This window comes from Calonectris borealis, chromosome 7, assembly GCF_964195595.1.
Source record: "Calonectris borealis chromosome 7, bCalBor7.hap1.2, whole genome shotgun sequence".
NCBI lineage: Eukaryota > Metazoa > Chordata > Aves > Procellariiformes > Procellariidae > Calonectris > Calonectris borealis.
The window spans coordinates 107,079-178,064 of record NC_134318.1 but is presented as its reverse complement, the minus strand read 5'-3'; the positions used below and the strand labels follow the sequence as shown (position 1 = coordinate 178,064).

Below are 70,986 nucleotides of genomic sequence, written 5' to 3'. Positions count from 1 at the left end.
ATAGGGTTATGGTTTCGTTTTAGGGTTAGGGTTAGCGTTAGGGTTAGGGCGTAGGGTTACAGTTAGGGATAGGCTTAGCGTTAGGGTTAGGGTTTGGGTTAGGGGATAGGGTTAGGGTTTAGTTTTAGGGTTAGGCGTAGGGTTAGGGGTAGGGGTAGGGGTAGGGGTAGGGTTGTGGTGATGTCTTAAGATTACGGTTTGAGGTTGAGTTAGCATTAGGGTTACGGTTAGAATTAGGGGTTCGGTGTTATGTGAGGGTTAGTTTTATGGTTCCGTTTAGGTTTAACGTTAGGGTTATGCCAAAGTGTTAGTGTTACGGTTTGATGTTAGGGTTAGGGTTACGGTTTGGGGTTAGGGTTAGCGTTAGGATTTTGTTTTAGGGTGAGGTTTCGCCTTAGGGTTAGGGTTAGGGCTAGGGTTAGCTTTATGATTCAGGTTAGGCTTAAGGTTAGGTTACGGTTAGGGTTAAGTGTTCGGTTTAGGGTTAAGTGTTAGGCTTAGGGTTAGGGTTAAGTGTTAGGTTTAGGGGTAGGGTTAGGGTTAAGGTTAGAGTTAGGGTTAGGATTAGAGTTAAGGGTTAGAGTTAGGATTCAGTGTTAGGGTTAGGGTGAGGTCTTAATGTTACGCTTAGGGTTTACAGGTAGCGTTAGGGTTAGGTTTAGGGTTAGTGTTAGCGTTAAGGTTAGGGTTAGGGTTTAAGATTGGGTTCAGGGTTAGAGATAGGGTTCGGTATTGGGGTTAGCGTTAGTATAAGGGTGAGGTCTTAGTGTTACAGTTAGGGTTTACGGGTAGCATTAGGGTTAGGGTTAGAGTTAGGGTTAGGGTCATTACGTTAAGGTTAGGGTTGGGGTTCAGGGTTAGGGTTAGGGCTTGGGATTAGGGTTAGGGTTCGGGGTTACGGTTAACATTAGGGTTAGAGCTTTATGATTCAGGTTAGGCTTAAGGTTAGGTTAGGGTTAGGGTAAGGGTTAAGTGTTCAATTTAGGGTTAAGTGTTAGGGTTAGGGTTAAGGTTAGAGTTAGGCTTAGGACTGGAGTTAAGGGTTAGAGTTAGGGTCCAGTGTTAGGTTTAGGGTGAGGTCTTAATGTTACGCTTAGGGTTTCCGGGTAGCATTAGGGTTAGGTTTAGGGTTAGTGTTAGGGTTAAGTTTAGGGTTAGGGTTTAGGGTTAGGATTGGGGTTCAGGGTTAGAGTTAGGGTTCGGTATTGGGGTTAGAGTTAGGGTTAGGGTGAGGTCGTAGTGTTATGCGTAGGGTTTACGGGTAGCATTAGGGTTAGGTTTAGGGGTTAGGGTTAGGTTGGGGTTCAGGGTTAGGGTTAGGGTTCAGGATTAGGGCTAGAGTTCGGGGTTAGGGTTAGCATTAGGGTTAGGGGTTAACGTTAGGGTTAGGCGTTAAGGTTAGGGTTATGGTTAGGGGTTAGGTTTAGGGTTAAGGTTAGGGTTATGTTTAGGGTTAGGGTTAGGCTTAGGGTTAGCATTAGTTTTACGGTTGGGTTTAGGATGGTTCGAGTTTAGGGTTAGGGATAGGGTTAGGGTTAGAGTTAGGGTTAGGTTTACGGTTAGCATTTGGTTTAGGGTTAGGGTTGGGGTTCAGGTTTAGGGTTAGGTTTCGGTGTTAGGCTTAGGGTAAGGGTGAGGTCTTAGTGTTATGCATAGGGTTTACGGGTAGCGTTAGGGGTTCGAGTTAGGGTGAGGGTTTGGTGTTAGTGTTAGGATTGGGGTTCTTATTCTTGATCCTCTCTCCCTCTCTTTCTCTCTCTCGTTTTAATTACAAATTATTATTATTTATTATTATTATCATTATTATTATTATTATTATTATTATTGGTGTTATTATTGTTGTTGTTATTATTATTGTTATTATTGTTATTATTGGTGTTATTGGTGTTATTATTGGTAATATTATGGTATTATTGGTGTTACTATTATTACTGTTACTAGTATTACTATTATTGCTATTATTATTTTATTTCAAGTATTAAAGTCTTCTTATCTCTACCCGTGAGTTTTCTTGCTTTTGCTCTTCTGATTCTCTCCCCCATCCCATTGCTGGGGGGAGGGCGAGTGAGCGGCTGTGTGGTGCTTAGTTGCCGACTGGGGTTAAACCATGACAGGGGTCCACCACAAAGATGGTTGCCATTCTGTCACATCCTCTGAGCTAAAACTGGCTCATCCTGGGACATGGTGCCCCCCACGCACGCAACCTGCAGTCCAGAAGTACCCCTGAAAAGACCTCGACGGCCTGCATTAACACACCGGCATGCACTTCAGATGTAAACACTGCCAAGTCATCTCTTATTTGCAACAGATACGGAGGACCAAATTCTGCAAATCTAGCCTTACTTCTACTGAAACTTTCCTTACAGACAGCTCATCTTCTCTTTTTGTAAACTCTAGTGAAGACCTGTTCTAGCGCAAAGGCTTGAACCCCGCCTACGGTGAAGAAGCCCCAGTTTTCTTTCCTCACTGCTGTCTTGCTTCCCAAAAATCAATCAATACCAAAAGCTCTGTATGAACATTGCATAAAAAAGCCAATAGCAAATGCTTTTACTTGCTACTAGTTTTGTCAGGGAAGGAACTAGCTTCTCCCGCTAGTTTTGCTACAGTTGCATGACCTTTAAAGACGCCACTTCTTACCTTTGCTACGCCAATACAGCCTCACAGCTCAGCAAAATCATACTGCAGGTAGGAAACCTTCACCATACAAAGACAGGCACGCTACAGGAATACGTCACTCTCAAAGAACAGACTCTTGCAACCACTCCTCCCTTTGCTTAGCAAAGTTTAGGGCGTGTTAGAAAACAACAACAACAACAACAACAAAGCAGGGTTCTCTCTCACATTTTACGGAGCCCATGATATCAGCTGTTCAACATTAAGTCCAACTCCAGCCTGAACCCCAGAATAAGAAATGCCATCTTAAAATTTCTGGAAAAAGGGAGGGCTTTGAAGCGGCAAGACCAGAGAACGTTCACGAAAGCACCGTCATGGAAGTACACATCCCTTATCACAGACCAACTGCACGGTGACCTAAGTGAGTGACGTTGTCTGCTCATTTGCAGCTCAGGGTCTCTTTTTTCATTAGCGCCGAGCACGTAGGTTGGAATTGGAGCTGAGAAGAAAACCATATGCAGTCAGTCTGGTCTCGTTCAAGTTCACATTTACTAGGAATCACAGCAGGTCCCATCTGTCTCTCCAGACCCCACCACCACTTCTGTGCAGCGTCCCGAGGAGCAATAAGCGCAGAACAAGAAACCTTCCTTCCAAATAAGGCCCACAGCCTGCTCTTTCAACAGGACGCACAGAGCACCAGCTGAGAACAACCTCTGCTTTAACTATGCCTAGCTCCGCTGCCTACGTAAGGAGACCAGCTCCTAAATGATCCCTAGCCCTAAAACCACAGATCTTCCCTAGGGCAATGCTAAGGAAATACCAGAGCCCAGGGAAACCTGGTCACTCAGCTTCAGTTGACGGGGAGAAGGACAGTGGACTAGAAAGAGAAAAATATGATGAGAGAAAAGATAGAGGAGCTGAGAGAGAAAGAAAGGTATGGGGAAAAGGCTAGAGAGCTGGAGAAATCAAGAGAAATAGGGATGAGGAGCCCTGCAGAGAGATGGAGGAAGAAAAAGTAGGGTCAAGGAGCAGGACAGAGAGGCAGAGATGGGCGTGGGGAAGGAGAGGAAGAAGGAAGGGGGGGCTAGGGAAAGACAGGGACAGGGAGCAGGACGTCCAGATGGAGAAAGAGAAGGAAGGACAGGGAGCAGGACAAAGGGACTGAGAAATAAAGAGAGGGTCAGATCCTGATGGAGACCAAGAAGGGGGGGAAAAGCCAGCAACGGGCTGGAGGACAGAGACAGGGGAAGAGGAAAAGAGGACCGAGAAGCAGAAAAGAGGAAGAGAGAACAAATAAAAGGGAGAGCCAGCTGGACAGGGCAGGGGAGTACAACAAGAAACGATGGGACAGGCAGCGGGACAGAGAAATAAAGAAGAAACGATGGGGACAGGAAGCAGGGCAGAGGGACAGCGAGAGGAAAAAAGGGGCAGGGAGCAGGACAGAGGTAGAAGAAGAAGCTGCAGGAACAGAGGGGGAGAGAGAAGAAAAAGAAAGGTAGGAAGAAGGATGGGGGCAGAGAGGGAAAGACAAGGAAAGGGAGTAGGACACAGATTGTCAGGGAAAGGCAAGGACAGGGAGCAGGACAGGGCGATACAGAGAGAGAAGAAAGGCACAGGGAGGCAGGACAAAGGGAAAGACAGGCAAAACTAAGGGACGGGGAGCAGGACACAGAAGGAGGTAAAAGAGCCTGGGCTGGGCAGCAGGACAGAGAGATGGAAGGAAAAAACAGCACTGGGCTGCAGGACAGAGATGGAGTGAGAAATAGCCGCGGCAGGGAGCAGGACAAAGTGAGGGCGGGGGGAACCTGAAAAGGGAGTAGGACAGAAAAATAGGGTGGGGGAGAGACAGGGAGCGGGAGAGAGAAGCAGAGAGAGACTTAGAGGGCCAGGGAGCAGGGCAGAGAGATGGAGCAAGAAGGGGAACAGAGATGGGCGGCAGAACAAAGGGAAGGAGAGACAAGAACGGGGAACAGGGAGCAAGACAAAGGGACAGGAAAGGAAAAAAACAGTGACGGGTGCAGGACCGAGATGGAGGAATTTAAAAGAAGAGGCCAGAATGACAGCGAGAGAAAAAAGGAAGAGGGGGCAGGACACCACTGGAGGACAAAACCAGCTGTGATGGGCAGTGGGACAGAGAGACGAAGAAAGGAGAACTAGAGAGCGAGAGAGAGAGGAAAGAAGGCACAGCCAGCTGGAGAGCGGGGTTTAGTGAGAAAGGGTGGGGCAGGGAATGGGACAGAGAGAAAGAGAGAAAAGAGAAAAAGGACCGAAGGACAGCAAGAGAAAAAAGACGACAGGGATCTGGACAAAGATGGAGAAAGAAGCAGCAGGAAAAGAGGAAGAGAGGCAGAAAGAGGGAGACGGAGGCAGGAAGAGAGAAAGAACTAAGGGCTAGGGGCAGGATAGAGATCGCAAGAAAACCTGCGGTGGGCAGAAGAAAGGAGAGGGAGGAAAAAGGAATAGGGGCAGGGAGAAGGACAGAGTGACAGACAAGAATAACAACGAAGAGAAAGAGAGAAACAGGGACAGTGAGCAGCACAGAGGGATGGGGAAAGAAAGAGAGGTCTCAGAAGCCCTGCAGAGAGATGGAGGAAGCGGGGAGGGGAAGGGTCAGGGAGCAGCAGCGAGAGACAGAAGAGAGATGAACAGGAAGAAGGACAGGGACAGTGGGATACAGCATGGAAAACCGCAGTGACAGTGAGCAGGGCGGGGGGGGAGGCAGAGAGAGAGAGAAGCAGAAGGAGGGAGAAGGGAAGACAAGGACAGGGAGCGGGACATACAGGCAGAGAGAGACAAAGCAGGACAGGGAACAGGCCAGAGAGACTGTGAAAAACAGAGCGGGATGCAGACCAGGACAAAGAGACAGAGAAGAAACAACAGCAATGTGCTGCAGGGCAGAGACAGAGGAAGGCAAAAAGAGGGACAGGGAGCAGGAGGGAGGGGCAGCAAGAAAAAGACAGGGGCAGGTAGAGCGACAGGGAAAGAGGGACTTGGAGAAGAGAGGACGGGGAGCAGAACACAGCAACAGAAGAAGAGAGGTATGGGGAAGTGAAAAAAATGACACAGAGGGAAATGGGAGGGGGGGGCTGGGAGGGACTGCGATGCAGAAGAGGGGTGACACGGCCCCGAGGGGCTGGGACTCACCGCAGCTCCCGCTCTCTGCACTGCCAGGCAAATATTACAGTTCAAGCACTTCTTTCTCTGTCCGTCTGTCCTCTCCTCCCTTCCTCTTCGGTAGCTCCACCTGCGTGCCTGTCCTCACCTCAGCTGGGCCGCAGCTGGAGCAGAGCCCGCACCTCCCAAGACCAACATGGCTGCCCAGCAGCCCCGTGCCCCAGGCCTACAGCTCCCGGCATGCCCCGGGAACCAACATGGCCGCGCGGCAGCCCGTGCCCCGGGCCTACAGCTCCCAGCATGCCATGGGGCGCGGCTTCCTGCTGCCTGGCCTGAGAGGCGGCTCAGGGCCACGCCAGGGCTGGGGCGCTGCTTCCTGGATCCCGTGGCAGCGATGGGCACAGGGACAGGCTGCCAGATCCCGGGGCCAGGTACGTGTGCGGGCTGTCAGGGTCACCCCTGCCTGGTTTTTCCCAGCGAAGCCCCAGGAGGTGCCGAGGCTGCAGCCCTGGGGCCGAGGCTCCAGGAGCCGGGCATTTCTGCGGGCGCTGCTCCTGCCAGGCCCCACCGCCAGCTGCTGGCTGCCTGGGGCTTCTCCCCGTTGTCTCCAGCTCTGCTTTCCGCCAGCGCCGGGGGCTCCGCAGGACATCTTGCCCACTCCCCGCCACCGTGCTGACCCACGTCTGCAGCTCGTCTGTGGTGTCCACGTCAGACAGCTCATTTGGGGGTGGCAGGTCTCTCCTGAAGCACCCTGGGAACGGGGACAGAGCAAACCCCATCCCTCCCTTCCGATCTTTGTCCCCAGGGAGACCCAGTGGAGACGGACCGTGCGCTGGAGAGCGTCCCGCAGGGAGGTGACAGCCGTTGGCAGAGAGGTGCTGAGAGCCACCTGACAGCAAAGGCGTCCGGTGGCCGCAGAGCAGCCCAGGTGAGCTGTGAGTTCCCCCGTGAGAGACCCTGCTCCCAGGGAGCACCTCCCCATAGAGCAAAGGCCATATCCAGCCAGCTGGTGCTGGGTACGGCTACCCCAAGGGGTCTTCGCAGGGGGGACGGGGTCACCTGCCTGGTGGCTCTGACACAGACATGATGAGCTGAAGCCCTGTGGCCATGGCTGGCCGGTTCAAAGTCTCCGAGTGCCTCCGCCTTTCTCCCCAGGAGTGTCCAGCCTGGGCACTTTTTCAGGGCGTGACGGATGATGTGAAGATGGATGCTGGTGCTGTCCTGGTGGATCTTCCACTTGGGCACGGTGGGCACCCCCACTTCAGAGTTGTGGTGTCTGAGATCTGGGGCCACCTGAAGAGAGAGACCTCCAGGGAGTTTGTGTTCAATGTTTTGATATCTTGGGGCTACAATGTGCTAGGGATATGGGGCGCTAGGGTTCCAGCGTGCTAGGGTTATGGGGTTTGAGGGTTATGGGAGTTTACGCGACTTAGGATTAAAGCATGTTATTGTTATGGTCAGGATCTGGGTTTGCAAGCGCTGGGTTCCTGGGGTTAGGTTGGTTTTGCCTTATGTTGTGTTCTGGGTGGTCTTTTTTTTGGAAAGTCCTTTTGTAGCTTGCTTGCGTTTTTAGGGTTTGGATAGGGTCTTTGGTTTTTGTGTGATGTGTCTTCTGCTTGTTTTTTTGCCGTCCCTGTGGTTTGTGTTGCATTTTCTGTCTTGTAACCACCGTTTGTGGTCTAATCTGTGTGACCGGGCCAGGCAGTGTCACTTCTGTTGTGGTCCAGCTCATTTCCACTGAGTCACTAGGTAGGTGGTTAGGTATGGAGGGCTTGCAGTTTGTGGAGAATGACTGCCAGACGACCGACAGCCACTTCTGGGGTGTGGGAGGAGTTCGGGTCCATAGGTAATGACTGCCGCAGGACTAAGTGTACTTCTGAATTTGTGTGGACTCCCAAAGAAATGGTGGGATGCCACCAGCGGCACAGAAGGACAAGGGCTTCCCCAAGGGTACATGGCTTGTTGGTTATTGCTTTTGAGTAAGCAACTGAGTAATTTTGAGTAAGTCTTGTGAGGGGTAGTGGACTCAAGGGGAGACCTTGTGTTCCTCATCAGTGCCTCAGGGGTTTCCTGTCATTTTTTGTTTGTTTGCTTTTTGTTTGCTGTGCTGAATTTAAAAGGCTTATTGTAGCTCTTTGGATTTCTGTCCTTAAAGGAAGTCTCTAGGATTTCTACCCAGGAGCGAGATGTCCAGAAGGGACTGTCCTTGTACACTGATGTCAGCCTTCCGCCTAGAGCACTGGCTGGTGGTGGTGTATTTTAATGGTAAGGTAACTCAAATGCATCTTAAATATACAAGCTTTGCCGTTGTTCCTGCTATGCCTGGGGGACGATTCTCAGCAGCTCATGAACAGTGTGTTCTGCTGTGCTTTACCCGTTAGAAATAATCTGTCACCAGAAATGTCTTCCTTAGTGCCTGCACAGAGCAAGAACCTCCAGTAGCAAGGGCATGCTGACCCTTGGGCAGCTTCAAAGCGACGGATAAATGTAAATAGGTTAAAAATCCAGTCCTATGGTAGCAGTGTGTGCGTCAAAGTTCACCTGACTCTCCACGCTTACTCAGCCTGTCACAATGTTTTGCGGGTAAGGGTGGATAAAGTCAGTATAAGCAGGTGTTGTAACTGGCCAGGCAGTTCATCTAAAGAAACGAAACGTTACCTTTGCTTGGAGTGCCATGCCTTTAGATATGGGGGTGTATTGCCTTTCCTTCCCTGGTGTGAGCACAGAGAACTGAGAGGTGTTTCCATCGGGGGGAGGGAAAGCCATCCAACAGTCATCACAAGCCTCAGGGCATGTGGTCCTTGATGGAGGCGTAAGTGCTTGGGACAGTTTTACTTCTAAGCCCTAAGCCCTAAGCCTAACCCTAAAACGAAACCCTAAGCCTATCCCTAACCCTAAACCCGAACCATAATCCTAACCCGGACCCTAACCCTAACCCTAACGATACCCTAAGCCTAACCCTAACCCTAGCCCCTAACCCTAACATTAAGATAAGGCCAGGAAGCAGGACACGGCGATAGAAAAAAGAGAAGGAGAGGGAGCAGGAGAAAGAGATGGAGAGAAAGGAAAAAATAGCAGCAGGCTATAGGACAGACAGGGAGGAATTAGAAACTACAGACAGGGAGAGAGACAGAGAAAGAGAAAGCAAAAAATAGTGATGGGCTAAAGGCAGAGAGGGAGGAGTTAAAAAATGGGGGCAGGGGACTGGTCTGTGGCCATAAACATAAATGGTCATTGGCTTCTTTGACTGAACTTTCCATGAATGCCACAAGATACACTCAAGCACCCTGAGATGTCCCCTCCCTTTGCCGGCCCTGCACCGCGGGCAGCCGAGCGCCACACGGCCAAGCCCGCTGCATCTGCCCCAGGCTGTCTTGCCCTGGCTGGCTGCTGACAGGAGGGGACACCAGGTGGTGACCGTCTGGGGGGTGACAGGAGGGACACCAGGTGGTGACAGCCTGGGGGGTGACAGGACACCAGGCGGTGATGGGCCCGGGCGGTGACAGGAGGGACACCGGGCAGTGACAGGCCTGGGGGGTGACAGGAGGGACATCAGGTGGTGACAGCCTAGGGGGGCGACAGGAGGGACACTGGGCAGGGACAGGCCTGGGGGGTGACAGGAGGGACACCAGGCAGTGACAGGCCTGGGGGGTGGCAGGACACCGGGTGGTGACAGGCCAGGGGACAGCAGGGAGACCAGCGGCCCGGGGTGGTGACAGGCCCGGGGCTGACGGGCCCCCCCTCCCCTCGGGGGCGCTTGGTGTTAGGATGAAGAGCGCGGGGCCGCCACGCCCACGTGACGCGGGCCTTTTGTCATAATGCGCTGGGTCACGTGAGGCGCGGGGGGTGGGTGCAGTGTGCCGTTGCGTGTGCACAGTGACACGCTCGCAGCGGCCCGTGCGGTTGTCGGCCAGGAAGGCCATGGCGGAGCGCCGCAGCCTCTGAGCGCCGCCGGCCCGCTCGAGCTCAGCCCGCGCTGCTTGCCCTGGCCTCCTCGGTGGAGGAGGAACCGCCGCGGGCCCTCACCTGGCACAGCGGCCGCGACGCTGTCTGCCGCGGTAGACGCCATCACGGAGCAGGCACCTCCTGGCCCCAACTACAAGTTCGCCTCCAAGCTGAACCATGACATGGTCACCTTCAACGGCCTCCACATCTCCCTGTGTGACCTCAAGCACCAGATCAGGGGCCGCGAGGAGCTGAAGGCGGCCAGCTGCGACCTGCAGATCACCAACGCCCAGACCAAAGAAGGTGCGCGGGGGCGGCGGGCGCGGGGCCTCGGGCACCGCCCGGCTGGCGGCGTCGCAGACCACCCTGCGTCGGCCGTGGCCTGTGGGAGCCGCGCTCTGCTCTTTTTGGGTCATCCCCACGTAGCGTGAGTCAGGCTGGGGCCCATGCCGCCAGCATGCGGCAGGACCGGGAGGGCAAGCGGCGCTGGGCATTAAGTGGGGTGGGAAGCCATAATGCGATTCGGCCACCATCGGTAGCTCTGACTTGCGTTGGGGGTCTCACAGAGCTGTTCTTTTGTAGTTGCTGTTCTGACAACTACCTTCAGATCTGTGTTGTAGACATGGAGCTAGGCGTAGAGGAGTACGTGGTTGATGTGTGACATACGGCGCTTACAAAAGCTTTGGTTTCCTGGAATTCTTCTAGGTAAAATGAGAAGGAAATGTGGGAGCATATCTTGTAATAACCAACTTGCCAGATTTCTTTGAAATGTGGTGGAGAAAGCTGAAAGTGATAGAAATAAAAGAGATGGCTAATTTGAAGAAAAGAAACCACCTGGATTTGGTGAATTTCGTGACTTAATTTTGACTTCAACTTGTTTTACTCCACTGCATTGGAAAATGGGTTTTGCGGCTGTTGCAGAAACTGCCCACTAGCAACATTTTGGATCAGGAGCGTATCTGTGAGTTAAAATCTGTGCAGACCCTTGAAAGCCGTCTTGCGCATGAGTGTTCTCCGTATCTAAATTATACTTTGGAATTTCTTGTTAATATAACTTCTTTTCCACACCAAAGACATGGTCATTCAGATGCTATTGAGCATCATTTCATCATTTGTTTCTAACGGTGGTTTTTTTTCCTGTACTACATGTTAACCGTATCAGGGCAATACTGAAGTTTTATGGCAGAACGTTTATGGTGGATATACGTAAGAAATGTTCTTAGAGACATCATAAATTCTTTTAAATCTAACAAATGGTGCTTGATTCTTAGAGATGATAATGGTTTCGTATTACTTAGTAGGATATTTCAGTTTGGTAATCTGCCATCTCGATAAGTTTGAATGTGATTAAAGACTTTGGGATGTGACTTTTCAGAAATAAAAAGACTTGTAAAGTGTTTTCATTCCTTAAACATTACATTTCTTTTTTTTTTTTTCCCCCTGTGGTTCTGTGACACTCTTACAACAGGCTTTTCTTTAAAATGTGTACTAGTGTTTTTTTTCCTCTTCCCGTTTCATGTGTTAAAACTTAAACAGAGTAGTATGTACACTGGGGTAACTGTAACTTCAGCCCTAGCCTTTAAAGTGGTTGGACCTAAAGCTTGCTGTTTGTCTACAGATACTTAAACTATTTTCAGGAGAGTGTCTGTGAAGAGCCTTAACAGCACAACGTTAGGGGTCTTAGGGATGCCACCTGACAGGGCTTGACGAGGTATACAGTATCTTTGGTTTTCAGACCATTGTTCTGATTCGCTCTGCAAAGGTAAGGGCTTTGAATATTTAAAACTGTAGGCAGATTACAGGGGATGCCTGCTGATAGTGCTTTAAAATATTCAGTCCTATCCAGCTTGTGTAAGTACAATAGAAAAAGCATTCTCCTTGGAGAGATCTTTGCATTTTAAGCTTACTCAGTCCAAGTGTCTCAGGTAGTTGTTTTTTTTTGTTTGGGCCTTATGTAAAAAGTCAGAAGGCTTTCCTCCTCTTCAGAAGACTAACAGGGTGTAAGCCAAGGCAAAGCATGGAGAGCTTCAGGCACACGCTGTTCCTGAAAGGCTTTTCAAGGCTGTCTTCCTAAGTAATTTCGTTTGGGCCTCTCTGCTCTGCAAAAAGGGAATGGATCGAACGAATTCACGTCCCTTTGGTTAATTCAAACTAGATGATTAGCTTAAGAGGGGAGATACCACTTGAGTTTGAGCCAATTCTGCCCTACTTGTGAAAGCAAGCTCAAAAAAACCCCAAAATGTCTGTGATCCAAATTCTAGCACTGCCAGTTCTGTTTCCATTTAAACGTAAAGCCCTGAGCAGCTGAGAAGTGTGGTTGTTGATGGATTAAGCTCCAAGAAACAGGCAGAGGCGGCAGGCTCTCTTCTGTGTTCTGTCAGGCTTGAGCACTGCCAGCACAGGTGACTGGTTTTTAGTTAACAGCTATGAAAGCAATGGCGCAGAGTTCTCGTGCTTTAGCTAAGTGCCTGTTTGGTGGCAGGGCAAGCTAGTCAGACTTTAGAATCTGGTTTAGGCAGGTGAGACTTTGCTGTGGTTTGTTTTTCTCCAAAGATCTATGGGTTTTGTAGCCTAACGGAAGCAAAAGCAACTTTAAGCTAGGTCAGGAAAGAACCTCGTGCATTAGCAGACTCTCCTTTAGTGACCTTTGAGTCCATTTTGCTGTTGGCATTCAAACTGTTTTAAAAAAAGGAAAAAGATTTTGCTGCTTGTGTTTGATTCTCAAACCCCAAGATTTCTTGAAATATACTGTTAGTGTGTTGAGACGATGAAAGCGTGATGTTACATATAAAATTTTGCTTTTGTATCTGTAAAGGGATTCTGCGAAGTGCTACGTAATTACATATGAGCATGCATTCTTACGAATTGACTGATGTTTTTCTCTGTATTTATGTTGTTTTCAGAATACACAGATGAGAATGCCCTGATTCCTAAGAACTCATCGGTAATTGTTAGAAGAATCCCTGTCGGAGGAGTTAAAGCTACCGGCAAAACCGATGTTATGTAAGTATCCATAAAGCATTGTATTCTTTGTTAGGGGTTTCAGTGTGTTAACTTTTTTTATGGGTATTAGTTTACAGAGGCGTTCTTTCTTGTTAAAGCTGCTGTTAATTTTTGTTGGCATGGGGTAGATTTTAATGTGTCTGTCCGAAAGTGGACTTACATTTTTAGGCCTGCTGGGACATGGGGGTCGAACTCCAACCATGGTAACTTTTAAGATTATTCTATTGGGTTTGTTCTTGGGGTTGATTGTTCTGAGACCCAAGTTGTAGATCCTGTTTCCTCGACGTGCAGAGATTCCTTATTATATGTGTTGGCTTTTATGGCTTTTATAGTAAAGACAGATACGCATTGTAGCGTAAACGCATACTTTGTTCCCGTCTCAGAAGAGCCTGATTCTCAGTGTTTGACTATTTCTGGCATTTGGGGGGGATATGGCAGGTATTCTTACGCCCCAAATCTGGGGTTTTTGCATACTAGCTATAGAGGAAAGACCAAGGTTTACCAGTTGGCGAACGATGCAAACAAGAAGTTCCATTCGTAAGCGATTCCTATGCGTTTCCTCAAGACAATGTCCGTTTCAGGCAAGAGAAAAAGAACAGTATCCTAAAGTGTATTGCCTTTTGTGCAAGTACGATGAAGGAATAGTTAATCCTTTCCAAACTTGAAACTCAGTAAGCAGTTTAGCACATTACCAAATGTTACTAGTTATCTTGCTACGTCTGTTTTTACCCTAAGCTGGTATCTGTGCTCCGGGTTTTGGTTCTGTATTCCTAAGATTTACGGAGGACAGAGAATCAGGTGTATTGATTAAAATTACAGCTATTCCAATGCAGTGCTGACTAGAGGATTACTGCTGTCATTTATGTATTCATACAGTCCAGTTCTATATCAGCTACATTAGCATTGTTTGAACGGTCATGTTTTCCAGCCGCCTTAAAGATAGGTCTCTCCACCACAATTAGTAGATATTATTAGCTTGTGGTTTTGCCATGTCTTTCTAATGTTGGTTCTCAATAAATCAAGTAGACGGATGAGTTACACTGTGTCTCGAACAAAGAGTACAGCAGCCTCCCGGTACCCACGAGGCATCTGCAAGCAAAAAACCCTGAATTTATGTGGCTCTGCATCTCAACTTTGGGCGTATTCCTGCAGTAGTTGTTGCAGTGTTTTCAGGCACCCTCTAGTAATTCTGGACACCGCAGCACTGTGCTTATAAACATGGCCTTGTTTTGGGGGTTAATTTAAACACGTCTGCTTAGTGCTGTCTTGTCAGTGCATCCTCTGTTTCGGGCACCCTCTCCTGGTATTGTAATGCTGCCCTAAAATGAGAGGATAGATGCGGCTAGCATCAAAGGTCAGATACATACCTGTATGTATAAGGGGATAAGGAAGGAACGGCACCGCTGTTCTAGCGCTGAAAATTAACCAGGCAGATTAGCTTTCTAGTCTTTCAGCTGTGAACATTGCAGAAACAACTGGTAGAGTGGTGGATGTTTGGGAATGATGAATGTATGCTGTAATGGTGGAGAGGCCTTCAAAAATGCGTTACTCTCCTTTTAGTACGCTCTTGAAGGTAAATGTATGAAGAATCCATGCTGTGGTAATCTAAAGGATGTCCTTGTCCTTCCTCAACTTCAGGAGGTACGTGGCTGTCGTTGCGAGCCTGGTGGTGTTCTAGCAGTGGCAAGGAGCGTGCGCCTTTCTATTTGTACACCAGTTGCACAGCAGCCTTTGAATTGCCTCTGCTCATGGGACACTTTGGATGATGTGTGAATTGTTTGTTAACGACATCAATGGTTGCATGGCGGATTCATGATGAGTAGCGTGCAGATACAGATCAATGAGTATGTGGAATCTCAGCAAGTTTTCAAATTTAATAAATATTTCCTAAAATATCGTAGCATTTTCAAGATTATCTTGAAGCAAATTCTGGCAACCAAGACCTTTTTTTTTTGTCACAGGTCTCCTAAATCGCACAAAGGCCTAGGACCTGCTTTCAGGTGACATTTCTACTACTGTTTTTAGTCCATATAGCATATGTAACACATTTAGTGGTTTGGCACTTTCATGGCTAAGATATCTGAACACAGTGCTTGGGCTTCCACAGAGAAACACTGTTCTAAAGACGATGCTGCTGACATTGTTGTTATTTGTCAGATGACTGATTTTTTTCACTTAAGTACACTTTTCACTTAAGACACTTTGGAAGTGTCTAGACTATCACTGTTCTTTCTTAGAAACTAAAGGACTCCATCTGGTACCTATTTGTAATACTAGCGATACACAGATTGGCTAAAGTTACCTTCGTATTTTGATGGTTGATTATTTATGAACACAAAACTGTAGTACAGACTTCCTGGTTTTGATACTTATGTAGCAGAGACAAACTACCTGAGGACTTCCCCTTGCACGGTCGTGTTCTATATCTGTAAGCCTTAGAGTAATTTGTGACAAAGTAGAAATGGGATTCTGGGGGGTTTTTTTAGTTGCACTGAATGTACCAAGAGACAACGGTTTATGTATATGAGTAAATTTCCAGATTCACTCGACTATCAGAACATAAAGTTTTGATGTTCAGGTTTTATAATCTGTTTTCAGTGCTTTATGTTTTTGGTACAAGTGCTGTATTTGAAGTTCTGATCACCTTTATTTCTTCTTCTAGAAGTCAAACTGAGCCAGTAAGTGGAACATCAAAAGCAGTATATAAAAACACAGTCTCACACTTTTTGCTGCACGCTGCACTTAAGGTAGCCTTGGATTAATTTTCCAAACATTAACTTAATAGCTTTTCCAGTAAAACATAGTATATGTTGTAAATACAATGTATTTGATTCAGCATAGTAGAAACGGAGTAATGCCATCATTTGCACAGTTCTATCTAATGTGAATATTGGTGTTTGTGCCTAGTAATGCATTGTATTTCATACTGGATATGCTAGACTATTTCCTGAACGACTTTGTGTTGTACAGATAATGTACAATCGTTTTTAGATCACGTAGGTTCAAGGTTTGCACAACTGAACATGGTTTTTGAAAATGTTATCAAAAACCACTGAGAAACCATTATTGTTAAACATGGTACTGTTTCTTACTTTTGACTCGGGGGTTCAAACAAATACCAAAACCAACATGTCCCACACGTTTTGAGGACAGTTCTGTGCAGCTAAATGCTTCCTTTTCATGTCCTTAAAGACTTGGGTATTTGTTCCTGAAACTGTATAATTGAAGCGATATTGTTTGAGTGCATAACTGAGTGCATAACTGTCTTTAATAGATTGCTGTGAATTTAAATATCGTTGCTACACAAAGTGGTATTCTAAAGTTCTACATTTGACCTTTCCGCTTTATCAGATGAAGCAGTTTAGTTTAATAGTTTGTCTGCAAATGAAAATACGTAAAACCCAGTGTACAAATTTTGGCACAAGGTTAGAGCCTGGTGCATTTGTAAAGGGTAAAATCCCTGTCATTTTTCTTAACCTCCGCCTGCAGTACGTTTTTGGATCTGGGTGACTTCAGGGCTGGATGCTGCTTTAATTTCCCAAAGGCTAAGCTTTTCTTTAGGATACTGCCACTTTGAATTTACATTTGGAAAAGGGGCAGCGTTTTTCTTCAGGTTTGAAGACACTGTCGTTCTGCTGCTAAAACAGAAATAAGTAACACAAGGAAATACTTGGCTGATTAGTTTACAAACCACACTGAAAAGAAGTTTCCTGTAGTGATGCTTCCTTTTCAAATAAATATATTTTAAAAATCCTTTTTAGCTGAAAATTGATAGCTTCCTTACCCCTTCGACTTTTAAGCAGCTGTGAGCATTTGACAAGGGTCCCTCTCTGAGATATTCTGGAGCAATAAGTTGATCTCCAGCGGGTTTGGTTAGTTTAGCTTCTTCTCCTTAACCACATAGGCACTCTTAAGCTGTCACAGGTTTGGACTTTGTTTTGAACAAATACCAACTACACTAGGTTGGAAATGGCTCTTTCAGTGACACTCGGAGGATATAGTGCAGACTGTCAGACTACAGTAGAGGTTAACTATTGCTCTGTTTTTGATTGTAGAACTTGAATGTGAGTTTAATTTTTTGTGAACAGATTGATGACTCTTCTGCATCTATTTCTCTGGCCCAGCTGACTAAGGTACATATATATTCCTAAAAAAAAGTGTTTGCTTTGTATTTTTAAATCTTATACTGTGATCTATAGCTGGAGAACTGTTGTCATGTGAACAAACCTTTAATTTAATTTTTAATAATTTAAAGTATTTCTTTTAACTTTAAAATGTGTGTATATTTTGATACTATCCTGGTAAAGAGTAGTTGCCAGTTTGGGAAGATAGAAGGGGGAGGACCTTATCAGCCGCAACGTAATGTTGCAGTATTACTCATCTTCAAGACACAAAGAAGAAGCACTTCAGAAGCTGTTTACCGTTTTTCATACTTTTCGTTCATTTTGCATTGGAAAGTAACACAATTTTCACAGAAGAATTTAATTGGCTGTAAGTGACGGACATTTCAGGGGGGTTTGCAAGAGCCACAATAGAAGCGTTTCTGGAACACGGACAACTGCATGGCTATTTTTGAATTTCTAGGCGCTACAGTTATAGATCCATGCTTTGAATGCTGCACAATTTCATACACTGTAGTATATATACAGTGGACAACACAATCTAATTTGTTTGATCGCAGACTGTGTAAATTGTGTAAATGCACCTAATTGTTTACAGGAAAATACTGATGCGTATGGGTGGCATATTAGCAAACGTGACCTTCTGAAACTGTTGTAATGCCATGTTTTGCTATGGAACTGCTTGCATTTTTTGCTCAACAACATGTAACTTTGTCTGGGAAAGCACTAGGGATTGCACTTTGTGAAAAGGCGTAGTGCTAGCCAATTAAATTACTAGTCTTTAAAGTTACAAAGATTAGAGAAGGCAGGGCCTAATGCAGAGGAGCTAGTCCTTTCTTCTGAAAATGAAGGCTGGAGTTCCTTTCCCAGAAAGAAAAATCTCTTCCCACTGGTAACTTCTTCCCTCTCTCACTGCAGAAATTAAATTGTGGACATTTGGTAAGAAAAAAAAAAATAGTTTGGAAGGTAGCCACCAGGAGAAATTGGTCTCTGTTAGCGCTGGCCCTAAACATGTCCTTGGTTCTGTAAACTCAGGTGAAGTTTTACTCTAAAATGTGAAAAACTGTCCAAGTGGTGTACACATTTAAGCTTTTGAGAAAATGTAAGTATTTCAGAAAAATAGAGGAACATAAGATAAAGCAGCTCCAGACGGTTCCTTACTCTAACCTCCTCAGTGCAGACTGGCTTAGCATGGAGGCAATGTGTTGTAAAAAGTTTTCTGTTTTATTATGCATTAAATGCCATCTTGAATTTTGGTCTATTCCTAGTAATGTCTTGTGGGTTTTGGATGTGTTTTGTAAACGGCTTGGGTTCAAACAAATTAGTCAAGTATCTGTAAAGTCTTCTGTAAATGTTAATGGAAATGACTTCATAGATGTCGATCTGGATTATGTTACAGTTGAGAAAAAGCTGTGTATATGAAACAGCCCTTTAACAAAATGCTGAAACAAGTTGGTTGCTTTTGTGAATGAATGCATCTAAAACCAAAACCATGAGTGGTTGATCTGAATGATAGGTGCTTGAGGGTCCAAATCATTTACAGTCACTCCCTTAGACCCTGCTTGTATCTGTACTAGTGTGTAAGAAAAACATTTGAACAAATACTACTTTAAAAAAATCAGCTGGCTTCAATAATTTGAAGATCCAGTTCTGCATAACATTTATATTACAATTTGTATGTTAAAAGGACACGGTCAACTGGAAAAAAACTGCAGGTTTTGCTTATTGTAGTTAACTTGCTTCCTATGAAGAAGTTAGTGGGGGGGAACATGAAGAGCCTAAGGTTTTGAGTGCCCAGGAATGCTCTTTTCAAGTAGGTTAACAGGCACATAAACAGCCTGTGATGATGTAAGGACTCCCCAGAACATCTTTTGGACAACTCTGTTTCATATAAGCAGCTGTTTTCATGCAACCTCAGCTGGCGTTGTGCTGCTCTTTACAGGGTTGGGTGAGTGGTGTTCTCTTTGGCAGTGTGGGCTTAAATGTGTTTCTAATGTATGTGTCAAATAATTACCTGTTAAACAGACTGCCAATCTGGCTGAAGCCAATGCTTCCGAAGAAGATAAAATAAAAGCTATGATGCTACAGTCTTGCCAGGAATATGATCCAATCAAGTAAGTGTTGATAATGTCAAATCTGTTCTTTGAAGATTATGGAAAAATTGTAGAGAAGTTTGTTTTAACGAGAGAGACACGTGCATACCTTTTTCTTCTTTGCCCCAAACCCTTTTAGTTACCTGAAGAAACCCTGGGGTCCACCTCCACCATCATCTGCTTGCTTTTGTTGCGGAAAACCTGGCGACTGTATAAAGAACTGCCCAACAAATGGGGTAAGACTGTGGGGGACTTCTGGTGTTCCTTAGCTTTTCATTTTTTTACCTTGGCAGTTACGTAACAAATCCATGAATACTCATATTAAGAATTGTTTCTCTTGGGGTGAAAGACAGAGGTTCATATGGCAATGTTGCAAAGCCCTTCAAAATCCAAGGGAAACCTGGCATTATAAATGTAAACTTTTCTTTTTTCTAGGTCATAGACATTAAGTATGTCCACAGATCTTGCTCTGTGAACTTTCATGCATATTTTTATATATTTCAATATTACTGGAAATGTTTCTGGTTTTAACTCTGTTTAATGACAGTTCACAGTTTTTAGTATTTCATGTAAAACCAAGATGTTTCTGTTGACCCCATCTATTGAATATTTGTGCTCTGAATTGCGCTTTGGAGGAGGAGCGGGTTTGTATCTCTTTTCTGAGTGGATGGTGAGCTAAGGGATATTTCACCCTTAAAGAACCTGAACTTAAGCCAAAGAATGGAATGAGTTCAAAACACTGCTCAAGCCTTTGGAACATCCTGGCTATATTCATTTAGGAAAATAAGTATTTTAGTCGAGCAACCCTTATGCTGGGTAAAAGGAGAGGATTAAAGGCTTTTGCTGCTTAAAATAATCATTGAAATGTCATTTTAAGTGTGGGTCTTAAAAGGAGATATGTCTGCATTTCTTTTCTTAACAGGACAAAAATGTTGAGCCTGTTCCCAGAATTAAAGAGCACAGGAATTCCAAGGAGTTTCATGATGGAGGTGAAAGACCCCAATACAAAGGGTGCTATGCTGACAAACACTGGAAAATACGCAATACCAACTATTAATGCGTAAGTATGGAATTAATTGGACTGGCCAAAAAGTAAGCGAGAGAAACCATGCGTGCATGTCTGAGTGGCTATGCAACCAAGTTGGCCAGCATCTGTAATTACGGGGCAGGAAGCACTGTCATTGTGCTTAACCATAGAATCTGGGATACTTTTGAATATTAAAATAGGGTGGTCCTGCTGTTCGTGCCCCTGGAAGTTGGTCAAACGTGTGGTATGCTAAGAATCTGTATTTCTGCAAAACATTTCAGTAGTGTTTGCAGTGGAGTCGTTCTCTCTGAAAGCTCGTTTTGCTTTTGGTTTATGTTTCAAAGGCTTCTTGCAAAATTTAACAAGTAGCTGTTGGACTGAGATTTCCGCCCCCTCTGACTTTTATCAAATCCCATGTGTGAAACAGACTGAAGTTTTCCTGTTGCTATAAACTAAGAAAATACTGCTGTGTGCTGACAGGAGTGGCTGTTTTAAAATGCACTTGGTAGCACTTCTGTGTTTCTGTCATGGATCTCGTTTTGTAGGAAATAGACTTCTTCCATTTATAAAATGTAGTTACTCGGAGACGAACTTTACCCTGAGCCTGCAATTTACATTTACCCTCTGGCAAAGGAGAGGTGGGATTCATTTCTCTCATAGAAAATGATATAGCCAACTCTGGTGACTTACTGTGGTCTGCAACAAACGGATAGTTAGGCATTTAATCCACATTCTTCTCCACGGGAGAGTTGGTTAAAACCTTCAGAACTCAAGCCTACTAATGGTTTTTTGAGATGTCTATCAGGTTCCCGTACAAAGACAACCAGCATTACCAAGTCTTCTGGGCCCCCAAGGACAAGCAATACCCACAACTGGTGTCCTAGTTTCGGCAGGGATAGGGTTAAATTTCTTCCTAGTGCTGTGTTTTGGATTTAGTATGAGGAGAATGTTGATAACACACTGATGTTTTCAGTTGTTGCTAAGTGCCCTCCTAGTCCAAGGACAGTTCCCGTGCCTACTGACTGAGCTAGGTACACAAGATGGGAGGGAACATAATCAGGACAGCCAGCCCAGCTGGCCAATGGGGTATTCCATGCCATGTGACGTCATGCTCAGTATATGAACGGTAGGCGTGATCCAGGAAGTACCGATCGCTACTTGGTTATCGGTCAGCGCGGGTGGTGAGCAATTGCATTGTGCATCACTCATTTTGTATATTCTATCATTATTTATTATCATTATTCTCCCTTTTCTGTTCTATTAAACTGTCTTTATCTCAACCCACGAGTGTTTCTCACTCTTACCCTTCCGATTCTCTCCCCGTCCCACTGGGGGGGCGGGGGGAGTGAGTGAGCGGCTGCGTGGTATTTGGCTGCCTGCCAGGTTAAACCACGACACTGGTAAGTAACTGTAACTTCAGAATTTCTTTAAAAAAATTGCCTTCAGAGGAACTGAATGGGATTTCTTTCTTTTTCCTCTCCCCACTCCAAAAGGTCATCCAATGAGAGCCAGTCCAGTTCGCTCAGCAGGTGGCAGACCAGGCTGGGAAGTGTAAGTATTCTACAGAAATTCAATAGATGACTCCTTGTCACCTGTTAAAAGAGGCTGTATAACGCATAACTTATACAACAGCTGATTTATAATGAAGCAAGTATGCACAGATAGTTGTGGAGAATCCAAGTGGTAATTGATGTTTAAATGGCTTCATTTGAATTGGCTTTTACAAAGGGCATCTGTGCTTCCACTAAGGTTATTTAAAATAAAACTCCGGTACATGACTGAAAACAGGACTCTGAGAAATGAACGCTTTTTGAGGAAACCATAATTGCCTATAAAAATTAAAGATAATTAAAGGATCAGATGGAAAGCCACCTTTTCCATTACTGGCTAAATAGGGCTGAAGAAATTGATTTCCCAATAGGAATCAGCCTCCAACATTCTTTTTTTAACAACTTAGTTGATACTGCATGAGCAAATGGTTGGAAAAGTCAACACTGTTCTTTTATGACAATTTTGAATTTCTTCAATTTAGTCATCTCACATAGCCAAGACGCTTTCTCTCAGTTGGAGAGAGAGGAGTCTGTTTTACCTATTACTGCAGCGTCAAGCTAGTCCTTCCTTTCGCTATATGTTTGTTATAGACAGATTGTAAGAGTGCATTGTGTTTATAAAATCTTAAAGGTAAATCAAAAGAAAAACCAGGATCCATCCCACAGGTTGTCTGATATCTCCAATTCAGTCAGCAAGAAAACAACAATTCAGGGACAGGACCAGGCCAAATACCTCATGATGAGGCAACAACATAGGAAGCGTATGTGGAAGAAGTTAAAAGAAGTTCCAGAGAAGATTAGTTAATATCTGTGCAGTACTTGGAAGATCAGAAGTGTGATGTATTAAGTGTATCAAGGAGTGGCAGAGGAGCAGTGGGCACTTGGCCCACGGGAGATGGGAGTCTCTTTCAAGTGTGGGCAGCCTCTATCCACAGGTGCAAAGCTGAGTATAAGGAGAGAAGACTGAATGAACTGTTGGGGGTGAGGATGTGGAAGGCAAGTATGAGGATCAGGAAATGAGCGTAGTCTCTAAAGAACAGAAAGCAGGGAGAAAAATGCTTAAGTTGGCAGGATGCCATTGGCCTCCCTGATCTAGGGAGGAGTTTTACAGAGAACAACGGAGACTTAAAGAGGAGGAAGTATTTGGCTCAATGAAGTTGCCTTGTTTTTCACGTTTGTATTTCAACAGCATATCGGACTGCAGTTACACTAAAGTGCATCTGACATAAGGAAAAATGACAGTGTTTTTTCCAATAGAATTTTTCGTTGCAGATAGTAAGCATGCATAACTAAAACAAGACAAATGGAATTGAAAAATGTTATCAAATTCCTCAATTTGCAGTAGCATTATGTCAGCAGCTGAAAGAAGCTTTGACATAAGCGTATGGAGAGGAGAAAAAACCCAAACCAAATTTGGGAGGAAAAAAATTGGGGAGAATGACTGTTTTGAATTAACTTCATTTCTTTTTCTGTGTGTTGTGGTTTTTTCCAGGTCCAAGTCTCCTTATAGTGCTTCACCTTACTCTACAAGTTCGTCTACCTGCTCCACATCAAGATCAGGTTCTTCCCGCACTCGCTCCTACTCTCGCTCATTTAGTCCTTCCCATTCTCGTTCCTACTCGCGATTGCTGCCGTATCCAAGAAGAGGCAAAGGGAAGAGGCGTAACTATCGTTCTAGGTCAAGGTCACACGGTTATCAGCGTTCAAGGTCAAGGTCACCCCCATACAGAAGATGCCATTCACGGTCAAGGTCTCCAGTATTTAGAGGCCAGTCTCCCACTAAACAGACTATACCTCAAGGGGAAGGAGGAAGGGAGTATTTTAACAGATACAGAGAAGTTCCACCATATGATCTGAAAGCTTACTATGGCAGATCTCTTGACTGTAGAGATCCATTTGAAAAGGCAAGGTACCGGGAATGGGAAAGGAACTACAGAGAATGGCATGGAAAGTTTTACAAGGGCTATGCTGTTGGCGCTCAACCTCACCCTCCAGTAAACAGAGAGAACTTTTCTCCAGGTAGGTTTGGTCCACCTGGGACCAGACAAGAGAATTCACCATATGCTCGGGGACGTAGGGAGGATTATCCTGCTTGGCAGAGCCACCAAAATCACAATATAGCTGGAAATTACCCTGAAAAACCTTCTGAAAGAGAGAGCCATGGCATCAAGGATCCTACCAAATCAAAAGAGAAGGAGGTGAAAAATCCACTAGGAGATGGCCAAGGAAATAAGCATAAAAAGAGAAGAAAAAGGGATGAGGATGAAGGATTTCCCAATGCTGAGTTGTTAGCAGGTGCGAGAAAACCAAGAGAGCCAGTTCCAGCAGAAGACCTTAAAATGGACTCCCTGTTCATGGCCCAAGCAGAGATGATGCCACCCCTGTGAGAGATGAGCCTATGGAAGCAGATTCTATTGCTTTCAAGCCGATGTCTGAAAAGGAGAAAAAAGAGAAGGATAAGCCAAAAGCAAAAATTGACAAGACAAAGCGGAAAGTAGAAGTGGCTGTTCCTCCTAAGACAGACAATATAATAAAACTAGCTAAAGCTTCCTCGAACGGAACTCTCCTCGAACAGAAGAGAGAAAGCAAGAAGAGAGAAGGGAAGAGAGAAAGCAAGGATTTAAAGAACCTGACTTGCTGCCCTGATATTGCTCATTTACATCAGTTATAGTGTTTGTGATTAAGTTTAGGGTTAGGGTTAGGGTTAGGGCTTAGTGTTACGGTGAGGGTTAGGTTTAGGGTTAGGGTTAACATTAGGGTTAGGGCTTATCATTAGGGTTATGGTTAGGGGCAGGGGTTAGGTTTAAGGTTAGGGTTAGGGTTAGGTTTAGGGTTAGGCTTAGGGTTATCGTTAGGGTTAGGGATAGGGTTGGGGTTAGGATTATGGTTTGGGTTTAGGGTTAGGGATCGGGTTAGGGTTTCATTTTAGGGTTAGGTTTAGGGTTAGGGTTAGGGTTAGGGTTAGGGTTAGGGTTTGGGGTTAGGGTTTAGGGTTAGAGTTAGGGCTGGGGTTCGGGCTGGGGTTCAGGGTTAGGGTTAGAGTTCGGGATATGGGTTAGGGTTAGGGTTAGAATTAGGGTTAGGGCTTATCATTAGGGTTATGGTTAGGGGTTGGGGTTAGGGTTAGGGTTAGGGTTAGGGTTAGGGTTAGGGTTATCGTTAGGTTTAGGGAGAGGGTTGGGGTTAGGATTATGGTTTGGGTTTAGGGTTAGGGATCAGGTTAGGGATTCATTTTAGGGTTAGGGTTAGGGTTAGGGCTTAGGGTTATGGTTAGGTTTAGAGTTAGGGTTAGCGTTTGGGTTAGGGTTTAGGGTTAGGGTTTAGTTTTAAGGTTAGGGTTAGGGTAAAGGTTAGTGTTAGGTTTAAGGTTAGAGTTAGGGCTGGGGTTCAGGGTTAGGGTTAGAGTTTGGGATACGGGTTAGGTTTTGGGGTTAGGGTTAGCATTAGGGTTAGGGTTTATTAGGGTTAGGGTTAGGGTTAAGGTTAGAGTTAGGGCTGGGGTTCAGGGTTAGGATTAGAGTTTGGGATACGGGTTACGGTTTGGGGTTAGGGTTAGCATTAGGGTTAGGGCTTATCATTAGGGTTAGGGTTAGGGTTAAGGTTAGAGTTAGGGCTGGGGTTCAGGGTTAGGGTTAGAGTTTGGGACACGGATTAGGGTTTGGGGTTAGGGTTAGGGTTAGGGTTAGGGTTAGGGTTAGGGATTAGTGTTATGGTTAGGGGTTATGGTTGGGTTTATGCTTATGGGTTAGGATTTCAGTTTGGGTTAGGGTTAGCATTAAGTATTAGGATTAGGTTTAGGGTTAGGGTTGCAGTTTAGTTTTAGGGTTAGGTTTCGCATTAGGGTTAGGGTGAGGTCTCACGGTTATGGTATTAGGTTTGTGATAGCGTTAGGGTTAGGGCTTAGTGTTATGGTTAGGGGTTACATTGGGTTTACGCTTATGGGTTAGGATTTCAGTTTGGCATAGGGGTAGCATTAATTTTTAGGGTTAGGGTTTAGGTTTAGAGTTGCGGTTTAATTTTAGGATTAGGTTTCGCATTAGGTTTAGGGTGAGGTGTTATGGTTACGGTATTAGGTTTGGGGTAGCATTAGGGTTAGGGTTAGAGTTAGGGTTAGGGTCATTAGGGTTCAGGTTGGGGTTCAGGGTTAGGGTTAGGGTTCGGGATTACGGTTAGGGGTCGGGGTTAGGATTAGCATCAGGGTTAGGGCTTAAAATTAGGGTTAAGGGGTTAAGGTTAGGGTTATGGTTGGGTTTAAGGTTAGGGTTATGGTTGGGGTTAGGGTTAGGCCTAGGGTTATCGTTGGGGTTAGGATTATGGTTCAGGTTTAGTGTTAGGGATAGGGTTATGGTTTCGTTTTAGGGTTAGGGTTAGCGTTAGGGTTAGGGCGTAGGTTTACAGTTAGGGATAGGCTTAGCGTTAGGGTTAGGGTTTGGGTTAGGGGATAGGGTTAGGGTTTAGTTTTAGGGTTAGGGGTAGGGGTAGGGGTAGGGTTGTGGTGATGTCTTAAGATTACGGTTTGAGGTTGAGTTAGCATTAGGGTTACGGTTAGAATTAGGGGTTCGGTGTTATGTGAGGGTTAGTTTTATGGTTCCGTTTAGGTTTAACGTTAGGGTTATGCCAAAGTGTTAGTGTTACGGTTTGATGTTAGGGTTAGGGTTACGGTTTGGGGTTAGGGTTAGCGTTAGGATTTTGTTTTAGGGTGAGGTTTCGCCTTAGGGTTAGGGTTAGGGCTAGGGTTAGCTTTATGATTCAGGTTAGCTTAAGGTTAGGTTACGGTTAGGGTTAAGTGTTCGGTTTAGGGTTAAGTGTTAGGCTTAGGGTTAGGGTTAAGTGTTAGGTTTAGGGGTAGGGTTAGGGTTAAGGTTAGAGTTAGGGTTAGGATTAGAGTTAAGAGTTAGAGGTAGGATTCAGTGTTAGGGTTAGGGTGAGGTCTTAATGTTACGCTTAGGGTTTACAGGTAGCGTTAGGGTTAGGTTTAGGGTTAGTGTTAGCGTTAAGGTTAGGGTTAGGGTTTAGGATTGGGTTCAGGGTTAGAGATAGGGTTCGGTATTGGGGTTAGCGTTAGTATAAGGGTGAGGTCTTAGTGTTACAGTTAGGGTTTACGGGTAGCATTAGGGTTAGGGTTAGAGTTAGGGTTAGGGTCATTACGTTAAGGTTAGGGTTGGGGTTCAGGGTTAGGGTTAGGGTTTGGGATTAGGGTTAGGGTTCGGGGTTAGGGTTAACATTAGGGTTAGAGCTTTATGATTCAGGTTAGGCTTAAGGTTAGGTTAGGGTTAGGGTTAGGGTTAAGTGTTCAATTTAGGGTTAAGTGTTAGGGTTAGGGTTAAGGTTAGAGTTAGGCTTAGGACTGGAGTTAAGGGTTAGAGTTAGGGTCCAGTGTTAGGTTTAGGGTGAGGTCTTAATGTTACGCTTAGGGTTTCCGGGTAGCATTAGGGTTAGGTTTAGGGGTCAGGGTTAGGTTGGGGTTCAGGGTTAGGGTTAGGGTTCAGGATTAGGGCTAGAGTTCAGGGTTAGGGTTAGCATTAGGGTTAGGGGTTAACGTTAGGGTTAGGCGTTAAGGTTAGGGTTATGGTTAGGGGTTAGGTTTAGGGTTAAGGTTAGGGTTATGTTTAGGGTTAGGGTTAGGCTTAGGGTTAGCATTAGTTTTACGGTTGGGTTTAGGATGGTTCGGGTTTAGGGTTAGGGATAGGGTTAGGGTTAGAGTTAGGGTTAGGTTTACGGTTAGGGTTAGCATTTGGGTTAGGGTTCGGGTTAGGGTTGGGGTTCAGGTTTAGGGTTAGGTTTCGGTGTTAGGCTTAGGGTAAGGGTGAGGTCTTAGTGTTATGCATAGGGTTTACGGGTAGTGTTAGGGGTTCGAGTTAGGGTGAGGGTTTGGTGTTAGTGTTAGGATTGGGGTTCTTATTCTTGATCCTCTCTCCCTCTCTTTCTCTCTCTCGTTTTAATTACAAATTATTATTATTTATTATTATTATCATTATTATTATTATTATTATTTTTATTGGTGTTATTATTGTTATTATTACTATTATTATTATTATTGGTGTTATTATTGTTGTTGTTATTATTATTATTATTATTGTTATTATTGGTATTATTGGTGTTATTATTGGTAATATTATGGTATTATTGGTGTTACTATTATTACTGTTACTAGTATTACTATTATTGCTATTATTATTTTATTTCAAGTATTAAAGTCTTCTTATCTCTACCCGTGAGTTTTCTTGCTTTTGCTCTTCTGATTCTCTCCCCTATCCCATTGCTGGGGGGAGGGCGAGTGAGCGGCTGTGTGGTGCTTAGTTGCCGACTGGGGTTAAACCATGACAGGGGTCCACCACAAAGATGGTTGCCATTCTGTCACATCCTCTGAGCTAAAACTGGCTCATCCTGGGACATGGTGCCCCCCACGCACGCAACCTGCAGTCCAGAAGTACCCCTGAAAAGACCTCGACGGCCTGCATTAACACACCGGCATGCACTTCAGATGTAAACACTGCCAAGTCATCTCTTATTTGCAACAGATACGGAGGACCAAATTCTGCAAATCTAGCCTTACTTCTACTGAAACTTTCCTTACAGACAGCTCATCTTCTCTTTTTGTAAACTCTAGTGAAGATCTGTTCTAGCGCAAAGGCTTGAACCCCGCCTACGGTGAAGAAGCCCCAGTTTTCTTTCCTCACTGCTGTCTTGCTTCCCAAAAATCAATCAATACCAAAAGCTCTGTATGAACATTGCATAAAAAAGCCAATAGCAAATGCTTTTACTTGCTACTAGTTTTGTCAGGGAAGGAACTAGCTTCTCCCGCTAGTTTTGCTACAGTTGCATGACCTTTAAAGACGCCACTTCTTACCTTTGCTACGCCAATACAGCCTCACAGCTCAGCAAAATCATACTGCAGGTAGGAAACCTTCACCATACAAAGACAGGCACGCTACAGGAATACGTCACTCTCAAAGAACAGACTCTTGCAACCACTCCTCCCTTTGCTTAGCAAAGTTTAGGGCGTGTTAGAAAACAACAACAACAACAACAACAAAGCAGGGTTCTCTCTCACATTTTACGGAGCCCATGATATCAGCTGTTCAACATTAAGTCCAACTCCAGCCTGAACCCCAGAATAAGAAATGCCATCTTAAAATTTCTGGAAAAAGGGAGGGCTTTGAAGCGGCAAGACCAGAGAACGTTCACGAAAGCACCGTCATGGAAGTACACATCCCTTATCACAGACCAACTGCACGGTGACCTAAGTGAGTGACGTTGTCTGCTCATTTGCAGCTCAGGGTCTCTTTTTTCATTAGCGCCGAGCACGTAGGTTGGAATTGGAGCTGAGAAGAAAACCATATGCAGTCAGTCTGGTCTCGTTCAAGTTCACATTTACTAGGAATCACAGCAGGTCCCATCTGTCTCTCCAGACCCCACCACCACTTCTGTGCAGCGTCCCGAGGAGCAATAAGCGCAGAACAAGAAACCTTCCTTCCAAATAAGGCCCACAGCCTGCTCTTTCAACAGGACGCACAGAGCACCAGCTGAGAACAACCTCTGCTTTAACTATGCCTAGCTCCGCTGCCTACGTAAGGAGACCAACTCCTAAATGATCCCTAGCCCTAAAACCACAGATCTTCCCTAGGGCAATGCTAAGGAAATACCAGAGCCCAGGGACACCTGGTCACTCAGCTTCAGTTGACGGGGAGAAGGACAGTGGACTAGAAAGAGAAAAATATGATGAGAGAAAAGATAGAGGAGCTGAGAGAGAAAGAAAGGTATGGGGAAAAGGCTAGAGAGCTGGAGAAATCAAGAGAAATAGGGATGAGGAGCCCTGCAGAGAGATGGAGGAAGCGGGGAGGGGAAGGGTCAGGGAGCAGCAGAGAGAGACAGAAGAGAGATGAACAGGAAGAAGGACAGGGACAGTGGGATACAGCATGGAAAACCGCAGTGACAGTGAGCAGGGCGGGGGGGGAGGCAGAGAGAGAGAGAAGCAGAAGGAGGGAGAAGGGAAGACAAGGACAGGGAGCGGGACATACAGGCAGAGAGAGACAAAGCAGGACAGGGAACAGGCCAGAGAGACTGTGAAAAACAGAGCGGGATGCAGACCAGGACAAAGAGACAGAGAAGAAACAACAGCAATGTGCTGCAGGGCAGAGACAGAGGAAGGCAAAAAGAGGGACAGGGAGCAGGAGGGGGGGGCAGCAAGAAAAAGACAGGGGCAGGTAGAGCGACAGGGAAAGAGGGACTTGGAGAAGAGAGGACGGGGAGCAGAACACAGCAACGGAAGAAGAGAGGTATGGGGAAGTGAAAAAAATGACACAGAGGGAAATGGGAGGGGGGGGCTGGGAGGGACTGCGATGCAGAAGAGGGGTGACACGGCCCCGAGGGGCTGGGACTCACCGCAGCTCCCGCTCTCTGCACTGCCAGGCAAATGTTACAGTTCAAGCACTTCTTTCTCTGTCCGTCTGTGCTCTCCTCCCTTCCTCTTCGGTAGCTCCACCTGCGTGCCTGTCCTCACCTCAGCTGGGCCGCAGCTGGAGCAGAGCCCACACCTCCCAAGACCAACATGGCTGCCCAGCAGCCCCGTGCCCCAGGCCTACAGCTCCCGGCATGCCCCGGGAACCAACATGGCCGCGCGGCAGCCCGTGCCCCGGGCCTACAGCTCCCAGCATGCCATGGGGCGCGGCTTCCTGCTGCCTGGCCTGAGAGGCGGCTCAGGGCCACGCCAGGGCTGGGGCGCTGCTTCCTGGATCCCGTGGCAGCGATGGGCACAGGGACAGGCTGCCAGATCCCGGGGCCAGGTACGTGTGCGGGCTGTCAGGGTCACCCCTGCCTGGTTTTTCCCAGCGAAGCCCCAGGAGGTGCCGAGGCTGCAGCCCTGGGGCCGAGGCTCCAGGAGCCGGGCATTTCTGCGGGCGCTGCTCCCTGCCAGGCCCCACCGCCAGCTGCCGGCAGCCTGGGGCTTCTCCCCATTGTCTCCAGCTCTGCTTTCCGCCAGCGCCGGGGGCTCCGCAGGACATCTTGCCCACTCCCCGCCACCGTGCTGACCCCCGTCTGCAGCTCGTCTGTGGTGTCCACGTCAGACAGCTCATTTGGGGGTGGCAGGTCTCTCCTGAAGCACCCTGGGAACGGGGACAGAGCAAACCCCATCCCTCCCTTCCGATCTTTGTCCCCAGGGAGACCCAGTGGAGACGGACCGTGCGCTGGAGAGCGTCCTGCAGGGAGGTGACAGCCGTTGGCAGAGAGGTGCTGAGAGCCACCTGACAGCAAAGGCGTCCGGTGGCCGCAGAGCAGCCCAGGTGAGCTGTGAGTTCCCCCGTGAGAGACCCTGCTCCCAGGGAGCACCTCCCCATAGAGCAAAGGCCGTATCCAGCCAGCTGGTGCTGGGTACGGCTACCCCAAGGGGTCTTCGCAGGGGGGACGGGGTCACCTGCCTGGTGGCTCTGACACAGACATGATGAGCTGAAGCCCTGTGGCCATGGCTGGCCGGTTCAAAGTCTCCGAGTGCCTCCGCCTTTCTCCCCAGGAGTGTCCAGCCTGGGCACTTTTTCAGGGCGTGACGGATGATGTGAAGATGGATGCTGGTGCTGTCCTGGTGGATCTTCCACTTGGGCACGGTGGGCACCGCCACTTCAGAGTTGTGGTGTCTGAGATCTGGGGCCACCTGAAGAGAGAGACCTCCAGGGAGTTTGTGTTCAATGTTTTGATATCTTGGGGCTACAATGTGCTAGGGATATGGGGCGCTAGGGTTCCAGCCTGCTAGGGTTATGAGGTTTGAGGGTTATGGGAGTTTACGCGACTTAGGATTAAAGCATGTTATTGTTATGGCCAGGATCTGGGTTTGCAAGCGCTGGGTTCCTGGGGCTAGGTTGGTTTTGCCTTATGTTGTGTTCTGGGTGGTCTTTTTTTTGGAAAGTCCTTTTGTAGCTTGCTTGCGTTTTTAGGGTTTGGATAGGGGTCTTTGGTTTTTGTGTGATGTGTCTTCTGCTTGTTTTTTTGCCGTCCTTGTGGTTTGTGTTGCATTTTCTGTCTTGTAACCACCGTTTGTGGTCTAATCTGTGTGACCGGGCCAGGCAGTGTCACTTCTGTTGTGGTCCAGCTCATTTCCACTGAGTCACTAGGTAGGTGGTTAGGTATGGAGGGCTTGCAGTTTGTGGAGAATGGCTGCCAGATGACCGACAGCCACTTCTGGGGTGTGGGAGGAGTTCGGGTCCATAGGTAATGACTGCCGGAGGACTAAGTGTACTTCTGAATTTGTGTGGACTCCCAGAGTAATGGTGGGATGCCACCAGCGGCACAGAAGGACAAGGGCTTCCCCAAGGGTACATGGCTTGTTGGTTATTGCTTTTGAGTAAGCAACTGAGTAATTTTGAGTAAGTCTTGTGAGGGGTAGTGGACTCAAGGGGAGACCTTGTGTTCCTCATCAGTGCCTCAGGGGTTTCCTGTCATTTTTTGTTTGTTTGCTTTTTGTTTGCTGTGCTGAATTTAAAAGGCTTATTGTAGCTCTTTGGATTTCTGTCCTTAAAGGAAGTCTCTAGGATTTCTACCCAGGAGCGAGATGTCCAGAAGGGACTGTCCTTGTACACTGATGTCAGCCTTCCGCCTAGAGCACTGGCTGGTGGTGGTGTATTTTAATGGTAAGGTAACTCAAATGCATCTTAAATATACAAGCTTTGCCGTTGTTCCTGCTATGCCTGGGGGACGATTCTCAGCAGCTCATAAACAGTGTGTTCTGCTGTGCTTTACCCGTTAGAAATAATCTGTCACCAGAAATGTCTTCCTTAGTGCCTGCATAGAGCAAGAACCTCCAGTAGCAAGGGCATGCTGACCCTTGGGCAGCTTCAAAGCGACGGATAAATGTAAATAGGTTAAAAATCCAGTCCTATGGTAGCAGTGTGTGCGTCAAAGTTCACCTGACTCTCCACGCTGACTCAGCCTGTCACAATGTTTTGCGGGTAAGGGTGGATAAAGTCAGTATAAGCAGGTGTTGTAACTGGCCAGGCAGTTCATCTAAAGAAACGAAACGTTACCTTTGCTTGGAGTGCCATGCCTTTAGATATGGGGGTGTATTGCCTTTCCTTCCCTGGTGTGAGCACAGAGAACTGAGAGGTGTTTCCATCGGGGGGCGGGAAAGCCATCCAACAGTCATCACAAGCCTCAGGGCATGTGGTCCTTGATGGAGGCGTAAGTGCTTGGGACAGTTTTACTTCTAAGCCCTAAGCCCTAAGCCTAACCCTAAAACGAAACCCTAAGCCTATCCCTAACCCTAAACCCGAACCATAATCCTAACCCGGACCCTAACCCTAACCCTAACGATACCCTAAGCCTAACCCTAACCCTAGCCCCTAACCCTAACATTAAGATAAGGCCAGGAAGCAGGACACGGCGATAGAAAAAAGAGAAGGAGAGGGAGCAGGAGAAAGAGATGGAGAGAAAGGAAAAAATAGCAGCAGGCTATAGGACAGACAGGGAGGAATTAGAAACTACAGACAGGGAGAGAGACAGAGAAAGAGAAAGCAAAAAATAGTGATGGGCTAAAGGCAGAGAGGGAGGAGTTAAAAAATGGGGGCAGGGGACTGGTCTGTGGCCATAAACATAAATGGTCATTGGCTTCTTTGACTGAACTTTCCATGAATGCCACAAGATACACTCAAGCACCCTGAGATGTCCCCTCCCTTTGCCGGCCCTGCACCGCGGGCAGCCGAGCACCACACGGCCAAGCCCGCTGCATCTGCCCCAGGCTGTCTTGCCCTGGCTGGCTGCTGACAGGAGGGGACACCAGGTGGTGACCGTCTGGGGGGTGACAGGAGCGACACCAGGTGGTGACAGCCTGGGGGGTGACAGGACACCAGGCGGTGATGGGCCCGGGGGGTGACAGGAGGGACACCGGGCAGTGACAGGCCTGGGGGGTGACAGGAGGGACATCAGGTGGTGACAGCCTAGGGGGGTGACAGGAGGGACACTGGGCAGGGACAGGCCTGGGGGGTGACAGGAGGGACACCAGGCAGTGACAGGCCTGGGGGGTGGCAGGACACCGGGTGGTGACAGGCCAGGGGACAGCAGGGAGACCAGCGGCCCGGGGTGGTGACAGGCCCGGGGCTGACGGGCCCCCCCTCCCCTCGGGGGCGCTTGGTGTTAGGATGAAGAGCGCGGGGCCGCCACGCCCACGTGACGCGGGCCTTTTGTCATAATGCGCTGGGTCACGTGAGGCGCGGGGGGTGGGTGCAGTGTGCCGTTGCGTGTGCACAGTGACACGCTCGCAGCGGCCCGTGCGGTTGTCGGCCAGGAAGGCCATGGCGGAGCGCCGCAGCCTCTGAGCGCCACTGGCCCGCTCGAGCTTAGCCCGCGCAGCTTGCCCTGGCGTCCTCGGTGGAGGAGGAACCGCCGCGGGCCCTCACCTGGCACAGCGGCCGCGACGCTGTCTGCCGCGGTAGACGCCATCACGGAGCAGGCACCTCCTGGCCCCAACTACAAGTTCGCCTCCAAGCTGAACCATGACATGGTCACCTTCAACGGCCTCCACATCTCCCTGTGTGACCTCAAGCACCAGATCATGGGCCGCGAGGAGCTGAAGGCGGCCAGCTGCGACCTGCAGATCACCAACGCCCAGACCAAAGAAGGTGCGCGGGGGCGGCGGGCGCGGGGCCTCGGGCACCGCCCGGCTGGCGGCGTCGCAGACCACCCTGCGTCAGCCGTGGCCTGTGGGAGCCGCGCTCTGCTCTTTGTGGGTCATCCCCACGTAGCGTGAGTCAGGCTGGGGCCCATGCCGCCAGCATGCGGCAGGACCGGGAGGGCAAGCGGCGCTGGGCATTAAGTGGGGTGGGAAGCCATAATGCGATTCGGCCACCATCGGTAGCTGTGACTTGTGTTGGGGGCCTCACAGAGCTGTTCTTCTGTAGTTGCTGTTGTGACAACTACCTTCAGATCTGTGTTGTAGACATGGAGCTAGGCGTAGAAGAGTACGTGGTTGATGTGTGACATACGGCGCTTACAAAAGCTTTGGTTTCCTGGAATTCTTCTAGGTAAAATGAGAAGGAAATGTGGGAGCATATCTTGTAATAACCAACTTGCCAGATTTCTTTGAAATGTGGTGGAGAAAGCTGAAAGTGATAGAAATAAAAGAGATGGCTAATTTGAAGAAAAGAAACCACCTGGATTTGGTGAATTTCGTGACTTAATTTTGACTTCAACTTGTTTTACTCCACTGCATTGGAAAATGGGTTTTGCGGCTGTTGCAGAAACTGCCCACTAGCAACATTTTGGATCAGGAGCGTATCTGTGAGTTAAAATCTGTGCAGACCCTTGAAAGCCGTCTTGCGCATGAGTGTTCTCCGTATCTAAATTATACTTTGGAATTTCTTGTTAATATAACTTCTTTTCCACACCAAAGACATGGTCATTCAGATGCTATTGAGCATCATTTCATCATTTGTTTCTAACGGTGGTTTTTTTTCCTGTACTACATGTTAACCGTATCAGGGCAGTACTGAAGTTTTATGGCAGAACGTTTATGGTGGATATACGTAAGAAATGTTCTTAGAGACATCATAAATTCTTTTAAATCTAACAAATGGTGCTTGATTCTTAGAGATGATAATGGTTTCGTATTACTTAGTAGGATATTTCAGTTTGGTAATCTGCCATCTCGATAAGTTTGAATGTGATTAAAGACTTTGGGATGTGACTTTTCAGAAAAAGACTTGTAAAGTGTTTTCATTCCTTAAACATTACATTACATTTTTTTTCCCCCCCCCTGTGGTTCTGTGACACTCTTACAACAGGCTTTTCTTTAAAATGTGTACTAGCATTTTTTTTCCTCTTCCCGTTTCATGTGTTAAAACTTAAACAGAGTAGTATGTACACTGGGGTAACTGTAACTTCAGCCCTAGCCTTTAAAGTGGTTGGACCTAAAGCTTGCTGTTTGTCTACAGATACTTAAACTATTTTCAGGAGAGTGTCTGTGAAGAGCCTTAACAGCACAACGTTAGGGGTCTTAGGGATGCCACCTGACAGGGCTTGACGAGGTATACAGTATCTTTGGTTTTCAGACCATTGTTCTGATTCGCTCTGCAAAGGTAAGGGCTTTGAATATTTAAAACTGTAGGCAGATTACAGGGGATGCCTGCTGATAGTGCTTTAAAATATTCAGTCCTATCCAGCTTGTGTAAGTACAATAGAAAAAGCATTCTCATTGGAGAGATCTTTGCATTTTAAGCTTACTCAGTCCAAGTGTCTCAGGTAGTTGTTTTTTTTTCTTTGGGCCTTATGTAAAAGGTCAGAAGGCTTTCCTCCTCTTCAGAAGACTAACAGGGTGTAAGCCAAGGCAAAGCATGGAGAGCTTCAGGCACACGCTGTTCCTGAAAGGCTTTTCAAGGCTGTCTTCCTAAGTAATTTCGTTTGGGCCTCTCTGCTCTGCAAAAAGGGAATCGATCGAACGAATTCACGTCCCTTTGGTTAATTCAAACTAGATGATTAGCTTAAGAGGGGAGATACCACTTGAGTTTGAGCCAATTCTGCCCTACTTGTGAAAGCAAGCTCAAAAAAACCCCAAAATGTCTGTGATCCAAATTCTAGCACTGCCAGTTCTGTTTCCATTTAAACGTAAAGCCCTGAGCAGCTGAGAAGTGTGGTTGTTGATGGATTAAGCTCCAAGAAACAGGCAGAGGCGGCAGGCTCTCTTCTGTGTTCTGTCAGGCTTGAGCACTGCCAGCACAGGTGACTGGTTTTTAGTTAACAGCTATGAAAGCAATGGCGCAGAGTTCTCGTGCTTTAGCTAAGTGCCTGTTTGGTGGCAGGGCAAGCTAGTCAGACTTTAGAATCTGGTTTAGGCAGGTGAGACTTTGCTGTGGTTTGTTTTTCTCCAAAGATCTATGGGTTTTGTAGCCTAACGGAAGCAAAAGCAACTTTAAGCTAGGTCAGGAAAGAACCTCGTGCATTAGCAGACTCTCCTTTAGTGACCTTTGAGTCCATTTTGCTGTTGGCATTCAAACTGTTTTAAAAAAAGGAAAAAGATTTTGCTGCTTGTGTTTGATTCTCAAACCCCAAGATTTCTTGAAATATACTGTTAGTGTGTTGAGACGATGAAAGCGTGATGTTACATATAAAATTTTGCTTTTGTATCTGTAAAGGGATTCTGCGAAGTGCTACGTAATTACATATGAGCATGCATTCTTACGAATTGACTGATGTTTTTCTCTGTATTTACGTTGTTTTCAGAATACACAGATGAGAATGCCCTGATTCCTAAGAACTCATCGGTAATTGTTAGAAGAATCCCTGTCGGAGGAGTTAAAGCTACCGGCAAAACCGATGTTATGTAAGTATCCATAAAGCATTGTATTCTTTGTTAGGGGTTTCAGTGTGTTAACTTTTTTTATGGGTATTAGTTTACAGAGGCGTTCTTTCTTGTTAAAGCTGCTGTTAATTTTTGTTGGCATGGGGTAGATTTTAATGTATCTGTCCGAAAGTGGACTTACATTTTTAGGCCTGCTGGGACATGGGGGTCGAACTCCAACCATGGTAACTTTTAAGATTATTCTATTGGGTTTGTTCTTGGGGTTGATTGTTCTGAGACCCAAGTTGTAGATCCTGTTTCCTCGACGTGCAGAGATTCCTTATTATATGTGTTGGCTTTTATGGCTTTTATAGTAAAGACAGATACGCATTGTAGCGTAAACGCATACTTTGTTCCCGTCTCAGAAGAGCCTGATTCTCAGTGTTTGACTATTTCTGGCATTTGGGGGGGATATGGCAGGTATTCTTACGCCCCAAATCTGGGGTTTTTGCATACTAGCTATAGAGGAAAGACCAAGGTTTACCAGTTGGCGAACGATGCAAACAAGAAGTTCCATTCGTAAGCGATTCCTATGCGTTTCCTCAAGACAATGTCCGTTTCAGGCAAGAGAAAAAGAACAGTATCCTAAAGTGTATTGCCTTTTGTGCAAGTACGATGAAGGAATAGTTAATCCTTTCCAAACTTGAAACTCAGTAAGCAGTTTAGCACATTACCAAATGTTACTAGTTATCTTGCTACGTCTGTTTTTACCCTAAGCTGGTATCTGTGCTCCGGGTTTTGGTTCTGTATTCCTAAGATTTACGGAGGACAGAGAATCAGGTGTATTGATTAAAATTACAGCTATTCCAATGCAGTGCTGACTAGAGGATTACTGCTGTCATTTATGTATTCATACAGTCTTTCTAATGTTGGTTCTCAATAAATCAAGTAGACGGATGAGTTACACTGTGTCTCGAACAAAGAGTACAGCAGCCTCCCGGTACCCACGAGGCATCTGCAAGCAAAAAACCCTGAATTTATGTGGCTCTGCATCTCAACTTTGGGCGTATTCCTGCAGTAGTTGTTGCAGTGTTTTCAGGCACCCTCTAGTAATTCTGGACACCGCAGCACTGTGCTTATAAACATGGCCTTGTTTTGGGGGTTAATTTAAACACGTCGGCTTAGTGCTGTCTTGTCAGTGCATCCTCTGTTTCGGGCACCCTCTCCTGGTATTGTAATGCTGCCCTAAAATGAGAGGATAGATGCGGCTAGCATCAAAGGTCAGATACATACCTGTATGTATAAGGGGATAAGGAAGGAACGGCACCGCTGTTCTAGCGCTGAAAATTAACCAGGCAGATTAGCTTTCTAGTCTTTCAGCTGTGAACATTGCAGAAACAACTGGTAGAGTGGTGGATGTTTGGGAATGATGAATGTATGCTGTAATGGTGGAGAGGCCTTCAAAAATGCGTTACTCTCCTTTTAGTACGCTCTTGAAGGTAAATGTATGAAGAATCCATGCTGTGGTAATCTAAAGGATGTCCTTGTCCTTCCTCAACTTCAGGAGGTACGTGGCTGTCGTTGCGAGCCTGGTGGTGTTCTAGCAGTGGCAGGGAGCGTGCGCCTTTCTATTTGTACACCAGTTGCACAGCAGCCTTTGAATTGCCTCTGCTCATGGGACACTTTGGATGATGTGTGAATTGTTTGTTAACGACATCGATGGTTGCATGGCTGATTCATGATGAGTAGCGTGCAGATACAGATCAATGAGTATGTGGAATCTCAGCAAGTTTTCAAATTTAATAAATATTTCCTAAAATATCGTAGCATTTTCAAGATTATCTTGAAGCAAATTCTGGCAACCAAGACCTTTTTTTTTTGTCACAGGTCTCCTAAATCGCACAAAGGCCTAGGACCTGCTTTCAGGTGACATTTCTACTACTGTTTTTAGTCCATATAGCATATGTAACACATTTAGTGTTTTGGCACTTTCATGGCTAAGATATCTGAACACAGTGCTTGGGCTTCCACAGAGAAACACTGTTCTAAAGACGATGCTGCTGACATTGTTGTTATTTGTCAGATGACTGATTTTTTTCACTTAAGTAAAGGTGCACTTGGAAGTGTCTAGACTATCACTGTTCTTTCTTAGAAACTAAAGGACTCCATCTGGTACCTATTTGTAATACTAGCGATACACAGATTGGCTAAAGTTACCTTCGTATTTTGATGGTTGATTATTCATGAACACAAAACTGTAGTACAGACTTCCTGGTTTTGATACTTATGTAGCAGAGACAAACTATCTGAGGACTTCCCCTTGCACGGTCGTGTTCTATATCTGTAAGCCTTAGAGTAATTTGTGACAAAGCAGAAATGGGATTCTGGGGGGTTTTTTTAGTTGCACTGAATGTACCAAGAGACAACGGTTTATGTATATGAGTAAATTTCCAGATTCACTCGACTATCAGAACATAAAGTTTTGATGTTCAGGTTTTATAATCTGTTTTCAGTGCTTTATGTTTTTGGTACAAGTGCTGTATTTGAAGTTCTGATCACCTTTATTTCTTCTTCTAGAAGTCAAACTGAGCCAGTAAGTGGAACATCAAAAGCAGTATGTAAAAACACAATCTCACACTTTTTGCTGCACGCTGCACTTAAGGTAGCCTTGGATTAATTTTCCAAACATTAACTTAATAGATTTTCCAGTAAAACATAGTATATGTTGTAAATACAATGTATTTGATTCAGCATAGTAGAAACGGAGTAATGCCATCATTTGCACAGTTCTATCTAATGTGAATATTGGTGTTTGTGCCTAGTAATGCATTGTATTTCATACTGGATATGCTAGACTATTTCCTGAACGACTTTGTGTTGTACAGATAATGTACAATCGTTTTTAGATCACGTAGGTTCAAGGTTTGCACAACTGAACATGGTTTTTGAAAATGTTATCAAAAACCACTGAGAAACCATTATTGTTAAACATGGTACTGTTTCTTACTTTTGACTTGGGGGTTCAAACAAATACCAAAACCAACATGTCCCACACGTTTTGAGGACAGTTCTGTGCAGCTAAATGCTTCCTTTTCATGTCCTTAAAGACTTGGGTATTTGTTCCTGAAACTGTATAATTGAAGCGATATTGTTTGAGTGCATAACTGAGTGCATAACTGTCTTTAATAGATTGCTGTGAATTTAAATATCGTTGCTACACAAAGTGGTATTCTAAAGTTCTACATTTGACCTTTCCGCTTTATCAGATGAAGCAGTTTAGTTTAATAGTTTGTCTGCAAATGAAAATACGTAAAACCCAGTGTACAAATTTTGGCACAAGGTTAGAGCCTGGTGCATTTGTGAAGGGTAAAATCCCTGTCATTTTTCTTAACCTCCGCCTGCAGTACGTTTTTGGATCTGGGTGACTTCAGGGCTGGATGCTGCTTTAATTTCCCAAAGGCTAAGCTTTTCTTTAGGATACTGCCACTTTGAATTTACATTTGGAAAAGGGGCAGCGTTTTTCTTCAGGTTTGAAGACACTGTCGTTCTGCTGCTAAAACAGAAATAAGTAACACAAGGAAATACTTGGCTGATTAGTTTACAAACCACACTGAAAAGAAGTTTCCTGTAGTGATGCTTCCTTTTCAAATAAATATTTTTTAAAAATCCTTTTTAGCTGAAAATTGATAGCTTCCTTACCCCTTCGACTTTTAAGCAGCTGTGAGCATTTGACAAGGGTCCCTCTCTGAGATATTCTGGAGCAATAAGTTGATCTCCAGCGGGTTTGGTTAGTTTAGCTTCTTCTCCTTAACCACATAGGCACTCTTAAGCTGTCACAGGTTTGGACTTTGTTTTGAACAAATACCAACTACACTAGGTTGGAAATGGCTCTTTCAGTGACACTCGGAGGATATAGTGCAGACTGTCAGACTACAGTAGAGGTTAACTATTGCTCTGTTTTTGATTGTAGAACTTGAATGTGAGTTTAATTTTTTGTGAACAGATTGATGACTCTTCTGCATCTATTTCTCTGGCCCAGCTGACTAAGGTACATATATATTCCTAAAAAAAAGTGTTTGCTTTGTATTTTTAAATCTTATACTGTGATCTATAGCTGGAGAACTGTTGTCATGTGAACAAACCTTTAATTTAATTTTTAATAATTTAAAGTATTTCTTTTGACTTAAAAATGTGTGTATATTTTGATACTATCCTGGTAAAGAGTAGTTGCCAGTTTGGGAAGATAGAAGGGGGAGGACCTTATCAGCCGCAACGTAATGTTGCAGTATTACTCATCTTCAAGACACAAAGAAGAAGCACTTCAGAAGCTGTTTACCGTTTTTCATACTTTTCGTTCATTTTGCATTGGAAACTAACACAATTTTCACAGAAGAATTTAATTGGCTGTAAGTGACGGACATTTCAGGGGGGTTTGCAAGAGCCAAAATAGAAGCGTTTCTGGAACACGGACAACTGCATGGCTATTTTTGAATTTCTAGGCGCTACAGTTATAGATCCATGCTTTGAATGCTGCACAATTTCATACACTGTAGTATATATACAGTGGACAACACAATCTAATTTGTTTGATCGCAGACTGTGTAAATTGTGTAAATGCACCTAATTGTTTACAGGAAAATACTGATGCGTATGTGTGGCATATTAGCAAACGTGACCTTCTGAAACTGTTGTAATGCCATGTTTTGCTATGGAACTGCTTGCATTTTTTGCTCAACAACATGTAACTTTGTCTGGGAAAGCACTAGGGATTGCACTTTGTGAAAAGGCGTAGTGCTAGCCAATTAAATTACTAGTCTTTAAAGTTACAAAGATTAGAGAAGGCAGGGCCTAATGCAGAGGACCTAGTCCTTTCTTCTGAAAATAAAGGCTGGAGTTCCTTTCCCAGAAAGAAAAATCTCTTCCCACTGGTAACTTCTTCCCTCTCTCACTGCAGAAATTAAATTGTGGACATTTGGTAAGAAAAAAAAAATAGTTTGGAAGGTAGCCACCAGGAGAAATTGGTCTCTGTTAGCGCTGTCCCTAAACATGTCCTTGGTTCTGTAAACTCAGGTGAAGTTTTACTCTAAAATGTGAAAAACTGTCCAAGTGTACAGTGTACACAAAACTGTACACATTTAAGCTTTTGAGAAAATGTAAGTATTTCAGAAAAATAGAGGAACATAAGATAAAGCAGCTCCAAACGGTTCCTTACTCTAACCTCCTCAGTGCAGACTGGCTTAGCATGGAGGCAATGTGTTGTAAAAAGTTTTCTGTTTTATTATGCATTAAATGCCATATTGAATTTTGGTCTATTCCTAGTAATGTCTTGTGGGTTTTGGATGTGTTTTGTAAACCGCTTGGGTTCAAACAAATTAGTCAAGTATCTGTAAAGTCTTCTGTAAATGTTAATGGAAATGATTTCATAGATGTCGATCTGGATTATGTTACAGTTGAGAAAAAGCTGTGTATATGAAACAGCCCTTTAACAAAATGCTGAAACAAGTTGGTTGCTTTTGTGAATGAATGCATCTAAAACAAAAACCATGAGTGGTTGATCTGAATGATAGGTGCTTGAGGGTCCAAATCATTTACAGTCACTCCCTTAGACCCTGCTTGTATCTGTACTAGTGTGTAATAAAAACATTTGAACAAATACTACTTTAAAAAAATCAGCTGGCTTCAATAATTTGAAGATCCAGTTCTGCATAACATTTATATTACAATTTGTATGTTAAAAGGACACGGTCAACTGGAAAAAAACTGCAGGTTTTGCTTATTGTAGTTAACTTGCTTCCTATGAAGAAGTTAGTGGGGGGGAATACGAAGAGCCTAAGGTTTTGAGTGGCCAGGAATGCTCTTTTCAAGTAGGTTAACAGGCACATAAACATCCTGTGATGACGTAAGGACTCCCCAGAACATCTTTTGGACAACTCTGTTTCATATGAGCAGCTGTTTTCATGCAACCTCAGCTGGCGTTGTGCTGCTCTTTACAGGGTTGGGTGAGTGGTGTTCTCTTTGGCAGTGTGGGCTTAAATGTGTTTCTAATGTATGTGTCAAATAATTACCTGTTAAACAGACTGCCAATCTGGCTGAAGCCAATGCTTCCGAAGAAGATAAAATAAAAGCTATGATGCTACAGTCTTGCCAGGAATATGATCCAATCAAGTAAGTGTTGATAATGTCAAATCTGTTCTTTGAAGATTATGGAAAAATTGTAGAGAAGTTTGTTTTAACGAGAGAGACACGTGCATACCTTTTTCTTCTTTGCCCCAAACCCTTTTAGTTACCTGAAGAAACCCTGGGGTCCACCTCCACCATCATCTGCTTGCTTTTGTTGCGGAAAACCTGGCGACTGTATAAAGAACTGCCCAACAAATGGGGTAAGACTGTGGGGGACTTCTGGTGTTCCTTAGCTTTTCATTTTTTTACCTTGGCAGTTACGTAACAAATCCATGAATACTCATATTAAGAATTGTTTCTCTTGGGGTGAAAGACAGAGGTTCATAGGGCAATGTTGCAAAGCCCTTCAAAATCCAAGGGAAACCTGGCATTATAAATGTAAACTTTTCTTTTTTCTAGGTCATAGACATTAAGTATGTCCACAGATCTTGCTCTGTGAACTTTCATGCATATTTTTATATATTTCAATATTACTGGAAATGTTTCTGGTTTTAACTCTGTTTAATGACAGTTCACAGTTTTTAGTATTTCATGTAAAACCAAGATGTTTCTGTTGACCCCATCTATTGAATATTTGTGCTCTGAATTGCGCTTTGGAGGAGGAGCGGGTTTGTATCTCTTTTCTGAGGGGATGGTGAGCTAAGGGATATTTCACCCTTAAAGAACCTGAACTTAAGCCAAAGAATGGAATGAGTTCAAAACACTGCTCAAGCCTTTGGAACATCCTGGCTATATTCATTTAGGAAAATAAGTATTTTAGTCGAGCAACCCTTATGCTGGGTAAAAGGAGAGGATTAAAGGCTTTTGCTGCTTAAAATAATCATTGAAATGTCATTTTAAGTGTGGGTCTTAAAAGGAGATATGTCTGCATTTCTTTTCTTAACAGGACAAAAATGTTGAGCCTGTTCCCAGAATTAAAGAGCACAGGAATTCCAAGGAGTTTCATGATGGAGGTGAAAGACCCCAATACAAAGGGTGCTATGCTGACAAACACTGGAAAATACGCAATACCAACTATTAATGCGTAAGTATGGAATTAATTGGACTGGCCAAAAAGTGAGCGAGAGAAACCATGCGTGCATGTCTGAGTGGCTATGCAACCAAGTTGGCCAGCATCTGTAATTACGGGGCAGGAAGCACTGTCATTGTGCTTAACCATAGAATCTGTGATACTTTTGAATATTAAAATAGGGTGGTCCTGCTGTTCGTGCCCCTGGAAGTTGGTCAAACGTGTGGTATGCTAAGAATCTGTATTTCTGCAAAACATTTCAGTAGTGTTTGCAGTGGAGTCGTTCTCTCTGAAAGCTCGTTTTGCTTTTGGTTTATGTTTCAAAGGCTTCTTGCAAAATTTAACAAGTAGCTGTTGGACTGAGATTTCCGCCCCCTCTGACTTTCATCAAATCCCATGTGTGAAACAGACTGAAGTTTTCCTCTTGCTATAAACTAAGAAAATACTGCTGTGTGCTGACAGGAGTGGCTGTTTTAAAATGCACTTGGTAGCACTTCTGTGTTTCTGTCATGGATCTCGTTTTGTAGGAAATAGACTTCTTCCATTTATAAAATGTAGTTACTCGGAGACGAACTTTACCCTGAGCCTGCAATTTACATTTACCCTCTGGCAAAGGGGAAGTGGGATTCATTTCTCTCATAGAAAATGATATAGCCAACTCTGGTGACTTACTGTGGTCTGCAACAAACGGATAGTTAGGCATTTAATCCACATTCTTCTCCACGGGAGAGTTGGTTAAAACCTTCAGAACTCAAGCCTACTAATGGTTTTTTGAGATGTCTATCAGGTTCCCGTACAAAGACAACCAGCATTACCACGTCTTCTGGGCCCCCAAGGACAAGCAATACCCACAACTGGTGTCCTAGTTTCGGCAGGGATAGGGTTAAATTTCTTCCTAGTGCTGTGTTTTGGATTTAGTATGAGGAGAATGGTGATAACACACTGATGTTTTCAGTTGTTGCTAAGTGCCCTCCTAGTCCAAGGACAGTTCCCGTGCCTACTGACTGAGCTAGGTACACAAGATGGGAGGGAACATAATCAGGACAGCCAGCCCAGCTGGCCAATGGGGTATTCCATGCCATGTGACGTCATGCTCAGTATATGAACGGTAGGCGTGATCCAGGAAGTACCGATCGCTACTTGGTTATCGGTCAGCGCGGGTGGTGAGCAATTGCATTGTGCATCACTCATTTTGTATATTCTATCATTATTTATTATCATTATTCTCCCTTTTCTGTTCTATTAAACTGTCTTTATCTCAACCCACGAGTGTTTCTCACTCTTACCCTTCCGATTCTCTCCCCGTCCCACTGGGGGGGCGGGGGGAGTGAGTGAGCGGCTGCATGGTATTTGGCTGCCTGCCAGGTTAAACCACGACACTGGTAAGTAACTGTAACTTCAGAATTTCTTTAAAAAAATTACCTTCAGAGGAACTGAATGGGATTTCTTTCTTTTTCCTCTCCCCACTCCAAAAGGTCATCCAATGAGAGCCAGTCCAGTTCGCTCAGCAGGTGGCAGACCAGGCTGGGAAGTGTAAGTATTCTACAGAAATTCAATAGATGACTCCTTGTCACCTGTTAAAAGAGGCTGTATAACGCATAACTTATACAACAGCTGATTTATAATGAAGCAAGTATGCACAGATAGTTGTGGAGAATCCAAGTGGTAATTGATGTTTAAATGGCTTCATTTGAATTGGCTTTTACAAAGGGCATCTGTGCTTCCACTAAGGTTATTTAAAATAAAACTCCGGTACATGACTGAAAACAGGACTCTGAGAAATGAACGCTTTTTGAGGAAACCATAATTGCCTATAAAAATTAAAGATAATTAAAGGATCAGATGGAAAGCCACCTTTTCCATTACTGGCTAAATAGGGCTGAAGAAATTGATTTCCCAATAGGAATCAGCCTCCAACATTCTTTTTTTAACAACTTAGTTGATACTGCATGAGCAAATGGTTGGAAAAGTCAACACTGTTCTTTTATGACAATTTTGAATTTCTTCAATTTAGTCATCTCACATAGCCAAGACGCTTTCTCTCAGTTGGAGAGAGAGGAGTCTGTTTTACCTATTACTGCAGCGTCAAGCTAGTCCTTCCTTTCGCTATATGTTTGTTATAGACAGATTGTAAGAGTGCATTGTGTTTATAAAATCTTAAAGGTAAATCAAAAGAAAAACCAGGATCCATCCCACAGGTTGTCTGATATCTCCAATTCAGTCAGCAAGAAAACAACAATTCAGGGACAGGACCAGGCCAAATACCTCATGATGAGGCAACAACATAGGAAGCGTATGTGGAAGAAGTTAAAAGAAGTTCCAGAGAAGATTAGTTAATATCTGTGCAGTACTTGGAAGATCAGAAGTGTGATGTATTAAGTGTATCAAGGAGTGGCAGAGGAGCAGTGGGCACTTGGCCCACGGGAGATGGGAGTCTCTTTCAAGGGTGGGCAGCCTCCATCCACAGGTGCAAAGCTGAGTATAAGGAGAGAAGACTGAATGAACTGTTGGGGGTGAGGATGTGGAAGGCAAGTATGAGGATCAGGAAATGAGCGTAGTCTCTAAAGAACAGAAAGCAGGGAGAAAAATGCTTAAGTTGGCAGGATGCCATTGGCCTCCCTGATCTAGGGAGGAGTTTTACAGAGAACAACGGAGACTTAAAGAGGAGGAAGTATTTGGCTCAATGAAGTTGCCTTGTTTTTCACGTTTGTATTTCAACAGCATATCGGACTGCAGTTACACTAAAGTGCATCTGACATAAGGAAAAATGACAGTGTTTTTTCCAATAGAATTTTTCGTTGCAGATAGTAAGCATGCATAACTAAAACAAGACAAATGGAATTGAAAAATGTTATCAAATTCCTCAATTTGCAGTAGCATTATGTCAGCAGCTGAAAGAAGCTTTGACATAAGCGTATGGAGAGGAGAAAAAACCCAAACCAAATTTGGGAGGAAAAAAATTGGGGAGAATGACTGTTTTGAATTAACTTCATTTCTTTTTCTGTGTGTTGTGGTTTTTTCCAGGTCCAAGTCTCCTTATAGTGCTTCACCTTACTCTACAAGTTCGTCTACCTGCTCCACATCAAGATCAGGTTCTTCCCGCACTCGCTCCTACTCTCGCTCATTTAGTCCTTCCCATTCTCGTTCCTACTCGCGATTGCTGCCGTATCCAAGAAGAGGCAAAGGGAAGAGGCGTAACTATCGTTCTAGGTCAAGGTCACACGGTTATCAGCGTTCAAGGTCAAGGTCACCCCCATACAGAAGATGCCATTCACGGTCAAGGTCTCCAGTATTTAGAGGCCAGTCTCCCACTAAACAGACTATACCTCAAGGGGAAGGAGGAAGGGAGTATTTTAACAGATACAGAGAAGTTCCACCATATGATCTGAAAGCTTACTATGGCAGATCTCTTGACTTTAGAGATCCATTTGAAAAGGCAAGGTACCGGGAATGGGAAAGGAACTACAGAGAATGGCATGGAAAGTTTTACAAGGGCTATGCTGTTGGCGCTCAACCTCACCCTCCAGTAAACAGAGAGAACTTTTCTCCAGGTAGGTTTGGTCCACCTGGGACCAGACAAGAGAATTCACCATATGCTCGGGGACGTAGGGAGGATTATCCTGCTTGGCAGAGCCACCAAAATCACAATATAGCTGGAAATTACCCTGAAAAACCTTCTGAAAGAGAGAGCCATGGCATCAAGGATCCTACCAAATCAAAAGAGAAGGAGGTGAAAAATCCACTAGGAGATGGCCAAGGAAATAAGCATAAAAAGAGAAGAAAAAGGGATGAGGATGAAGGATTTCCCAATACTGAGTTGTCAGCAGGTGCGAGAAAACCAAGAGAGCCAGTTCCAGCAGAAGACGTTAAAATGGACTCCCTGTTCATGGCCCAAGCAGAGATGATGCCACCCCTGTGAGAGATGAGCCTATGGAAGCAGATTCTATTGCTTTCAAGCCGATGTCTGAAAAGGAGAAAAAAGAGAAGGATAAGCCAAAAGCAAAAATTGACAAGACAAAGCGGAACGTAGAAGTGGCTGTTCCTCCTAAGACAGACAATATAATAAAACTAGCTAAAGCTTCCTCGAATGGAACTCTCCTCGAACGGAAGAGAGAAAGCAAGAAGAGAGAAGGGAAGAGAGAAAGCAAGGATTTAAAGAACCTGACTTGCTGCCCTGATATTGCTCATTTACATCAGTTATAGTGTTTGTGATTAAGTTTAGGGTTAGGGTTAGGGTTAGGGCTCAGTGTTACGGTGAGGGTTAGGTTTAGGGTTAGGGTTAACATTAGGGTTAGGGCTTATCATTAGGGTTATGGTTAGGGGCAGGGGTTAGGTTTAAGGTTAGGGTTAGGGGTAGGGTTAGGGTTAGGGTTAGGTTTAGGGTTAGGCTTAGGGTTATCGTTAGGGTTAGGGATAGGGTTGGGGTTAGGATTATGGTTTGGGTTTAGGGTTAGGGATCAGGTTAGGGTTTCATTTTAGGGTTAGGTTTAGGGTTAGGGTTAGGGCTTGGGGTTACGGTTAGGGTTAGGGTTAGTTTTAGGGTTAGGGTTAGGGTTTGGGTTAGGGTTTAGGGTTAGGGTTTAGGGTTAGAGTTAGGGCTGGGGTTCGGGCTGGGGTTCAGGGTTAGGGTTAGAGTTCAGGATACGGGTTAGGGTTTGGGGTTAGGGTTAGCATTAGGGTTAGGGCTTATCATTAGGGTTAGGGTTAGGGTTAAGGTTAGAGTTAGGGCTGGGCTTCAGGGTTAGGGTTAGAGTTTGGGATACGGATTAGGGTTTGGGGTTAGGGTTAGGGTTAGGGTTAGGGTTAGGGTTAGGGATTAGTGTTATGGTTAGGGGTTATGGTTGGGTTTATGCTTATGGGTTAGGATTTCAGTTTGGGTTAGGGTTAGCATTAAGTATTAGGATTAGGTTTAGGGTTAGGGTTGCAGTTTAGTTTTAGGGTTAGGTTTCGCATTAGGGTTAGGGTGAGGTCTCACGGTTATGGTATTAGGTTTGTGATAGCGTTAGGGTTAGGGCTTAGTGTTATGGTTAGGGGTTACATTGGGTTTACGCTTATGGGTTAGGATTTCAGTTTGGCATAGGGGTAGCATTAATTTTTAGGGTTAGGGTTTAGGTTTAGAGTTGCGGTTTAATTTTAGGATTAGGTTTCGCATTAGGTTTAGGGTGAGGTGTTATGGTTACGGTATTAGGTTTGGGGTAGCATTAGGGTTAGGGTTAGAGTTAGGGTTAGGGTCATTAGGGTTCAGGTTGGGGTTCAGGGTTAGGGTTAGGGTTCGGGATTACGGTTAGGGGTCGGGGTTAGGATTAGCATCAGGGTTAGGGCTTAAAATTAGGATTAGGGGTTAAGGTTAGGGTTATGGTTGGGGTTAAGGTTAGGGTTATGGTTGGGGTTAGGGTTAGGCCTAGGGTTATCGTTGGGGTTAGGATTATGGTTCAGGTTTAGTGTTAGGGATAGGGTTATGGTTTCGTTTTAGGGTTAGGGTTAGCGTTAGGGTTAGGGCGTACGGTTACAGTTAGGGATAGGCTTAGCGTTAGGGTTAGGGTTTGGGTTAGGGGATAGGGTTAGGGTTTAGTTTTAGGGTTAGGCGTAGGGGTAGGGGTAGGGGTAGGGTTGTGGTGATGTCTTAAGATTACGGTTTGAGGTTGAGTTAGCATTAGGGTTACGGTTAGAATTAGGGGTTCGGTGTTATGTGAGGGTTAGTTTTATGGTTCCGTTTAGGTTTAACGTTAGGGTTATGCCAAAGTGTTAGTGTTACGGTTTGATGTTAGGGTTAGGGTTACGGTTTGGGGTTAGGGTTAGCGTTAGGATTTTGTTTTAGGGTGAGGTTTCGCCTTAGGGTTAGGGTTAGGGCTAGGGTTAGCTTTATGATTCAGGTTAGGCTTAAGGTTAGGTTACGGTTAGGGTTAAGTGTTCGGTTTAGGGTTAAGTGTTAGGCTTAGGGTTAGGGTTAAGTGTTAGGTTTAGGGGTAGGGTTAGGGTTAAGGTTAGAGTTAGGGTTAGGATTAGAGTTAAGGGTTAGAGTTAGGATTCAGTGTTAGGGTTAGGGTGAGGTCTTAATGTTACGCTTAGGGTTTACAGGTAGCGTTAGGGTTAGGTTTAGGGTTAGTGTTAGCGTTAAGGTTAGGGTTAGGGTTTAAGATTGGGTTCAGGGTTAGAGATAGGGTTCGGTATTGGGGTTAGCGTTAATATAAGGGTGAGGTCTTAGTGTTACAGTTAGGGTTTACGGGTAGCATTAGGGTTAGGGTTAGAGTTAGGGTTAGGGTCATTACGTTAAGGTTAGGGTTGGGGTTCAGGGTTAGGGTTAGGGTTTGGGATTAGGGTTAGGGTTCGGGGTTAGGGTTAACATTAGGGTTAGAGCTTTATGATTCAGGTTAGGCTTAAGGTTAGGTTAGGGTTAGGGTTAGGGTTAAGTGTTCAATTTAGGGTTAAGTGTTAGGGTTAGGGTTAAGGTTAGAGTTAGGCTTAGGACTGGAGTTAAGGGTTAGAGTTAGGGTCCAGTGTTAGGTTTAGGGTGAGGTCTTAATGTTACGCTTAGGGTTTCCGGGTAGCATTAGGGTTAGGTTTAGGGTTAGTGTTAGGGTTAAGTTTAGGGTTAGGGTTTAGGGTTAGGATTGGGGTTCAGGGTTAGAGTTAGGGTTCGGTATTGGGGTTAGAGTTAGGGTTAGGGTGAGGTCGTAGTGTTATGCGTAGGGTTTACGGGTAGCATTAGGGTTAGGTTTAGGGGTTAGGGTTAGGTTGGGGTTCAGGGTTAGGGTTAGGGTTCAGGATTAGGGCTAGAGTTCGGGGTTAGGGTTAGCATTAGGGTTAGGGGTTAACGTTAGGGTTAGGCGTTAAGGTTAGGGTTATGGTTAGGGGTTAGGTTTAGGGTTAAGGTTAGGGTTATGTTTAGGGTTAGGGTTAGGCTTAGGGATAGCATTAGTTTTACGGTTGGGTTTAGGATGGTTCGGGTTTAGGGTTAGGGATAGGGTTAGGGTTAGAGTTAGGGTTAGGTTTACGGTTAGGGTTAGCATTTGGGTTAGGGTTCGGGTTAGGGTTGGGGTTCAGGTTTAGGGTTAGGTTTCGGTGTTAGGCTTAGGGTAAGGGTGAGGTCTTAGTGTTATGCATAGGGTTTACGGGTAGTGTTAGGGGTTCGAGTTAGGGTGAGGGTTTGGTGTTAGTGTTGTTAGGATTGGGGTTCTTATTCTTGATCCTCTCTCCCTCTCTTTCTCTCTCTCGTTTTAATTACAAATTATTATTATTATAATTTATTATTATTATTATTATTATTGGTGTTATTATTGTTATTATTATTATTATTATTATTATTATTGGTGTTATTATTGTTGTTGTTATTATTATTATTATTATTGTTATTATTGGTATTATTGGTGTTATTATTGGTAATATTATGGTATTATTGGTGTTACTATTATTACTGTTACTAGTATTACTATTATTGCTATTATTATTTTATTTCAAGTATTAAAGTCTTCTTATCTCTACCCGTGAGTTTTCTTGCTTTTGCTCTTCTGATTCTCTCCCCCATCCCATTGCTGGGGGGAGGGCGAGTGAGCGGCTGTGTGGTGCTTAGTTGCCGACTGGGGTTAAACCATGACAGGGGTCCACCACAAAGATGGTTGCCATTCTGTCACATCCTCTGAGCTAAAACTGGCTCATCCTGGGACATGGTGCCCCCCACGCACGCAACCTGCAGTCCAGAAGTACCCCTGAAAAGACCTCGACGGCCTGCATTAACACACCGGCATGCACTTCAGATGTAAACACTGCCAAGTCATCTCTTATTTGCAACAGATACGGAGGACCAAATTCTGCAAATCTAGCCTTACTTCTACTGAAACTTTCCTTACAGACAGCTCATCTTCTCTTTTTGTAAACTCTAGTGAAGATCTGTTCTAGCGCAAAGGCTTGAACCCCGCCTACGGTGAAGAAGCCCCAGTTTTCTTTCCTCACTGCTGTCTTGCTTCCCAAAAATCAATCAATACCAAAAGCTCTGTATGAACATTGCATAAAAAAGCCAATAGCAAATGCTTTTACTTGCTACTAGTTTTGTCAGGGAAGGAACTAGCTTCTCCCGCTAGTTTTGCTACAGTTGCATGACCTTTAAAGACGCCACTTCTTACCTTTGCTACGCCAATACAGCCTCACAGCTCAGCAAAATCATACTGCAGGTAGGAAACCTTCACCATACAAAGACAGGCACGCTACAGGAATACGTCACTCTCAAAGAACAGACTCTTGCAACCACTCCTCCCTTTGCTTAGCAAAGTTTAGGGCGTGTTAGAAAACAACAACAACAACAACAAAGCAGGGTTCTCTCTCACATTTTACGGAGCCCATGATATCAGCTGTTCAACATTAAGTTCAACTCCAGCCTGAACCCCAGAATAAGAAATGCCATCTTAAAATGTCTGGAAAAAGGGAGGGCTTGGAAGCGGCAAGACCAGAGAACGTTCACGAAAGCACCGTCATGGAAGTACACATCCCTTATCACAGACCAACTGCACGGTGACCTAAGTGAGTGACGTTGTCTGCTCATTTGCAGCTCAGGGTCTCTTTTTTCATTAGCGCCGAGCACGTAGGTTGGAATTGGAGCTGAGAAGAAAACCATATGCAGTCAGTCTGGTCTCGTTCAAGTTCACATTTACTAGGAATCACAGCAGGTCCCATCTGTCTCTCCAGACCCCACCACCACTTCTGTGCAGCGTCCCGAGGAGCAATAAGCGCAGAACAAGAAACCTTCCTTCAAAATAAGGCCCACAGCCTGCTCTTTCAACAGGACGCACAGAGCACCAGCTGAGAACAACCTCTGCTTTAACTATGCCTAGCTCCGCTGCCTACGTAAGGAGACCAGCTCCTAAATGATCCCTAGCCCTAAAACCACAGATCTTCCCTAGGGCAATGCTAAGGAAATACCAGAGCCCAGGGACACCTGGTCACTCAGCTTCAGTTGACGGGGAGAAGGACAGTGGACTAGAAAGAGAAAAATATGATGAGAGAAAAGATAGAGGAGCTGAGAGAGAAAGAAAGGTATGGGGAAAAGGCTAGAGAGCTGGAGAAATCAAGAGAAATAGGGATGAGGAGCCCTGCAGAGAGATGGAGGAAGCGGGGAGGGGAAGGGTCAGGGAGCAGCAGAGAGAGACAGAAGAGAGATGAACAGGAAGAAGGACAGGGACAGTGGGATACAGCATGGAAAACCGCAGTGACAGTGAGCAGGGCGGGGGGGGAGGCAGAGAGAGAGAGAAGCAGAAGGAGGGAGAAGGGAAGACAAGGACAGGGAGCGGGACATACAGGCAGAGAGAGACAAAGCAGGACAGGGAACAGGCCAGAGAGACTGTGAAAAACAGAGCGGGATGCAGACCAGGACAAAGAGACAGAGAAGAAACAACAGCAATGTGCTGCAGGGCAGAGACAGAGGAAGGCAAAAAGAGGGACAGGGAGCAGGAGGGAGGGGCAGCAAGAAAAAGACAGGGGCAGGTAGAGCGACAGGGAAAGAGGGACTTGGAGAAGAGAGGACGGGGAGCAGAACACAGCAACGGAAGAAGAGAGGTATGGGGAAGTGAAAAAAATGACACAGAGGGAAATGGGAGGGGGGGGCTGGGAGGGACTGCGATGCAGAAGAGGGGTGACACGGCCCCGAGGGGCTGGGACTCACCGCAGCTCCCGCTCTCTGCACTGCCAGGCAAATGTTACAGTTCAAGCACTTCTTTCTCTGTCCGTCTGTCCTTTCGTCCCTTCCTCTTTGGTAGCTCCACCTGCGTGCCTGTCCTCACCTCAGCTGGGCCGCAGCTGGAGCAGAGCCCGCACCTCCCAAGACCAACATGGCTGCCCAGCAGCCCCGTGCCCCAGGCCTACAGCTCCCGGCATGCCCCGGGAACCAACATGGCCGCGCGGCAGCCCGTGCCCCGGGCCTACAGCTCCCAGCATGCCATGGGGCGCGGCTTCCTGCTGCCTGGCCTGAGAGGCGGCTCAGGGCCACGCCAGGGCTGGGGCGCTGCTTCCTGGATCCCGTGGCAGCGATGGGCACAGGGACAGGCTGCCAGATCCCGGGGCCAGGTACGTGTGCGGGCTGTCAGGGTCACCCCTGCCTGGTTTTTCCCAGCGAAGCCCCAGGAGGTGCCGAGGCTGCAGCCCTGGGGCCGAGGCTCCAGGAGCCGGGCATTTCTGCGGGCGCTGCTCCCTGCCAGGCCCCACCGCCAGCTGCCGGCTGCCTGGGGCTTCTCCCCATTGTCTCCAGCTCTGCTTTCCGCCAGCGCCGGGGGCTCCGCAGGACATCTTGCCCACTCCCCGCCACCGTGCTGACCCCCGTCTGCAGCTCGTCTGTGGTGTCCACGTCAGACAGCTCATTTGGGGGTGGCAGGTCTCTCCTGAAGCACCCTGGGAACGGGGACAGAGCAAACCCCATCCCTCCCTTCCGATCTTTGTCCCCAGGGAGACCCAGTGGAGACGGACCGTGTGCTGGAGAGCGTCCTGCAGGGAGGTGACAGCCGTTGGCAGAGAGGTGCTGAGAGCCCCCTGACAGCAAAGGCGTCCGGTGGCCGCAGAGCAGCCCAGGTGAGCTGTGAGTTCCCCCGTGAGAGACCCTGCTCCCAGGGAGCACCTCCCCATAGAGCAAAGGCCGTATCCAGCCAGCTGGTGCTGGGTACGGCTACCCCAAGGGGTCTTCGCAGGGGGGACGGGGTCACCTGCCTGGTGGCTCTGACACAGACATGATGAGCTGAAGCCCTGTGGCCATGGCTGGCCGGTTCAAAGTCTCCGAGTGCCTCCGCCTTTCTCCCCAGGAGTGTCCAGCCTGGGCACTTTTTCAGGGCGTGACGGATGATGTGAAGATGGATGCTGGTGCTGTCCTGGTGGATCTTCCACTTGGGCACGGTGGGCACCGCCACTTCAGAGTTGTGGTGTCTGAGATCTGGGGCCACCTGAAGAGAGAGACCTCCAGGGAGTTTGTGTTCAATGTTTTGATATCTTGGGGCTACAATGTGCTAGGGATATGGGGCGCTAGGGTTCCAGCGTGCTAGGGTTATGAGGTTTGAGGGTTATGGGAGTTTACGCGACTTAGGATTAAAGCATGTTATTGTTATGGTCAGGATCTGGGTTTGCAAGCGCTGGGTTCCTGGGGTTAGGTTGGTTTTGCCTTATGTTGTGTTCTGGGTGGTCTTTTTTTTGGAAAGTCCTTTTGTAGCTTGCTTGCGTTTTTAGGGTTTGGATAGGGGTCTTTGGTTTTTGTGTGATGTGTCTTCTGCTTGTTTTTTTGCCGTCCTTGTGGTTTGTGTTGCATTTTCTGTCTTGTAACCACCGTTTGTGGTCTAATCTGTGTGACCGGGCCAGGCAGTGTCACTTCTGTTGTGGTCCAGCTCATTTCCACTGAGTCACTAGGTAGGTGGTTAGGTATGGAGGGCTTGCAGTTTGTGGAGAATGACTGCCAGACGACCGACAGCCACTTCTGGGGTGTGGGAGGAGTTCGGGTCCATAGGTAATGACTGCCGGAGGACTAAGTGTACTTCTGAATTTGTGTGGACTCCCAGAGTAATGGTGGGATGCCACCAGCGGCACAGAAGGACAAGGGCTTCCCCAAGGGTACATGGCTTGTTGGTTATTGCTTTTGAGTAAGCAACTGAGTAATTTTGAGTAAGTCTTGTGAGGGGTAGTGGACTCAAGGGGAGACCTTGTGTTCCTCATCAGTGCCTCAGGGGTTTCCTGTCATTTTTTGTTTGTTTGCTTTTTGTTTGCTGTGCTGAATTTAAAAGGCTTATTGTAGCTCTTTGGATTTCTGTCCTTAAAGGAAGTCTCTAGGATTTCTACCCAGGAGCGAGATGTCCAGAAGGGACTGTCCTTGTACACTGATGTCAGCCTTCCGCCTAGAGCACTGGCTGGTGGTGGTGTATTTTAATGGTAAGGTAACTCAAATGCATCTTAAATATACAAGCTTTGCCGTTGTTCCTGCTATGCCTGGGGGACGATTCTCAGCAGCTCATGAACAGTGTGTTCTGCTGTGCTTTACCCGTTAGAAATAATCTGTCACCAGAAATGTCTTCCTTAGTGCCTGCACAGAGCAAGAACCTCCAGTAGCAAGGGCATGCTGACCCTTGGGCAGCTTCAAAGTGACGGATAAATGTAAATAGGTTAAAAATCCAGTCCTATGGTAGCAGTGTGTGCGTCAAAGTTCACCTGACTCTCCACGCTGACTCAGCCTGTCACAATGTTTTGCGGGTAAGGGTGGATGAAGTCAGTATAAGCAGGTGTTGTAACTGGCCAGGCAGTTCATCTAAAGAAACGAAACGTTACCTTTGCTTGGAGTGCCATGCCTTTAGATATGGGGGTGTATTGCCTTTCCTTCCCTGGTGTGAGCACAGAGAACTGAGAGGTGTTTCCATCGGGGGGCGGGAAAGCCATCCAACAGTCATCACAAGCCTCAGGGCATGTGGTCCTTGATGGAGGCGTAAGTGCTTGGGACAGTTTTACTTCTAAGCCCTAAGCCCTAAAACCCTAAAACGAAACCCTAAGCCTATCCCTAACCCTAAACCCGAACCATAATCCTAACCCGGACCCTAACCCTAACCCTAACGATACCCTAAGCCTAACCCTAACCCTAGCCCCTAACCCTAACATTAAGATAAGGCCAGGAAGCAGGACACGGCGATAGAAAAAAGAGAAGGAGAGGGAGCAGGAGAAAGAGATGGAGAGAAAGGAAAAAATAGCAGCAGGCTATAGGACAGACAGGGAGGAATTAGAAACTACAGACAGGGAGAGAGACAGAGAAAGAGAAAGCAAAAAATAGTGATGGGCTAAAGGCAGAGAGGGAGGAGTTAAAAAATGGGGGCAGGGGACTGGTCTGTGGCCATAAACATAAATGGTCATTGGCTTCTTTGACTGAACTTTCCATGAATGCCACAAGATACACTCAAGCACCCTGAGATGTCCCCTCCCTTTGCCGGCCCTGCACCGCGGGCAGCCGAGCGCCACACGGCCAAGCCCGCTGCATCTGCCCCAGGCTGTCTTGCCCTGGCTGGCTGCTGACAGGAGGGGACACCAGGTGGTGACCGCCTGGGGGGTGACAGGAGGGACACCAGGTGGTGACAGCCTGGGGGGTGACAGGACACCAGGCGGTGATGGGCCCGGGCGGTGACAGGAGGGACACCGGGCAGTGACAGGCCTGGGGGGTGACAGGAGGGACATCAGGTGGTGACAGCCTAGGGGGGTGACAGGAGGGACACTGGGCAGGGACAGGCCTGGGGGGTGACAGGAGGGACACCAGGCAGTGACAGGCCTGGGGGGTGGCAGGACACCGGGTGGTGACAGGCCAGGGGACAGCAGGGAGACCAGCGGCCCGGGGTGGTGACAGGCCCGGGGCTGACGGGCCCCCCCTCCCCTCGGGGGCGCTTGGTGTTAGGATGAAGAGCGCGGGGCCGCCACGCCCACGTGACGCGGGCCTTTTGTCATAATGCGCTGGGTCACTGAGGGGAATAGTTTGTCCAATCCTGGGGGAAACTCCAGTGAAGATAAGATAATTGAAAGAGATCTGTGGGAGCGCATGAAGAATGGGCCGCAGAAGAAAGAACATAATATGATACGATTAGTGGAGGCTTAGGCCACAAGGGCATTGCGACCTTGGGATCTGTGGTTACACGATGGCAGGGTGTGGACCCGGCTGTGACCGACGCTGTCAGCAGGTGCGGGGCTGGGGTGTGCAGCAGAAAGATACAAAAGCAGAACTTGCGACCCTTGGGAACAGCGTGAGGAGGAGCAGCGAATAGAGAGCTCAGGTTTTGCAATATGCATTAGGTAATTAAGATGTAGCCAATGAGTTTTGTACATGGTTGTTCTGAAACCGTATATAAGAAGTTCGTGTAGAGCAATAAAGTGAGATCTGATTTCCACCTGGCTGGGTCTCCGTCTCTCCATCGCGGCAAATTGGTGACCCCGACGTGATTTGGGGTCGTGAACCACCTAACTGCGTGGCAGGCTGCGAGTCCCACAGAACATTGAATGAGCTGCTGAAAGGAAGCAGGAGCCGGCCGGCAACCAATCCCTCCGGATTAGAGAGGTGAGCTGTGGGAAACATGGGGAATCAAGCGTCGTCCCCTGAGAGAGACGTGTATGAGCTTATGAAAGCTCTTCTTAAAAAACATGGGAAGAATATCTCTGGCCATGATCTTAAGACAATTCTTAAATGGGTGCAGGTTAAATTACCGGCTGTAACTGCATCCACTATTTTCACACGGGAACTTTGGGACGATGTGGGAGTAAAGTTATGGGATGCAGCGACTACGGGAAGTGTTGAAGCGCAGCGTATGCTCCCGTGGTGGAGAAATATCTTTGAAGTTTTAAAGGCCCAGGAGGAAAGTAATAAAGATGACCCAGATAAAAAGAAAGACACTTCCCCGGTGTCTGCATTGTTATCGGAGGTAAAGAAGCCCTCGGCTCCATTGACGATATGTACCGCAGGGTATCCCCCTGAGGAGGATCCCTTCGATCCGGGACCCGTGGACCCTGAAAAGGAGCCAGATCTCTACCCCCCCGACCCACACGATGTGTGGGCCAACATTAGGCGCCAAGCGTTAAAGGAGGGGGAACTAGAGATTGCTAGAATGATAGTGGCTCCTGTAGTCTATCAGAGAAGCGGAGGAGCCCAGTGGGAAGCTCTATCTTTTCCGGTGGTTAAGGAGCTGCGCCGTACTGTTACTGAACATGGACTTTCTTCACCATATTTTGCGAGCCTGTTATCCTCTGTCCTCGATACATTTGTTATGACTCCGCATGATTTGAAATCTTTAGCGCGATTACTCCTGACACCGACTCAGTATACTTTGTGGGAATCCCACTGGAAGGGGGGGCTTCAAGCGCTCCTCTCGACTTACGCAGGTCATAATAACAATGCAATTGCTGCATTGACCATAGAACACCTCACGGGCACGGGTCGCCATACTAACCCGGTAGATCAAGCCCGAATTCCACGAGAAGCCCTTGAGGCGACCCGCGAAGAAGCAAAAAAGGCCTTCTTTAAGGTTCCTGATTCTCAAAAACCGCAAAAGGCTTTTACCACCATTACACAAGACTCTCGAGAGCCTTATATGCAATTTATTGATAGATTAAAGCAAGCTCTGGAGCGTCAAGTAGACAATGCGGAGGCGCGAGAGATCCTGCTGTTGAAATTGGCTGTAGAGAACGCTAATGCAGATTGCAGGAAGCTTTTAAAATCTCTCCCGAATCAGAACCCTACTTTGGTCGAAATGATTGAGGCATGTAATAGATTCGGTACTACAGAGTATAAATATGAAGTCATGGCTGCTGCTTTCGCAGCCATGCGCGGTCCCTTAGCACCAGGCGTCTGCTATGGATGTGGTAAACCTGGCCATTTGAAAAAGAATTGTCTACTTTCTAGTAGTAATAATGGACCCCGAGCTCCGGGAATCTGTCCTAGGTGTAAGAAGGGTCGCCATTACGCTAATCAATGTCGATCCAAGTATGATTTACAGGGACAACCGATCCAGGGAAACCGATCTCGGAGCGCGGGACAGCGACGCGTGCGGACACAAATGACGCCGTCACCTTTCAAAAATCCCCAGAGAGGGGCAGCAGTGCCTCAAGTCTTCGCCCAGCAACAACAGGCAGCGCCGGACTGGACCTGGCAACCGCCCACACAGTAACGTTGCTTGATTCCTCGGTTCACTTATTGTTAATAGATGTCTCGGGACCTTTACCCTCTAAAACACAAGCCTTACTAATAGGAAGGTCCTCCACGACATTATCCGGACTCTTTGTATTACCGGGTGTTATTGACCCTGATAGTACCGAAAGTATTAAGATCATGGCATGGACTCCGTTTCCTCCTTGTACGGTGCCGGAAGGCAGCCGCATAGCGCAATTAATATTTATGCCCATAGGCACAAATTGTCCAAATTTGGATCAGCTCCAACAAAGACAGGGTGGATTTGGTTCAACAAGGAGCCCACAAATCTTATGGGTACAATCTCTTTCTCAAAAACGACCTATGTGCCAATGTACCCTAATTCGTGGAGAACAAAAAGTGGTCTTGAATGGGATTATTGATACTGGAGCTGATGTCACAGTAATATCTCAAGCTAAATGGCCGCCACTGTGGCCGCTAGCCAATGTTTCCCAGGCGCTAGCTGGGATTGGCGGGACTGGTAAGAGTCACCAGAGCCTGGAACTTATCCAAGTTCAAGGTCCCGAAGGGCACATTGCCTCTGTTAAACCTTTTGTATTGCCTATTCCTATGGTTTTATGGGGGCGGGATGTGCTGTCACAGTGGGGAATGACAATTCGTACTCCTTTTTAGGTGGGGCCATTGAAACGCGCGACACCCTAAAATTGACCTGGAAAACTGATGTTCCTATTTGGGTAGATCAATGGCCCCTACCTTTAGAAAAGCTTCGCGCTCTTCAAGAACTGATCACAGAGCAACTCCAAAAGGGACACATCGTGCCTTCTCTTAGCCCATGGAATTCTCCTGTTTTTGTTATCAGAAAACAAACTGGCAAATGGCGCTTGCTCCATGACCTCAGAAAAATTAATGACGCCATGGAAACTATGGGGGCCTTGCAACCTGGGCTCCCATCCCCTACGATGATTCCTCGAGATTGGTATTTAACTGTTATTGATCTTAAAGATTGCTTTTTCAATATTCCCTTGCATCCGGATGATGCTCCTAAATTCGCCTTTTCAGTTCCTAGCGTCAATATGCAAGCTCCATTGCAAAGATATCAGTGGGTTGTGCTGCCACAAGGAATGAAAAATAGCCCGACGATATGCCAATGGTATGTAGCCAAAGTACTTAGTCCTGTCCGTACTACAATGTCTAATGTCTTAGTGTACCACTACATGGATGATATCCTGGTGGCTGCACAACATCACGCGGTCATGGAGAAAGCTGTAGCCCTTGTCACGGCTGCCGTAAATTCGGCGGGCCTCTGTATTGCGCCGGAAAAAAATTCAAAAAACACCTCCATGGAAATATTTGGGCTGGCGCATAAGAGCTCAAACTGTAGTTCCTCAGCCTTTGCAGATTCAGACTGATATAAAAAACCTGCATGATGCACAAAAATTGTTAGGAACCATTAATTGGGTCCGACCTCTGTTGGGGATTTCCAATTCAGACTTGAGCCCGCTGTTTGAGTTGCTCAAGGGAGACCCAGATTTGCGTTCTCAACGCTGTCTTAGTCCTGAGGCTGTTGCCTCGCTGCAAAAGGTGGCTACGGCCATTACTCTCAGGCAAGCACACCGATGTGATCCTGATCTCTCTTTTCATCTAATCATCTTAAACCCGGCTCGACAACCCCATGCATTAATATTCCAACGGGATCCACAAAAATCAGACCCGTTGTTGATCATTGAGTGGGTTTTTTTACCCAATCAGTCTGCAAAAACTATTTCAACACAATATGAAATGTTTGCCCTCCTGATAATTAAAGCTAGACAGCGACTGCTGACGTTATCAGGAACTGATTTCACTTCTATTTGCTTACCTGTAACAGCCATATATCTGCAGTGGCTTTATCAGCAATCAGACACTTTTATACTGGCACTAGCGGGTTATGTGGGCCAGCTTACATCTCACCCGCCTTCGCATAAACTGCTTAATGCGAATTTTAGCATAACATCTAAACCAAAACGGAGCGACCAACCGCTGCAAGCCCTTACTGTGTTCACAGATGGATCTGGAAAGTCGCACAAATCAGTCATATTATGGTGGGACAACCAACGTGAACGTTGGAACTCAGACATAGAAACAGTCCCTGGTTCTCCCCAGATAGTCGAGTTAGCTGCAGTGGTTCGAGTTTTTCGGAAATGGTCAACGCCGGTCAATATCATCACTGATTCCGCTTATGTTACAGGGATTGTGGAACGAGCTGAAGCGTCTGTATTACGTAGTATTTTACATTTTGACTTATTTGCCTTATTACAGGAACTCGTCTTTCTTTTAGACTCTCGCCCTCACCCCTATTTTGTCATGCATGTTAGGTCTCACACTTCCTTACCTGGTTTTATTGCAGAAGGAAATCGACGGGCTGATTTATTAACCTTACCAGTACACGTGCTGCCGGATCGTCTAGCCCAAGCTAGACTCAGCCATTCTTTTTTCCACCAAAATGCTGGAGGCCTTAAAAGACAATTCGGCCTTACCTCTCAGCAAGCATCTAGTATCATTGCTACATGCCCTGACTGCCAGAGGCATTCCTTTCCGTCAATTGCAGGCGGAGTCAACCCTCGAGGATTGCAAAGTCTGCAACTATGGCAAACGGATGTCACCCACTATTCAGAGTTTGGCAATTTGAGATATATTCACTCTTCTATTGACACCTTTTCAGGTGCTTTATTTGCTTCTTGTCATACTGGGGAAAAGGCGCGTGATGTTCGTAAGCATCTTATGCGAGCTTTTGCTACATTGGGCACACCTGCACAAATTAAGACAGATAACGGTCCTGCCTATGTCTCTAAAGCAATGAAAACATTTTTTGACTCTTGGGGTATAACTCACATCACTGGCATTCCTCATTCTCCTACAGGTCAATCTCTCATTGAACGTTCCCATCAGTCGCTCAAACGCCTGCTACAACAACAAAAAGGGGGAATAGGAGCCGTTACTCCTGAGGAACGATTACAGAAAGCCTTATATGTTTTTAACTTTTTGAATTGTTCTCTATTAGACAGTAACCCCCCAATAATCCGACATTTTAACATAAATACTTCATTTGAGATGCGAATCAAAGCTCCTGTGCTGGTTCGTGACCCAGAAACAGGTAAGATAATGGGGCCCTACCCCCTTGTCACATGGGGCAGAGGTTATGCTTGTGTCTCTACAGAAAAAGGCCCCCGATGGATCCCAGCGAAGAATGTGCGACCGTTCCGTGAACCCTTGCCCCAAACCTCGCTCGAAGATCCCGAACAGCGGTCGGAAGAGCCTTTCGCAAAAGAAACAGAGCCTGAAGACTCAAGTATCTTAAATGAATAATCGCTATATGCGTAGGTGTCGCTGGACGCGTTCTGAGCGTTGGTGTAATCTTTGTCTGAGGAAAGAATTCGTCACAGTAAGACTTTTAAGAGGGGTAATTGAGAGAGCTCCTGGAAAAAAAAAAAAAAAAAAAAAAAAAAAAAAATGAAAGTAACTAAAGGCAACCTTGGCGTAAAGTGCCTAGTGACAGGAATTACTATTTCCATCCTGGTCAGCGGCACAGAATCTTGGGAAACCCTTAAACACATAGAAAATAGAAAAAACCTATGGGTCACTTGGGCCGAGAAAATCAATCAGAGTAGCTTCTGTCTTTCGATGGCCACCCCTTCTGACCCTTTTAGGACGTGTCTATTGGGAGTCCCTATTAATATGAGCCTGGTAAACAATTCCACCTTGATCCTTGAACCCACTGTGATAACATGTGGTTCTATGCGTTCTCAGACACAGTGTGATAAAAACAATATCACCTTTAACGCTTCTTCTCCCTTTATGAAATGTAATAGTTCTATGTGTACCTCAGATAGAGAAATACAAGAATTTAACCTTTTAGGTTCTGCCCCTTCAGATTTATGTTTTCAGTTTTCATCACATGCGGATCAGGATGATTCCATTAATGTTACGTCGTATAGACCATATAACAAGACAGCATATTGTCAAAATACCACTGAAATTACGGCAATTACTTCTAAGGCAGGGCGATTGCCAGAGGGAATGTTTTTAATCTGTGGTGATCGGGCTTGGCAAGGAATCCCTCGAAGTGCTAAAGGAGGACCGTGTTATGTCGGTCATTTAACGCTATTTACGCCAAGTGTCACTAACATCTTTCAAGCTAACCATGCTAAATCCCGTCGCCGTAAAAGAGCTCTTGCAGAATTAGGCGATGATTGTAAAGATGAGGTAACACTTTGGAATCCTCCTGAAGTCATTATAGCCAGCATATTTGCCCCTGGGATAGCTACGGCACAAGCGTTAACACAATTAAGAAAGTTGGCGTGCTGGACTGGAAAACAAATTAATGTGACAACAAATGTCTTGTCGGAATTAGCCAGTGACGTTCAAGGGATAAGACATGCCATGTTACAGAATCGTGCCGCGATTGATTTTTTGCTTTTAGCACAAGGGCATGGGTGTGAAGAATTTGAGGGGATGTGCTGTATGAACATCTCTGATCATTCCCAGTCAATACATAAGCAACTCTCAATTTTGAGGGATAACATGAGAAAGCTTCGAGAAAGTAGTGATCCTTTTACAGATTGGTTATCTTCATTAGGGTTGTCCGGATGGTGGACTACAATTTTAGAAAAAATAGTTGTTATAATTATAGTAGTATTGTTGTTGATTTTGCTTTTGCCATGTGTTATGCAATGTTTACAAAGACTGATAACTAACTCTGTAAAGCGAGTGCTTATGGTGCAACAAGAAGGGGGAGATGAGGGGAATAGTTTGTCCAATCCTGGGGGAAACTCCAGTGAAGATAAGATAATTGAAAGAGATCTGTGGGAGCGCATGAAGAATGGGCCGCAGAAGAAAGAACATAATATGATACGATTAGTGGAGGCTTAGGCCACAAGGGCATTGCGACCTTGGGATCTGTGGTTACACGATGGCAGGGTGTGGACCCGGCTGTGACCGACGCTGTCAGCAGGTGCGGGGCTGGGGTGTGCAGCAGAAAGATACAAAAGCAGAACTTGCGACCCTTGGGAACAGCGTGAGGAGGAGCAGCGAATAGAGAGCTCAGGTTTTGCAATATGCATTAGGTAATTAAGATGTAGCCAATGAGTTTTGTACATGGTTGTTCTGAAACCGTATATAAGAAGTTCGTGTAGAGCAATAAAGTGAGATCTGATTTCCACCTGGCTGGGTCTCCGTCTCTCCATCGCGGCAGGTCACGTGAGGCGCGGGGGGTGGGTGCAGTGTGCCGTTGCGTGTGCACAGTGACACGCTCGCAGCGGCCCGTGCGGTTGTCGGCCAGGAAGGCCATGGCGGAGCGCCGCAGCCTGTGAGCGCCGCCGGCCCGCTCGAGCTCAGCCCGCGCTGCTTGCCCTGGCCTCCTCGGTGGAGGAGGAACCACCGCGGGCCCTCACCTGGCACAGCGGCCGCGACGCTGTCTGCCGCGGTAGACGCCATCACGGAGCAGGCACCTCCTGGCCCCAACCACATCGTGTGTCCACTACAAGTTCGCCTCCAAGCTGAACCATGACATGGTCACCTTCAACGGCCTCCACATCTCCCGGTGTGACCTCAAGCACCAGATCATGGGCCGCGAGGAGCTGAAGGCGGCCAGCTGCGACCTGCAGATCACCAACGCCCAGACCAAAGAAGGTGCGCGGGGGCGGTGGGCGCGGGGCCTCGGGCACCGCCCGGCTGGTGGCGTCGCAGACCACCCTGCGTCGGCCGTGGCCTGTGGGAGCCGCGCTCTGCTCTTTGTGGGTCATCCCCACGTAGCGTGAGTCAGGCTGGGGCCCATGCCGCCAGCATGTGGCAGGACCGGGAGGGCAAGCGGCGCTGGGCATTAAGTGGGGTGGGAAGCCATAATGCGATTCGGCCACCATCGGTAGCTGTGACTTGTGTTGGGGGCCTCACAGAGCTGTTCTTCTGTAGTTGCTGTTGTGACAACTACCTTCAGATCTGTGTTGTAGACATGGAGCTAGGCGTAGAAGAGTACGTGGTTGATGTGTGACACACGGCGCTTACAAAAGCTTTGGTTTCCTGGAATTCTTCTAGGTAAAATGAGAAGGAAATGTGGGAGCATATCTTGTAATAACCAACTTGCCAGATTTCTTTGAAATGTGGTGGAGAAAGCTGAAAGTGATAGAAATAAAAGAGATGGCTAATTTGAAGAAAAGAAACCACCTGGATTTGGTGAATTTCGTGACTTAATTTTGACTTCAACTTGTTTTACTCCACTGCATTGGAAAATGGGTTTTACGGCTGTTGCAGAAACTGCCCACTAGCAACATTTTGGATCAGGAGCGTATCTGTGAGTTAAAATCTGTGCAGACCCTTGAAAGCTGTCTTGCGCATGAGTGTTCTCCGTATCTAAATTATACTTTGGAATTTCTTGTTAATATAACTTCTTTTCCACACCAAAGACATGGTCATTCAGATGCTATTGAGCATCATTTCATCATTCGTTTCTAACGGTGTTTTTTTTTCCTGTACTACATGTTAACCGTATCAGGGCAGTACTGAAGTTTTATGGCAGAACGTTTATGGTGGATATACGTAAGAAATGTTCTTAGAGACATCATAAATTCTTTTAAATCTAACAAATGGTGCTTGATTCTTAGAGATGATAATGGTTTCGTATTACTTAGTAGGATATTTCAGTTTGGTAATCTGCCATCTCGATAAGTTTGAATGTGATTAAAGACTTTGGGATGTGACTTTTCAGAAAAAGACTTGTAAAGTGTTTTCATTCCTTAAACATAACATTACATTTTTTTTTTCCCCCCCTGTGGTTCTGTGACACTCTTACAACAGGCTTTTCTTTAAAATGTGTACTAGCGTTTTTTTTCCTCTTCCCGTTTCATGTGTTAAAACTTAAACAGAGTAGTATGTACACTGGGGTAACTGTAACTTCAGCCCTAGCCTTTAAAGTGGTTGGACCTAAAGCTTGCTGTTTGTCTACAGATACTTAAACTATTTTCAGGAGAGTGTCTGTGAAGAGCCTTAACAGCACAACGTTAGGGGTCTTAGGGATGCCACCTGACAGGGCTTGACGAGGTATACAGTATCTTTGGTTTTCAGACCATTGTTCTGATTCGCTCTGCAAAGGTAAGGGCTTTGAATATTTAAAACTGTAGGCAGATTACAGGGGATGCCTGCTGATAGTGCTTTAAAATATTCAGTCCTATCCAGCTTGTGTAAGTACAATAGAAAAAGCATTCTCATTGGAGAGATCTTTGCATTTTAAGCTTACTCAGTCCAAGTGTCTCAGGTAGTTGTTTTTTTTTGTTTGGGCCTTATGTAAAAGGTCAGAAGGCTTTCCTCCTCTTCAGAAGACTAACAGGGTGTAAGCCAAGGCAAAGCATGGAGAGCTTCAGGCACACGCTGTTCCTGAAAGGCTTTTCAAGGCTGTCTTCCTAAGTAATTTCGTTTGGGCCTCTCTGCTCTGCAAAAAGGGAATCGATCGAACGAATTCACGTCCCTTTGGTTAATTCAAACTAGATGATTAGCTTAAGAGGGGAGATACCACTTGAGTTTGAGCCAATTCTGCCCTACTTGTGAAAGCAAGCTCAAAAAAACCCCAAAATGTCTGTGATCCAAATTCTAGCACTGCCAGTTCTGTTTCCATTTAAACGTAAAGCCCTGAGCAGCTGAGAAGTGTGGTTGTTGATGGATTAAGCTCCAAGAAACAGGCAGAGGCGGCAGGCTCTCTTCTGTGTTCTGTCAGGCTTGAGCACTGCCAGCACAGGTGACTGGTTTTTAGTTAACAGCTATGAAAGCAATGGCGCAGAGTTCTCGTGCTTTAGCTAAGTGCCTGTTTGGTGGCAGGGCAAGCTAGTCAGACTTTAGAATCTGGTTTAGGCAGGTGAGACTTTGCTGTGGTTTGTTTTTCTCCAAAGATCTATGGGTTTTGTAGCCTAACGGAAGCAAAAGCAACTTTAAGCTAGGTCAGGAAAGAACCTCGTGCATTAGCAGACTCTCCTTTAGTGACCTTTGAGTCCATTTTGCTGTTGGCATTCAAACTGTTTTAAAAAAAGGAAAAAGATTTTGCTGCTTGTGTTTGATTCTCAAACCCCAAGATTTCTTGAAATATACTGTTAGTGTGTTGAGACGATGAAAGCGTGATGTTACATATAAAATTTTGCTTTTGTATCTGTAAAGGGATTCTGCGAAGTGCTACGTAATTACATATGAGCATGCATTCTTACGAATTGACTGATGTTTTTCTCTGTATTTACGTTGTTTTCAGAATACACAGATGAGAATGCCCTGATTCCTAAGAACTCATCGGTAATTGTTAGAAGAATCCCTGTCGGAGGAGTTAAAGCTACCGGCAAAACCGATGTTATGTAAGTATCCATAAAGCATTGTATTCTTTGTTAGGGGTTTCAGTGTGTTAACTTTTTTTATGGGTATTAGTTTACAGAGGCGTTCTTTCTTGTTAAAGCTGCTGTTAATTTTTGTTGGCATGGGGTAGATTTTAATGTATCTGTCCGAAAGTGGACTTACATTTTTAGGCCTGCTGGGACATGGGGGTCGAACTCCAACCATGGTAACTTTTAAGATTATTCTATTGGGTTTGTTCTTGGGGTTGATTGTTCTGAGACCCAAGTTGTAGATCCTGTTTCCTCGACGTGCAGAGATTCCTTATTATATGTGTTGGCTTTTATGGCTTTTATAGTAAAGACAGATACGCATTGTAGCGTAAACGCATACTTTGTTCCCGTCTCAGAAGAGCCTGATTCTCAGTGTTTGACTATTTCTGGCATTTGGGGGGGATATGGCAGGTATTCTTACGCCCCAAATCTGGGGTTTTTGCATACTAGCTATAGAGGAAAGACCAAGGTTTACCAGTTGGCGAACGATGCAAACAAGAAGTTCCATTCGTAAGCGATTCCTATGCGTTTCCTCAAGACAATGTCCGTTTCAGGCAAGAGAAAAAGAACAGTATCCTAAAGTGTATTGCCTTTTGTGCAAGTACGATGAAGGAATAGTTAATCCTTTCCAAACTTGAAACTCAGTAAGCAGTTTAGCACATTACCAAATGTTACTAGTTATCTTGCTACGTCTGTTTTTACCCTAAGCTGGTATCTGTGCTCCGGGTTTTGGTTCTGTATTCCTAAGATTTACGGAGGACAGAGAATCAGGTGTATTGATTAAAATTACAGCTATTCCAATGCAGTGCTGACTAGAGGATTACTGCTGTCATTTATGTATTCATACAGTCCAGTTCTATATCAGCTACATTAGCATTGTTTGAACGGTCATGTTTTCCAGCCGCCTTAAAGATAGGTCTCTCCACCACAATTAGTAGATATTATTAGCTTGTGGTTTTGCCATGTCTTTCTAATGTTGCTTCTCAATAAATCAAGTAGACGGATGAGTTACACTGTGTCTCGAACAAAGAGTACAGCAGCCTCCCGGTACCCACGAGGCATCTGCAAGCAAAAAACCCTGAATTTATGTGGCTCTGCATCTCAACTTTGGGCGTATTCCTGCAGTAGTTGTTGCAGTGTTTTCAGGCACCGTCTAGTAATTCTGGACACCGCAGCACTGTGCTTATAAACATGGCCTTGTTTTGGGGGTTAATTTAAACACGTCTGCTTAGTGCTGTCTTGTCAGTGCATCCTCTGTTTCGGGCACCCTCTCCTGGTATTGTAATGCTGCCCTAAAATGAGAGGATAGATGCGGCTAGCATCAAAGGTCAGATACATACCTGTATGTATAAGGGGATAAGGAAGGAACGGCACCGCTGTTCTAGCGCTGAAAATTAACCAGGCAGATTAGCTTTCTAGTCTTTCAGCTGTGAACATTGCAGAAACAACTGGTAGAGTGGTGGATGTTTGGGAATGATGAATGTATGCTGTAATGGTGGAGAGGCCTTCAAAAATGCGTTACTCTCCTTTTAGTACGCTCTTGAAGGTAAATGTATGAAGAATCCATGCTGTGGTAATCTAAAGGATGTCCTTGTCCTTCCTCAACTTCAGGAGGTACGTGGCTGTCGTTGCGAGCCTGGTGGTGTTCTAACAGTGGCAGGGAGCGTGCGCCTTTCTATTTGTACACCAGTTGCACAGCAGCCTTTGAATTGCCTCTGCTCATGGGACACTTTGGATGATGTGTGAATTGTTTGTTAACGACATCGATGGTTGCATGGCTGATTCATGATGAGTAGCGTGCAGATACAGATCAATGAGTATGTGGAATCTCAGCAAGTTTTCAAATTTAATAAATATTTCCTAAAATATCGTAGCATTTTCAAGATTATCTTGAAGCAAATTCTGGCAACCAAGACCTTTTTTTTTTGTCACAGGTCTCCTAAATCGCACAAAGGCCTAGGACCTGCTTTCAGGTGACATTTCTACTACTGTTTTTAGTCCATATAGCATATGTAACACATTTAGTGGTTTGGCACTTTCATGGCTAAGATATCTGAACACAGTGCTTGGGCTTCCACAGAGAAACACTGTTCTAAAGACGATGCTGCTGACATTGTTGTTATTTGTCAGATGACTGATTTTTTTCACTTAAGTAAAGGTGCACTTGGAAGTGTCTAGACTATCACTGTTCTTTCTTAGAAACTAAAGGACTCCATCTGGTACCTATTTGTAATACTAGCGATACACAGATTGGCTAAAGTTACCTTCGTATTTTGATGGTTGATTATTTATGAACACAAAACTGTAGTACAGACTTCCTGGTTTTGATACTTATGTAGCAGAGACAAACTATCTGAGGACTTCCCCTTGCACGGTCGTGTTCTATATCTGTAAGCCTTAGAGTAATTTGTGACAAAGCAGAAATGGGATTCTGGGGGGTTTTTTTAGTTGCACTGAATGTACCAAGAGACAACGGTTTATGTATATGAGTAAATTTCCAGATTCACTCGACTATCAGAACATAAAGTTTTGATGTTCAGGTTTTATAATCTGTTTTCAGTGCTTTATGTTTTTGGTACAAGTGCTGTATTTGAAGTTCTGATCACCTTTATTTCTTCTTCTAGAAGTCAAACTGAGCCAGTAAGTGGAACATCAAAAGCAGTATGTAAAAACACAATCTCACACTTTTGCTGCACGCTGCACTTAAGGTAGCCTTGGATTAATTTTCCAAACATTAACTTAATAGATTTTCCAGTAAAACATAGTATATGTTGTAAATACAATGTATTTGATTCAGCATAGTAGAAACGGAGTAATGCCATCATTTGCACAGTTCTATCTAATGTGAATATTGGTGTTTGTGCCTAGTAATGCATTGTATTTCATACTGGATATGCTAGACTATTTCCTGAACGACTTTGTGTTGTACAGATAATGTACAATCGTTTTTAGATCACGTAGGTTCAAGGTTTGCACAACTGAACATGGTTTTTGAAAATGTTATCAAAAACCACTGAGAAACCATTATTGTTAAACATGGTACTGTTTCTTACTTTT

The 70,986-nt window shown here is 45.7% G+C and overlaps 1 protein-coding gene across 1 annotated transcript; it reads left to right on the top strand.

Moving 5' to 3' along the window:
* The first annotated feature begins 45,395 nt into the window (after positions 1–45,395).
* LOC142084556 (E3 ubiquitin-protein ligase RBBP6-like) lies at positions 45,396–47,930 on the top strand. Its single transcript, XM_075155404.1, has 2 exons — positions 45,396–45,447; positions 46,939–47,930. The coding sequence occupies exons 1-2, from the start codon at positions 45,398–45,400 to the stop codon at positions 47,831–47,833; spliced, it is 945 nt and encodes a 314-aa protein (XP_075011505.1). The 5' UTR covers positions 45,396–45,397; the 3' UTR covers positions 47,834–47,930.
* Positions 47,931–70,986: the final 23,056 nt, after the last annotated feature.

Bases quoted from the DNA above. Each gene is read 5' to 3' on its own strand.
- LOC142084556 (XM_075155404.1), top strand. From the start codon at position 45,398: ATGAGAGCCAGTCCAGTTCGCTCAGCAGGTGGCAGACCAGGCTGGGAA. The intron at 45,448-46,938 runs GTAAGTATTCTA...GGTTTTTTCCAG, and splicing joins GGCAGACCAGGCTGGGAAGT to GTCCAAGTCTCCTTATAGTG.